General features: G+C 42.7%; 4 protein-coding genes across 4 annotated transcripts; 2 read left to right on the forward strand and 2 right to left on the reverse strand.

Moving 5' to 3' along the window:
• The first annotated feature begins 486 nt into the window (after nt 1-486).
• On the forward strand, nt 487-27,637 carry Nkap (NFKB activating protein). The gene is made up of 9 exons (XM_048450425.3): nt 487-1,059; nt 4,320-4,400; nt 9,891-9,961; nt 10,142-10,282; nt 17,667-17,730; nt 19,521-19,630; nt 19,719-19,794; nt 20,958-21,107; nt 24,566-27,637. Exons 1-9 carry the CDS (start codon nt 680-682, stop codon nt 24,738-24,740), a joined length of 1,248 nt encoding a protein of 415 aa, XP_048306382.1. The 5' UTR covers nt 487-679; the 3' UTR covers nt 24,741-27,637.
• Nucleotides 27,593-42,250, reverse strand: Akap14 (A-kinase anchoring protein 14). Its single transcript, XM_048450426.3, has 6 exons — nt 42,162-42,250; nt 36,181-37,013; nt 35,999-36,090; nt 32,658-32,837; nt 28,576-28,628; nt 27,593-27,784 (listed from the first exon to the last, which is right to left on the reverse strand). Exons 2-6 carry the CDS (start codon nt 37,001-37,003, stop codon nt 27,691-27,693), a joined length of 1,242 nt encoding a protein of 413 aa, XP_048306383.1. The 5' UTR covers nt 37,004-37,013; nt 42,162-42,250; the 3' UTR covers nt 27,593-27,690.
• A 5,269-nt stretch (nt 42,251-47,519) lies between these two features.
• Ndufa1 (NADH:ubiquinone oxidoreductase subunit A1) lies at nt 47,520-52,461 on the reverse strand. Its single transcript, XM_048450430.3, has 3 exons — nt 52,254-52,461; nt 50,024-50,113; nt 47,520-47,673 (listed from the first exon to the last, which is right to left on the reverse strand). Exons 1-3 carry the CDS (start codon nt 52,353-52,355, stop codon nt 47,653-47,655), a joined length of 213 nt encoding a protein of 70 aa, XP_048306387.1. The 5' UTR covers nt 52,356-52,461; the 3' UTR covers nt 47,520-47,652.
• Nucleotides 52,462-52,495: 34 nt separating this feature from the next.
• On the forward strand, nt 52,496-53,761 carry Rnf113a (ring finger protein 113A). Its single transcript, XM_048450429.2, has one exon. The coding sequence runs from the start codon at nt 52,683-52,685 to the stop codon at nt 53,709-53,711; it is 1,029 nt and encodes a 342-aa protein (XP_048306386.1). The 5' UTR covers nt 52,496-52,682; the 3' UTR covers nt 53,712-53,761.
• Nucleotides 53,762-70,866: the final 17,105 nt, after the last annotated feature.

The following is a 70,866-nucleotide window of genomic DNA, read 5'->3' on the forward strand; positions in this document are numbered from 1 at the left end:
TTTGCCTGCACGTATGTCTGTGTGAGGGTGCCGGGTCCCCTGGAACTGAAACTACTGTTTGTGAGCCGCCATATGGGTGCTGGGAATTGAACCCGGGTCCTCTGGAAGAGAAGTCAGTGCTCTTAACCACTTAGCCCTCTCTCCAGTGCCCACAGATTTCAAAGGAAAAGAAAAAGGAGCGGTGCGTGTACGTGCACGCGCGTCCGTGTGTGTGTTAAAATACAGACACAGATACATAAGCTCACACCATACAGGCAAATAAAATCGCACACGAAATACATTGAGAATTGGTGTTGTTCACACAGCTACTCAATGAAATATGTACAGCATTCATCGTAACTTTGCTCCAGGTATTTGAGTTTCAGAATGAGCAGAGAATTACTGTTCGCGCGGTTTACATTTCTGAAACCTAGGAACTGTACGAGTTCGTGGCTCGAGTTTCCTGACCGGCTTCTTTATACTAATACACACATCCCTTCCTGTTGGCTGCAAGGAGCCTGGGTCCAAGGGAAGGGGTTTACCGACGTACCCGGAACTGTTTCCCAGGGTTTTTTTTCTCTCTTTTTTTTTCTGGGTTGCTAAACGCTGCGGGCTCTTGGACTCTAGGCATCTTAGACCCTTTGGGGGCAGCGAGAGCGCCCCCTCGTCCCGCCCCTTGGCGGGTTCAGCTTTCACCACCATGGCTCCTGTGTCGGGCTCGCGTAGCCCTGAACGGGAGGCCTCCGGGGGAAGACGTCGCAGTTCGTCGAGGAGCCCTAAGCCCAGCAAATCTTCCCGCTCCCCGCGGGGTCGCCGCTCTCGCTCGCGCTCTTGTTCTCGGCTCTGTGACCGGAATGGCCTGAGCCATTCGCTGAGCGGTTTCAGCCAAAGCTCTCGAAACCAGTCTTACCGCTCCCGCTCTCGATCGCGTTCTCGAGAGCGGCCCTCTGCGCAGCGGAGTGCCCCTTTTGCTTCTGCATCCTCGTCTGCCTATTATGGCGGCTACTCGCGTCCCTACGGGGGCGACAAGCCATGGCCAAGTCTGCTGGACAAGGAGAGGGAGGAGAGTCTGCGGCAGAAGTGAGTGAGATCGCCGCATCCTCTCTTGGACGAGCCCGCCTGCCTTTGAGTCCGGCTAGTCGTTCATTGTTTCTGTTTGTATTTCGCTTCCCACCCACCTCGCACCTTTTTCATCCTTTTCTTCAGTTCATCCCACGACCTTTTTATTTATCCTTTTCTAACTTAAATTTTCATTCATCCCCAGACTCCTTCATAAAGTGCCCCGTTTTCCCACTACCTACTTCCCCCCTCCTGTCTTTGCAGACTGATAACGCTAAGAGCCTCGGCTCTATTGTAGTTCTTTGGTTGTGTCATTATCCGTGAGCTTCTCTTTATTCTTCACTAAACTGAACTTGTGGAAAGTAGAGGTTCTATTTTATTGTTCACAGAATTAGTAGTTCCTGTCTCTTGGTAGGCATGCAGCAACAATTGCTTGTTGCATGAAGGAACAGACGAGCTTGCGATAACAGGATGTCAGTGCAAAAGTTTTGCTGGGAATTGGTAAGGATTTTAATTAGGGATCTGTATTGGATAGGAGGAAACCTTCCTCTGTGCAAGATGGTTAGATGAATGTAAGAAAAGTACTCTGCCAAACTGTGGATGAGGCTATATTAGGAAAAGTTTTGTGAAGTGGTCTCAGCCATTTTTGACCATGAAAAACAATGCAAGTATGAGATCAAATCTCCTCTAATGGAGTTCTTGGTTTAAAAAGACACACAAGCCTGTGGTTGCAACAGCTGTGAGTCTCAGCAGGAAGTCAGATCATTGTCGTCCTTACCTCCATAGCAAGTTTAAGGCCAGCCTGGTATACATGAGAACATGTCTCAGAAAATATGTTAAAAAGGCTGAGCATGATGGCTCAGCATTCAGAATGGAGGGCAGCCTGGACTGCAGAATAAATTCAAGGTCGGTCTGAGGGAGAGTGAGACCCTAAGAGAGGCTTAGTCATAGTAGCTAATTTTATAAAGTTTATTATGTTTGTTAAGCATTATGTCTTAGGCACTGGACTAGGCCTTTACCATGTGCTTTAAAAGGATAAAACTTAAAACATTACAGGCATTAGGGGCAAGTAAACTTTCTAACTGTTGAAATGTTTTCATGATTTTTTTTTCCTTCCAGGAGGGGAGGACATAAAGTCTAATAGTAAAAAGGGCAGACTTCACAGGCACTCTGCCTGTGCATGAAGCTTGCCATGAAGCAAGGTAGCTTTGGGCAAGTCAGTTGACCTCTCTGAGCTTCACTTCTTCACCAGAAAGGGGTGCGGGAAATTAGTAACAAGGCTTTTAAGGTTCTACTAACTTCCATAAATGCGTGAAAACAGAAACAGTAAGACAGTTCTGAATTGCTAGAGACTTAACTGTCCAATTTAGATTATTCAGCATGGTATGTGGGCCGGAAAGCAAATGGTGAGCCAGAAGTTTTGTAAGCTCATGTCTCTAATCCCACGACTTGAGAAAGAGTCAGGAGTTGAAGACTAGCTGGACCCTGCTACATGAGATCCAGTCTCAAAAACAGGTGGAGAGGGTTTACTGGAATGTTATAATTCCTTGGATGGATTTTGCATTTGTACTTTTAGATGACTTGAAGTTTATTGTGTCTATTAAACATTGTGTCTTAGGCTCAGTACTAGGCTTTGTAGCATGTGTTTAAAAATGAGAACTTTTAAAACATTACAGGAGCAACAGGGATGAGGCTTTGTGTTCTTTGTGGCATTCTTCCCCTAGCAGTTACAAAGAGATGAATCCCCTTTTAAATTATCTGTTTTGACCAAATAAAAAAAACTCCAAGTTTTTCCCATGATGAAAGATGTTAAAAGAAAATAAAGCCAATTATATTTCTGTTATAATGATTAATTTTTAAACTGCGAGTTGCAAGCTACTACACTTTAAGGAATTCAGGCTCCCCCCATAATTATTTTTATCTTTAAATAATTATTTTATTTCTTTTGGGGTGGTGGTGTAGACAAGGTCTGTCTATATAGCTGTCCTAGAACTTAGGTAGACCAACTGGCCTCAACAAAAAGAAACCCGCCATCCTTTGCCTCCCAAGTGCTGGGACTGAAGGCACCAATCACTATACATGGTGTTATTTTCATTATGTTTTGAATTCTGTGTAGGAATGTGTGTCTGTGTATGGATATGCACATGTGAGTGTAGATGCCTTGGAAGGCCAGAAACATCAGATCTCCTGGAGCTGGAGTTACAGGCAGCTGAAAATCAACCGTCTTGGATGCGGGAGACCAAACTCCATTCCTCTGCAAGAACAATATGTGCTCTTAACCATTGGGCCATCTCTCCAGCCCAGAGTTTGTATTTTAAGTTTCTGAGTAGTGGTAAATATTAAAACAGAATTAGCCACATACACAAAATGTAAAAAGGTATTCTCCCAAGAGTAGAGAACATACTCCTTTCCCTAAATGGATCTGGATGGAAAACTGGTAATAAGCCTTATGGAGCATGAAGACAGTTTTTGTTAAAGAAAATTTTCCTTTCTCTCCAGAATCCCCTTTATTTTTATTTCATCTTTATTTTCTTCACTAATTCCTAGATTTCTGAAAACAAAGTTTGACCAAATCAAAAGATTTCACTACTTTATAAATATACATAAACAGATTAATTTTTTTGACATATAAACCTTTCTTAGCCGGGGGTGATGACGCACACCTTTAATCTGAGCACTAGGGAGGCAGAGGCAGGTGGATCTCTGTGAGTTCGAGGCCAGCCTGGTCTACAGAGTGAGTTCCAGGACAGATTTCAAAGGTACACAGAGAAACTCGTCTCAAAAGACCAAAAAAAAAAAAAAAAAAAAAAAAACCCAACCAACAACAGCAAAACACCAACCTCCTCCACCCTCAAAACCTTTCTGTTACACTTTACGGTTAAATGGACATTTAGAAGCTATGTCACACATTCAGCAAAAGGGATGCCCTTGACAGTCTGACTGCCATTTCTGCCACTGCCACTGAAGCACTCTATAGTTTACACCTGTTTATGATACTATCAGAGCATCAAATCCTACCTACAGAGCTTATATTTAAATCAAGTTTTTATTAACTTTTCAGACATACATAAATCCAGGTGTTTCTGTAGCTCCAGCTATTTCGAAGGCTGGATCACTTGAGCCCAGGAGTTCAAGGCCAGCCTAGTCAACATGGTAAGATCCTGTCTCAAAAGATATATGGGGAAAATAATACTAGAAGACTTGATTCCTGTTGAGTTTTATTATATGTTTAGGAAACAGTTCATCCATTGAGTTATAATTTAAATATTTATATGTTTTAGGAGATTAAGTGAAAGAGAGAGAATTGGAGAATTGGGAGCTCCTGAAGTTTGGGGACTTTCTCCAAAGAATCCTGAACCAGAGTAAGTAGGTTAAAAAAATATCATATTAAAATGTTAATAGCATTTGTTTAAATCCTGGTCTGCAGTCAAAAATTTTTTAATTATATTTTCTTACATTTTATTTATTTGTACATGTATGTATGTGCACAGGTGGAGGTCAGAGGGCAACTTGCAGGAGTCCGTTCTCTCCTTCCACCATGTGGGTCCCAGGGATTGAACTCAGGTCGTCAGGCTTAGCAGCAAGCGCCTTTACCTACTGATCCATCTCGCCAGCCCTACTGTCAAAATTTTTAAGTGAAGAGCTTCAAGTACTTATCAAATTTTTTTTGCTTTCTTATGATTTATACTGTTTTATCCCTTATATTAAAAAAAACCCCATGGAACATGGGTAATGATTACTGATACAGATAGTAGATTTTAGCACATTCATTGTGTGTGTTTGGGGGGGTTGTTTTGTTTTGTATTTGAGACATGGTCTCATTCTGTGATCCAGGCTATTTGGAACCCACAGTGTAATGACCAAGGCATGACTGAGCCTCACAGCAATCCTCCTGCTTTAACCCCCTGAATGCTGGAATTCCTGGCATAGATCACCATGCCCAGTTTAACTGTTGTCTTGAAACTATAACTCATGAATCATTAACTTCCTACTCAGATTTGTTATTAAAAATAATATATTTATAATATTTTTTATTTTTTTCAACTAACCCACTATCAGACTGCTAGGTATTAGCATAAGTAATAAAAATAGAGGTAATTTGATAAGAAAGAAGGCCCTCCTGAGGGTGGAAATGGGCTAGTGAGCTGGGAAAAGTAGACACCCAAAAGTCTGAAAAATTCGTGTGTGTAAGTGACTGTGTGTGGGGTTCAGAATTTGAAGTCAGATATTTTCTGTGATCTCTTCTCTATGTTATATTTTAAGTTTACATTTATTTATTCTCTCTCTCTCACTGTCTGTGCACGGGTGTTTTGAGTGTACTCACATAACAAATGTGGAGGTCAGAGGACCACTCGCAGGGGATGGTTATCTTCTTCCACTGTGTGGGTTCCAGGGAATATAATTCAAGTTGTTAGGATTGGCATCAGGTGCCCCTACCTGCTAAGGCATCTTGCTAGTCCAGCTCCTTATTTTTTGAGACAGAGTTTTTCAATGAACCTGGTGCTGATTCAGTGAGCATGATTGGTTGACCAACAAGTCCTAGGAATCTTGCTGTCTCTGCCTCTCTGAGTGTTAGAGTTACAGGTGAATGCCACCCCACCCATCATTTTTATGTGGCTGCTGGGAATCTGAACTCAGGTCCTTGTGCTTGTGTGACAAACATTTGATCAACTGAGCTACCTCTCTGACCCCTGAATTAAAAATAAAAGTTTAGACAGATATAACATTGTTCATTGCCATAATCCCATCCCTTGCTTCCTTTTGTTCCCCTAAACACTTTTCATTTCTTCTTTCATTTTATACATACATACATGATCTTATGAGACTATATGAAATCTGGGAACCACAAATCAGGTGAAACATGAAATTTGTATTTCTGGTACTGGCCTTATTTGCTCGACAGGATGATTGCCTGTCACACCTGTTTTCCTGTACATGATGGAACTCCATTCTTCTTTTTGGCTGGAAATGTTTCCACTGTGCACATACACTGCCTCTGTAGGTCTGTAGCTGGATACCTGGTTTGTCCCATGACTTAGTCGCTGTGAATAGTCTGCAGTTTACATTGTGTGTGAGTGTCTCTGTGATGTGATGACTGTAGTTCTTTGGGCAGATCAGGCAGAAGCCCAGGAGTGGTAGAGCTAGATTCTGTGGAGGATCTATTTATATTGTTGTTTTTTGATAAACCTCCATACTGTTTTTCCACAGAAGCTGGATCAGTCTATTTTCCAACTGACTGTATATAAGGGCTCCCTGTTGTCTATATCCTCAGCAGCATTTGTACTTAGTTAGTTGTTTTCTTTCTCTTTCTTTCTTTCTTTCTTTCTTTCTTTCTTTCTTTCTTTCTTCCTTCCTTCCTTCCTTCCTTCCTTCCTTCCTTCCTTCCTTCCTTTCTTTCTTTCTTCCTTTTTTTGTTTTTGTTTTTTGTTTTTTCGAGACAGGGTTTCTCTGTGTAGCTTTGGAGCCTGTCCTGAAACTAGCTCTTGTAGACCAGGCTGGCCTCAAACTCACAGAGATCCACCTGTCTTTGCATCCTGAGTGCTGGAATTAAAGGCGTGCGCCACCACTGCCCGACTCTTAGTTGTTTTCTCAACGACTGGGGTAAGGTAGTTTTTATCCACATTTCCCTGATGGAGGTTGAATTTTTGTGTATGTGTTTATTGACCATTTGTATTTTGTCTTTTGAGAACCATCTGTTCAATTCATTAGTCTGTTTTTATTCATTTATTTTTTTATTTGTTTGTTTATTTGAAACAGGGTTTTTCTGTGTAGACCCAGTTGTCCTGGAAATTATTCTGTAGACCAGGATGGCCTTGAACTTACAGAGATAAGCCTTCCTCTGTCTCCCAAGTGCTGGGACTAAAGGGGTATGCCACCACCACCTGGCTGAGTGCATTTATTGTGTTGGTTTCTTGTTTAATTTTTTTGGTTCCTCATATTCTTGTTATCCTCCTCTACCAGATGTAGTAAGGTTTTCTCCCATTCTGTAAGCTGTCTCTTCACTCAATTGTTTTTCTTTGCTGTGTAAGAGGTTTTAATCTTGTAAGGTCTCATTTGTTGATCTGGAGATTTATTTTGTGAACAACTGGTATCCTATTTAGAAAGTTCTTACTTATGCCTATCTTTTCTGAAAAAATATTTATTTTATAAGTGTTTTACCTACATCTTGTATAAGTGTACTGCATGCATACCCTGGACCTGCAGAGTCAGAAGAGAACATTAGAACCCCTGAAACTGGAATTACAGATGGTTGTGAACTGCTGTGTAGGTGCTGGGAACTGAGCGTGGGCCCTCTGCAAAGAACAGTCAGTGTGCTAAACCACTGAGCCGTGTCTTCATTCCATATGTTCACATCTCAAAGGGTTTCCTCTTAGATTTTCAGAGTTTCAAGTCTACATTAAGGTCACCAAGAATTTTTAAAATTAATATACTGCCATTTAAAAAATGTTTCCTAATGCTGACAACATCATTTTTATTAATTAAATTTGTTCTTTGACAATTTCAAATAAATGTTTCCTATATCTAATACTCTGAAGGCCACTACTTTTTAGTCCATGCTTATTTTCTTTTTAAGCGTGAATATTTTCTAAGGGGGTATTTGTGTGCCATAGCGCACAGGTGGGGTTGCTCTCTCCTTCTACGGTATGCATTCTAAGAATCGTACTCAGGACATCAGGCTTGACAACAAGCACCTTTAGCTTCCTGGCCCCCATGCTTATTTATTTTTATTTATTTATATTTTTGGTTTTGTAAGAGAAGGTTTCTCTGTGTAGCCCTGTCTTGGAACTCACTCTGTAAACCAGGCTGTCCTTGAACTCAGATCCACCTGTGGGGATTAAGGGCATGAGCTACCCTACTCAGCTCCACTCTTGGATTTTTTTTTTTAAGACAGTGTGCTTAACAAGAAGCCTATAATTTGTGTCAGGATGATAAAACCATATTATTTGAAACTTATTCTTATAGATACCTGAACTCATTGAGTGAGGATTAAAAGAAACCCTAAAAATATTTTGATAAGAAATACCCAAGTTATATCATGTGTGATCTTCCAAACTTTAAGGAAAGGATGACACAATATTTTAACTTTCCTTGGGTACCATCAAAGCATTTTAATTTTTTAGATTCTGTCCCAAAGAATTAAACATTTTTTTGTTTAGATTTATTTACTAGTTTTGACAAAGTCTCAGTATGTGGCCCCCGGCTGTCCTGAAACTCACTGTGTAGACCAGACTGGATTCAAACTCACAGAAATCCACCTGCATCTGCCTCCCAAGTGCTGGGATTAAAGGTGTGTATCATTATGTCTTGCTATTTTTATTATTTTTAACTATATGTATTGTGTGGGTTTCTATGGGTGTGCACAGCTACTGCCCCCAGAGGCCAGGGATATCAGATTTCTTTGGAGCTAGAGTTTTAGGTGATTTTGAGCCACCCAGCATGGGTACTGGGAATCAAGCTCAGCTGCTATTCAAGAACAGTGCACACTCTATTTGCTGTGCAGATAACAGCTGGTAGAATGCTTGTCTAGAATGCCTAAGACCCTGGGTTTAATCTCTAGCACCAAATAAACCAGGCATGGTGGTACATGATTTATAATCTCAGGACTGAAGAGGTAGAGGCAGGGGGTGGGGGCGCTAAAGTGAAAGGCTTTCCTTAGCTACATACAGAGTTCAACCCCAGCATGAGCTGGAGACCCTGTCTCAAAAGCAAACTCTGCAGGCCAGCGATATGTTTCAGCAGGTAAAGGTGCTTGCTGCCAACTCTGACAACTTTATCAGATCCATGGGACCCACATGGGTGGAAGAAGATAACCAAATCCTGAAAATTGTTCTCAGACCTCCACAGTAGTAATCACATACGTGCGTGCGTGCACGTACACACACCTACACACACTCATACATGTACTAAACAAGCTAAATATGAAAAATGTTTTCAAACCCCCAAACAAAAAGCTTACTTTCAGAATTTATTTTGCTAATTCTGTAGTCTGTTAAGGTCTGGGGAGATGGGAGTTGTTCTAGTGTATATCCTTTACCTAATTATAATAAAGTTCTGAAGCTAGGATGTCTCCTGGTGATAGAGCAAATGCCGAGCATCAGTGAGACCTAGATTTGATTCCTACAACCAGAAATAATAATAAAATCATGAACTCTTCCATCAACCTTCATGTTTGCCTTTTCTTGATCTTTCCTTATGTTTTCTGTTTCTCAACTTTTATCTTGTGAATTTCTTCTGAAAATATAAATCTTACACATTGCTTTTTTTTTTTTTAGATAGAATTTCTCTGTGTTGCTTTGGAACCTGTCCTAGAACTCGCTCTGTAGACCAGGCTGGCCTTGAACTCATAGAGATCTGCCTGCTTTTGCTTCCTGAGTGCTGGGATTAAAGGTGTGCGCCACCACTGCCCAGCTACACACTGCTTTTTTAGCAGTATTGTGTAAACTCTGGAGCATTATGTAAATATAAGCTATTTTATCATTAAGGAGATGGTAGACTCTTGAATATACTCTTACAAAAATGGCTTGTCTTTGAGAGCTAGAGAGATGGTTCAGTGGTTAAGAGCACTGGCTATCGAACCTGAGTTTGATCCACAACACCCATATATTCATTATTCTGTATATCCAATTCTAGAGGATCCGATGCTTTCTCTGGCCCCTGTCGGCACCAGGCACAGTCATATGTGTTGGCAGAATGCCCATACAAATAAGATAAAGCAACATTAATAATAACAATAATTTTAATTGCTTGTCTTTAAAGGTTCCTAGGCAATGAGTGCTGTTACTGAAAAATTGTAAGAGCTTATTTTAATACCCCATGAAACATATTTCTTACAACTGTTTTCTGTAATTCAGCTCTGATGAACATACACCAGTAGAGGATGAAGAGCCAAAGAAAAGCACTACTTCAGCATCTAGTTCAGAAGGTAATTTTGTAAAATAAGGAATTAATTCATAAATTTCAAAAGTATGTTTATAAATAATTGCACATTAGACCTTGCTTTTACCCAGGCTACCAAACAACTGTTTCTTTTCATTATTTCAGATATAGTAAAATGTTTGAAATACTTCTGTAGAAGTTAATTTTTCATTTGTACTTACAACAGATGAAAAGAAGAAAAAAAGGAAATCTGGTCATTCAAAAGAAAGATCCAAGAAAAAGAGAAAGAAAAAGTCATCTAAAAGAAAACATAAGAAATATTCTGAAGATAGTGACAGTGACTCTGAATCTGAAACAGACTCCAGTGGTAAGAAAGCCGTGTCATTCTGCAGACCCTAGACTGCATTCTCATTGTTCAAAATGTTATGTGTGGGTGTTTTGTCTGCAAGCATGTATTTCCTCTGCCTGTGGAGGTCAGAAGACGGTGTCAGATCCCCCGGAACTGGAGTTACAGCTGGTTATGACCACCATGTGAGTGCTAGGAATCCAACCCAGTCCTCTGGAAGGGCTGCCAGGGCTTTTAACTACTAAGCCATCACTCTAGCCCCTGAGCTTTTTAAAAATTTGTTGAATTATAGCCATAATTATAGCCATGTTATTTTTCTGATTATATTTCAATCTTTAATATTTCCTTAATTTTCTGCACTTAAGTATGTGTCACTTGGTACAGCAGGCCTCTGCCTTCAGAGCTAGTCACTCCCCGCTTCACCTTGGCTTACTCTGTGCAGCAGTGGACATGCAGTAGGTTTGGAATACACATCTCAAAAACAACTAGTCGCCACTTCCAGGTCAACCATTCCTTAATTACTGTCCTAAATCAGCCATGGTTTTTATTACATTTGTCTTCATTTATTTTGTTCATATGTGTGTATGTGGACATGCATACCATAGGATATGTATAGAAGTTAGAGAGTAACTTTGAGGAGTTGAAATTTCTTTCCTTCCATCATGTGGGTCCTGGGGATTGAACTCAGGTCCTCAAACCTGTCAATAAGCAATCTTATCAACTGAGTCATCTTGCCAGTGCCTGGCTGGTTTTAAGATTCCTCTGTATCCTCATGCATCCTAAGCTGTAGTGATATTTAGTTTGTCATCTAACAACTAAAGCTTACCTAAAGATCAATCAGAGTGCAGAGCTAAGCCACTAGTTAGCTATAGAGGCCAGGCAGTGGTGACACACACCTTTAATCCCAGCACTCCGGAGACAGAGGCAGAGGGATCTCTGTTAGTTCAAAGTGATCCCAGCTCTTGGGATCACAGGCCTTTAATCCCAGCACTAGGGAGGAAGATACAGGAGTTATATGGCTGGGCAGAGAAAAATATAAGGTGGGAGGAAACAGGAGCTCAATCTGAGGATTCAGACTGAGATGCAATCTGAGGATTCAGTCTGAGATGCAGTTTTAGGATTAAGTCAGAGATGCAGTCTGAGGATGCAGTTGGAGATGTAGTCGGAGATAGAGTCTGAGAATATAGTCGGAGTACAGTCTGAGGATTCAGTCAGAGATGTAGTCTGAGGATGCAGTCAGAGATACTGTCTGAGGATGCAGTTGGAGAGGCAGTCTAAAGATGCAGTGTGAGATGAAGTCTGAGGATATAGTGTGAGATGCAGTCTGAGGATGCAATCTGAGATGCAGTCTTAGGATGCATTCTGAGATGCAGTCTGAGGATACAGTCTGAGGATGTAGTTGGAGATGCAGTCTGAGAATGCAGTCTGAAGTGCAGTCTGAGGATGCAGTCAGAGATACATTCTGAGAATGCAATCTGAGGAGCAATCTGAGGATGCAATCTGAGATGTAGTCTGAGGATTCAATATGAGATGCAGTGTGAGGTGCAGTCTGAGGATACAGTCTGAGTATGCAGTTGGAGATGCAGTCTGAGGTGCAGTCTGATGATGCAGTGTGAGGCAGTCTGAGGTGCAGTCTAAGGATATTGTCTGAGGATTCAGTCAGAGTACAGTCTGAGGATGCATCAGAGATGGAGTCTGAGGATGCAATCGGAGACACAGTCTGAGGATGCAGTGTGAGATGCAGTCTGAGGATACAATTTGAGATGCACTCTGAGGATACAGTCAGAAATGCAGTCTCTGGTGCAGTCTGAGGGTGCAGTCAGAGATGCAGTCTGAGAATGCAATCTGAGGTGCAGTCTGAGGATGCAGTGTGAGATGTAGTTTGTTGATGCAGTTAGAGATGCACTCTGAGGAAGCAATCTGAAGTGCAGTCTGATGATGCAGTGTGAGATGTAGTTTGTTGATGCAGTTAGAGATACAGTCTGAGGATGCAATCTGAGGTGCAGTCTGAGGATGCAGTGTGAGATGCACTCTTTGGAATCAATCTGAGATGCAGTGTGAGGCGCAGTCTGAGGATGCAGTTGGAGATGCAGTCTGAGGGTGCAGTTGGAGTACAGTCTGAGGATTCAGTCAGATATGCAGCCTGAGGATGTAATCTGAGATGCAGTCTGAGGTGCAATCTGAGGTTGCAGTAAGGGTGCAGTTAGAGATGCAGTCTGAGGATGTAGTCATAGATATATTCTGAGGATGCAATGAGGTGAAGTCTGAGGATGTAATGTTAGATGCAGTCTGAGGATGCAGTGTGAGATGCAGTCTGAGGATGCAGTATAAGATGTAGTCTAAGGATGCATCTGAGATGCAGTCTGAGGGTTCAGTCAAAGATGCAGTCTGAAGATGCAGAGATACAGTCTGAGGATTCAGTCGGAGATGCAGTCGTAGATAGAGTCTGAAGATGCAGTTGGAGATGCTGTCTGAGGATGCAGTGTGAGATGCAGTCAGGATTCAATCTGAGATTCAATGTGAGGTGCAGTCTGAGTATGCAGTTGGAGATGCAGTCTGAGGTACAGTCTGAGGATTCAGTCAGAGATGCAGTCTGAGGATGCAGTCAGAGATGCAGGCTGTTGATGCAGTTAGAGATGAAGTCTGAGGTGCAGACTGAGAGTGCAGTCAGAGATACAGTGTAAGGATACAGTCTGAGGATGCAATCTGAGATGCAGTCTGGGGTGCAGTCAGAGATAGAGTCTGTTGATGCAGTTAGAGATGCAGTCTGAGGATGTGGATTGAGAATGCAGTCAGAGATACCGTCTGAGGATGCAGTCTGAGGATGGAGTTGGACATGCAGTCTGATACAGTGTGAGATGCAGTTTGTTGAGGCTGTTAGAGATGCAGGCTGAGATGCAGGCTGTTGATGCAGTTAGAGATGCAGTCTGAGGTGCAGACTGAGAATGCAGTCAGATGCAGTCTTATGATGCAGTCTGAGGTGCAGTCTGATGATGCAGTGTGAGAGGCAGTCTGAGGGTGCAGTCAAAGATGCATTCTAAGGATGCAGAGATATAGTCTGAAGTGCAGTCTGAGAATGCAGTCAGAGATGCAGGCTGTTGATGCAGTTAGAGATGCAGTCTGAGGTGCAGACTGAAATACAGTCAGATACAGTGTAAAGATACAGTCTGAGGATGCAGTCAGAGATGCAATCTGAGGTGCAGTCAGAGATAGTCTGTGGATGCAGTTAGAGATGCAGTCTGAGGATGCAGATTGAAAATACAGTTAGAGATGCAGTCAGAGATATAGTCTGAGGATGCAGTCTTAGAATGGAGTTGGATATGCAGTCTGAGAATGCAGTTGGAGGTGCAGTTTGAGGGTGCAGTCAGAGGTGCAGTCTGAGGATACAGTCTTAGGATTCAGTCAGATGCAGTCTGAGGATACAGTCGGAGATGCAGTCTGAGGGTGCAGTCAAAGATGCAGTCTAAGGATGCAATCAGAGATACAGTCTGAGGATTCAATCTGAGATACAGTCTGCAGATCCAGTCAGAGATGCATTCTGAGGATGAAGTTGGAGATACATTTTAGGATGCAATCTGAGGTGCAGTCTGAGGATGTAGTGTGAGATGCAGTCTGAAGATGCAGTGAGATGCAGTCTGAGGATTCAATCTGAGATGCAGTATGAGGTCAGTCTGAGGATACAGTCTGGGTATGCATTTGAATATGCAGTCTGAGGATGTAGTCAGAGGTGCAGTTTGAGGGTGCAGTCTGAGGATGCAGTCAGATATATAGTCTGAGGATGTAGTGTGAGATGCAGTCTGAGGAAACAATTGAGATGCTCTCTGAGGATGGAGTTGGAAATGCTGTCTCTGGTGCAGTCTGAGGGTGCAGTCAGAGATGCAGTCTGAGTGTGCACTCTGAGGTACAGTCTGAAGATACAATGTGAGATGCAGTTTGTTGATGCTGTTAGAGATGCAGTCTGAGGATGCAATCTGAGGTGCAGTGGGAGATGCAGGCTGTTGATGCAGTTAGAGGTGCAGTCTGAGGTGCAGACTGAGGATGCAGTCAGAGATGCAGTTGAAGATGCAGTCTTAGGATACAGTCTGAGGTGTAGTCTGATGATGCAGTGTGAGAGGCAGTGTGAGGTGCATCATTCTGAGGTGCAGTCTGAGGATTCAGTCAGATATGCAGCCTGAGGATGCAGTCCGAGGTTCAGTCTGAGGATGCACTGTGAGATGCAGGCTGTTGATGCAGTTAGAGATGCAGTCTGAGGATGCAGTCAGAGATACATTCTGAGGATGCAATGAGGTGCAGTCTTGAGGATGCAGTGTGAGATGCAGTGTGAGATGTATTCTGAGGATACAGTAAGAGATACAGTCTGAGGATGGAGTCGGTGAGGCAGTCTGAGGATGCAGTCTGAGGTGCTATCTGAGGAAGCCTTCTGAGAGCAGTCTAAAGATACAGTCTGAGAATGTAGTTGGAGATGCAGTATGAGAATACAGTCACAGGTGCAGTCAGATGCAGTCTGAGGATGCAGTGTAAGATGCAGTCTGAAGTGCAGTCTTAGGATGCAGTCAGAGATGCAGTCTGAGGTACAGTCTGAGGATGCAGTTTGTTGATGCTGTTAGAGATGCAGTGTGAGGATGCAATCTGAGGTGCAGTCTGAGGATGCAGCGTGAGATGCAGTGTGAGAGGATGCAGTGTGAAATGCAGGCTTTTGATGCAGTTAGAGATGCAATCTGAGGTGCAAACTGAGAATGCAGTCAGAGATGCAGTCTTAGGATGCAATCTGAGATGCATCTGGATGCAGTCAGAGATACAGTCTGTTGATGCAGTTAGAGATGCAGTCAGAGATACAGTCTGAGTATACAGTCAGAGGTGCAGTCAGAAATTCAGTCTGAGGATGCAGTCTGAGGATGTAGTGTGAGATGCAGTTTGAGGTGCAGTATGAGGATGCAGTCTGAGATACATTCTGAGGATGCAATCTGAGGTGCTGTCTGAGGATGCAGTTTGTGATGCAGTCTGAGGATGCAATCTGAGATGCAGTGTGAGGTTCAGTCTGAGGATACAGTATGAGGATGCAGTTGGAGATGCACTCTGAGGATGCAGTCGGAGGTGCAGTCTGAGGATGCAGTCGGAGATGCATTCTGAGGGTGCAGTCAAAGATGCAGTCTAAGGATGCAGTGTGAGATACAGTCTGAGGTTCAGTGTGAGACGCAGTCTGAGGATACAGTGTGAGATGCAATCTGAGGATACAATTTGAGATGTACTCTGAGGATGCAGTCGGAAGTGCAGTGTGCAGTGCAGTCTGAGGGTGCAATCAGAAATGCAGTCTGAGAATGCAATCTGAAGTGCAGTCCGAGGATGCAGTGTGAGATACAGTCTGAGGTGTAGTCTGAGAATGCAGTCAGAGATGCAATCTGAGGATGCAGTCGGAGATACAGTCTGAGGATGCAGTCAGAGAGGCAATCCGAGGTGTAGTCTGAGGATGTAATCTGAGATGCTGTCTGAGGTGCAGTCTGTGGGTACATTCTGAGTATACAGCCGGAGATGTAGTCTCAGGATGCAGTTGGAGATGCAGTCTGAGGATGCAGTCACAGATACAGTCTGAGGATGCAGTCGGAGATACAGTCTGAGAAGTCAGTCAGAGATATAGTCTGAGGATGCAGTCGGAGGTGCATTCTGAGGATGCAATCTGAGATGAAGTCTGAGGTGCAGTTTGAGGATACAGTCTGATGATGCAGTTGGAAATGCAGCCTGACGATGCAGTTGGAGATGCAGTCTGAGGATGCAGTATGAGATGTTGTCTCAGGATGCAATCTGAGATGCAGTCTGAGGATGCAGTGTGAGATGTAGTCTGAGGATGCAATCTGAGATACAGTCTGAGGGTTCAGTCAGAGATGCAGTCTGAGGATGCAGTATGAGATGCAGTCTGAGGTGTAGTCTGAATATGGAGTCTGAGATGCAGTCTGAGGATACAGTCTGAGGATGCAATTGAAGATAACACTCTTAGGGTTCAGTCAGAGATACATTTTGAAGATGCAGTTGGAGTACAGTCTGAGGATTCAGTTAGAAATGCTGTTTGAAGATGCAGTTGGAGATACAGTCTGAGGATGCAATCTGAGATGCAGTCTGATGTGCAGTCTTAGGATACAGTCTGAGGATGCAGTCATAGATACAGTCTGAGGATGCAGTCGGAGATGCAGTCTGAGGATTCAGTGTGAGATGCAGTGGGAGATGTAGTCTGAGGATGCAATCTGAGATGTAGTCTGAAGGTTCAGTCAGAGATGCAGTCTGAGGATGCAGTTGGAGTACAGTCTGAGGATTCAGTCAGATGAAGTCTGAGGATGCAGTCGGAGATACAGTCTGATGATGAAGTCTTAGGTACAGTCTGAGGATGCAGTGTGAGTTGCAGTCTGAGATGCAGTTGGAGGATGCAGTTGGAGGATTCAGGATTTGTTGAGACAGATGAAGTTTGAAGTTTCATTAGAGACCCGGTAGTCTGAGGATTTGTAGAGATAGGGTTGGCCCCTCAATCTGAGCATTGGTAGAGATAAGAACTCTGTCATGACTGCCTGCTCTGCTTCTCTGATCTCCCAGCCCCCCCCCAATATCCAGGTTTTTATTGCTAAGACCAGTTAGAGTTTGTTCTCCACCACGCTTTCCTCTATCAGCCCAGATTCTGCTCGTTCCATTACCATCTCTCCTCCATTCCACTGAGATTCTGAAAAGCATTCTCTTCCTCTGCCACACACAGAGAGTTGTTTCTTTTTGCTTTTGTTTTTCTTGCTATGAAACTTTAGTAATTCTCAGGGAAGTAAAGGGAATAATGTAATCATCATTATTATTATTAGTTTTGTTAGCATTTTGATGTAGTTACATAAAATATAGGGATGGGGAAGTTGCAGAGCTCTTCAGAGTAAGTTATCATTCCCCTTGACTAAATATTTCTATATATACTGCTTTGAAATAGGAGATTTTCCTACTTAATCAATGCTATTAATTCAATGAATAAATTAATAGTGATTCTCTATATTATTAATACTTAGTGGGGACCTTAATATTTTACATTTATTTATCGTTTGTGTTTGTGTGTATGCATTCATACACACCTATAAGTTGTGCGGAGATCAGAGAACAACTTATAGGAATCAAGTCTTTCCTTCCAACACATAGTTGAGGCTCACATTCAAGTCAGTTTTGACAGTAAGCATTTTACCCATTGAGCCATCTTGCTGGTCCATAGCTTTGATTTCTTTGACTCCTGCCTCTAATATAGTACCTGACAAATTTCAATAAATGTTAGAATGAATAAATTTATCTGTAACAATAAATGAATATTTACAACAATAGAATATTTACCTGTTAAAATATTGGTATTTTGAACTTTAAATTCTTTTCAATAATAATGTGCTTTAATTTTCAGATGAAGATACAAAAAGAAGAGCAAAGAAAACTAAGAAAAAAGAAAAGAAGAGAAAACGGAGAACGTCAGTTTTTCTTTTCTTTTTAATGAAAAAGTTTAAATGTATATAAAATTATGTAAAATAGTATAATAGTCCCCCCCACACACACACACACATATACACACTCAGTCCGACCTATTACCTTCTCATGGGTAATCTCTACCACCCTCCAATCATTTTAGTACTAATGGGAACTATCATTCCCTCTATAAATGATTCGATAATTTAGTACCTTTCTCTAAAAGGTATTTGTTTAAAGAAAAGGAAAGATAGTAACTTCTATTGTGCTTAAAATGTTAGCAGTCATTGGGGAGTGGTGGCTCATACCTTTAATCCCAGCACTCAGGAGGCAGATGCAGGCTGATCTCTGTGAGTTCCAGGCCAGCCTGGTGTACAGAGTGAGTTCCAGGGCAGCCAGTCCTATACAGAGAAACCCTGTCTTGAGAAAACAAAAAAATTTAATAGTCAATTCCCTGTAGTTTTTTTCCTGTAGTTTATTTAAGTAAGAATACAATTAATATCCCTAATTAAATTGGTTATTCAGAGTAAATTAGCATGTTTTTCTGTCTTCTCTATTTCCTGGAGAGAGAAGGGGAAGGTATCTTAACGTGGGCAAGGTTCAAATTGGAACTTCGGCCAGGAATACTTTCTAGGTGGTGCTATATAACACCATCAGTAGGCAGCAGATGTCTCTTTTTGTCATATTAACAAACACTAATGGTCTTTGTCAAGAGTCAGTATATCATTGAGATTGCAAAGCAGTGGGAGTTTACTTTGAACGCTACTATTTAAACATATTTGCTGTATTTTAACCCATTATACTGAAAACTTTTATTAACGCTTACATTGATGAGAACTTGTTTTTGTTTTGTGGGTTTTTTTGCATTTTTTGTGTTTTTTTTTGTTTTGGGGATTGTTCTATGTTTTTTTAAAGATTTATTTTCATTTAAGTGTATATATGTATCTGTGTATGTGTCATGTATATGCAGGTACCTGGAGAGGCCAGTAAAGGGCATCAGGTCCCCTGGAGCTGTACTTACAGGTGGTTAAGAGCTACCTGATGTGCTGGGATATGAACTCTAGTTCTCTGGAAGAGCAGCAAGCATCTGTAACTGCTGAGCCATCTCTTTAATCTCTGATGTTTATTTATTTATTTTTTTTGACACAAGGGTATATAAACTCCAGGCTGGCCTCAGGCTCACTAGATATCATAGGATGTCTTTGAACTTCTGATTTTCCTGCTTCTAGTCCCAAGTGCTAGGAATACATGTAGTTAGTCTTTTTCTGTCCCACCAACCAGCTCCCAAATCACTGCAGAGACATCTTATTAATTATGAAAGCTCGGCTGATAGCTTAGGCTTTTTTATAACTTAAATTAACCAATTTCTATTCATCTGTGTGGTACCATGTGGCTCGTGGCTTTTTACCTCTCTTCCTGCAGGTTTTGCTTCCTTTACGTCTGACTAGAGACTCAGCATTCTCCCCAGTATTCTCTACCCTGAAAATCCTGCTTAGCTATTGGTCATTTAGCTTTTTATTAAACCAATCAAAGTGACACTTCTTTTCAGTGTACAAAAAGTTTTTTTTTTGCAACAATTAGACATAAGCTATCACCTCCTGCCTGAGAGTTAACTTTTAAGTTATTTTATTTCTATTAACTTTCTACATAATAAATATATTTTGTTGATCTTTTAGTTATTTCTTGTTAATAGTAAAATACTACTTGATTAACAGAAAATTGAATTGAAAAGAAAAAATGAGAAAGCTTTTTAATATGAGAATACTTAATTTGTTTTAAAATATAATCCTTGCAGGAAGAAATACAAGAAAAAGAAGTCTAAGAAGAACAGAAAAGACTCCAGTGATTCAAGCTCCAAAGAGTCCCAAGAAGAATTTCTAGAGAATCCTTGGAAGGATCGATCAAGTAGGTTCTTGCAGTTGACTAAGTCAAAACATGAAACATTAACTGATTAATCAAGTTGTGAATGTGCTTGTTAATATTTTTCATGCAGAGGCAGAAGAACCGTCAGATCTCATTGGCCCAGAGGCTCCCAAAACACTTGCTTCCCAAGATGATAAGCCTTTGAAGTAAGTAGCAGTGTACAGTTGTGGGGTTTTGGTGGTTCTCTTTGTTGTAGGCTATTTGCTTTGTTTTCTGCAGTGCTGATTATGGTCATGCTAGGTTAGCAGGCTGATCCTGAACAGTGTGTTCAGCCAGTCGCAGTGTATTTGCAGCATCTAAATGACTTTCTTAGCTCAGTATGGTGCTTATGCCTGTGATCCCAGCATTTGGAAGGACGAGACAGGGAGATCGGGGAATTCAAGGACATTCTAGGCTACATTGTGATCTAAAGGCCAGTCTGGGCTACAGGAGACCCGGTTTCTTCAAAATAAAAACAAGCTCTTTAACTGTCCTTCAAAGCCCCCTTCCAACAGAAGGAGCATATGGCAAATCCCAAAGCTTCTACCCTCTTCAGTCCTCACAGCACTGCCTGTTTCTCGTATGCAGTGCCATTTTTAAAGTTTTTTATCAGTTTACCCATTTTGTATGGGGGAGGGAAAGGGGAGGGGAAAGCATGAAGTCAGAGGACAACTTTTGGGGTTGGTTCTCTCTCTCCACCATATGGGTACCAGGGATTGAACTTGGGTCAGCAGACTTGACAGTAAATGTCTTTACCTTAACTCTGAGCCTCCTCTGCAGCCCATGCACTATATTATTTATGTTTACCTTATAGTGTAGTATAGTTATCTTTATAACTATATAAATTTTGTAAGTGCAGAGATTACTTTTGTGTCACAAGCTGCAATATTTAATAGGAAATACAAGAAACCATCACTGAACTGCTTTAAAAAATCTCTTTTATTCAAAGGCAAAAGATAATTTTTACCGTATGGCATTATTGTTTGTTACAAGTTATTTTGCGATATATTATTTATTTGGGTTTTTTAGAGAGAATGCTCTGAGGACAGACAATAATGGTAATACCTGATTAATTAACCCACAGTTATAAAGTGTGAGTTTTTACTTGTGAACATTAGTTCATTTGTTCTTCCCAATTATTTATACATTTCTAGGTTAGCAATACAGGTCATAGTACAATGTTCTCTAGTAAAAATGAAGTAATGCACATCAGGCACACAGCTGCTCAGTCCTGTTATGCTTACTACTATCTGAGGGAAAATGACTTGTGCGCCCCTTTTCTATGGAGATAGTTTAATGAATCTTTTCTGAATTCTGAATTACCTTGTAGCTATGGCCATGCTCTGTTACCTGGTGAGGGTGCAGCTATGGCTGAATATGTGAAAGCTGGAAAGCGAATCCCACGAAGAGGAGAAATTGGCTTGACAAGTGAAGAGATCGCATCATTTGAATGTTCGGGTTACGTAATGAGTGGTAGCAGGTATTTTCTTGGCATTGAATCAGTTTCCATAATTAACTCTTTTCCTTCTCTATTACTACTAGGATTATATTTTGGTGATATTTTCACTAAGTGACTATTTCCTAATGGAAAATAGTATACACCTACACACATGCTGACACATACACACACACACACACACACACACACACACACACACAATACTGGTTTCATTTGGAAAAACATACTTAAATAAGATTTAACTATGTATAAAACTTAGCCTCAAACTTTACAATATCTCTAAATTTAAAGACTAGTTTCCAGTTTTATTTTGTATTCATATTTTGGTATAATTTTCCCTCTGGAAAATATAGTGAAGTTCAGCCATCTATCATAGAAGAATATGGGAATCCATGAGATAAACTTTCTTGGTTTTTGAGTTTGCCACCAGGTCTCAGAGGACCAGAATTGCTGGAAGTGACAGTTACAGATCATGAAGGATGTGAGATTCAGCATGAGGAAATAAGACTATGAAAGAAACAGAAAATAGTTGACTAATCAGGGAGAGTAAGGGCAACAGTATTGAACTCATGCGGAACTGTGGCTTATTTAAGATTACAAACTACCTACTAAAACCACTATTTTGAATTGATACCAGAGACAAATATATGTTGACCCCTCTCTCTGAAGTACCCCAGAACATTAGATCCTGAAAACCAGCATCACTTTGGAGGATGACAGAATGATAAGGACAATCCACTACAAATTTTAAGGATCAGTAAGGAGGGTTCGACATAGCCATTTTTTTTGATTGAGATGATTGTTTACATAAAAGGTCCCAAAGACTCTTCAGGGAGTTAACAAATGGTTGTATATAAAGTTATTACAGAACCAATTGTGTTTCTGTATCTCGACAACAGGGAACTAGAAAATACTATTTAATATATCATCAATATAACTGATAATGTATAACTGCATAATATATAAGGAAATATAATTAAACATTTATAGTTTAGTATATTATATAGTATCAGAATATGAATAATTTAGTAATAAATCTTAACAAAAGAATCCCCAGACCCCCCACAGGAAAAACTATAAAACATTAAGAACGTTTAAGGGAATGGAGACATTGCTTAGTGGTTAATAGCACTGGCTACTCTTAGAGAACCCAGGTTCAGTTCCCAGCATCTATATGACAACTCACAACCAGCTTTAACTCCAGTCCCAGTGGATCTGAAGTTCTCTTCTGGCCTCTGCAGGCACTGCACATATGTGCTGTATAGATAGATATACATCCAGATATACAAAACATTCATATACATTAAAAAAATTAAAAAGGTTAGCTGGGCGTGGTGGTATAGATCTTTAGTCCTAGCTCTCTGGCAGAGGCAGGCAGGTCTATGTGTTTGAGGTCAGCCTGATCTACAGAGAGTTCTAGGACAACCAGGGCTACAAGGAGAAGCCCTGTCCTGAAAAACCAATGAATGGATGAATAATAAAAAAGAAACATTAAAGAAGACTTATGGAGACAGACCATGTTCAAAGATAGAATAGCAATATTGTAAAATCAGTTTTCTCAAATTTATCTATAGATTCGATAAAATTTAAAACAAAATCACAGCAGTTTATGAAACTTAGTAAACTTAATAAAGCTGTTCTAAGTGTGCTAAGTGATTAGTCTGAAAGGCCAAGACTAGCCGTGTTATTTCTAAAGAAGAGTAGGCAAATAAGATGTGGCCTACAAGAGATGCGAATTAAGGAACTTGCAGGCTTTAGGAAGCATAGGGAATAACCTATTATTCCTATTGGGATAAAATGCAGAGCCCAAGGTCAGTTATTCATGTGTGGATTCTTTGTATATGAAGAGCATGTCAGATCTGTGTAAGTATTCAGATATGTAAAGAAGTATTCAGGAAATGGAATAGGAAAAATGTCATCTATACATTAAAAGAAGAACATAGAACACTGAGTCACCATATATAAAAAGCAGCCACTAGATAACATACTTTCAGAGAGGGTGCCTCTTAGGTAAAAATGTATTTTCTAAGCAAAACAAAACATGTGCTACCTAGAAGTTTGCCTAGGCTAAAAGTAAGAACTCGTGTCCATCAAAAGACATTAAAATGTGAAAATTCCAAGCTCAGGTAAGATTCTTGCAATACACACAATTGATAAAGTGCTGATAATGAGAATATTTAAATGAAGACATATAAAAGAAATACGGAGAAATGACAGAAGGTCCTTTATCAAAAGAATACATACATTGTGTATATAAACTAACTGATGTTGGTGATTATTGGAAATGGAAATCAAGACCTTAGTGAAATATTGTTTTGTACCCACTTAATAGGAAAAGGTTCAAAGTTTTGAGAGTGGCAGATATTGAGAGGATGTGGTGCCACAAGACCTCTTAAATACTGCTGGTAGCATATCCATTAACAATGTGACATTATCTTGGAAAGCTGGACTCTCATGTTCATTATAACCAAGCAGCACTATACTAGGGTATCCAAGAGAAAATCCTGCCCATGGACTAGAGACACACATGTGGGTGTTCATTATAGCATCTTTCTGTTCCATGTAACTGCACAGGGCATTCATTATACTCTAAGCAACTTAAATATATTCCCATTTCCTCGACTCTCCCATCTTATCCCTAGATACCATCACACAAACCTGAAATGATTCTCTCCTCTTGTTACCCAGTCTGTCTTGGTTTTTCTGAGAGAAATTTCTTGAAATAATTATGTAGGCTTGGGTACATATGCACAAAAGAGGTCATTAATTTTTCTCTCTGAATAACAGACCCTTTGAATCCAATATTATAGTTTTCCTCTGCTTCTATACTTTACTGATCTAACTCTTAGACTGCATCCTCTTTTCTTTATGACCCTTCTGGATTCTAAGGATATTAAACTATCCATAGGGTTCTTCTTCAGTTATAGATTTCCACTTGATTCTCTTCTTTGTATCAGTGAAGTTGAACATTGATGTGTCACTTGGTTAACTAAGAGAAATCTTTCATCTGCCCTGTTATGGACTCCACAAAGACAAAACCCACTATTACTGGCTGGGCGTGGTGGCACATGCCTTACATTACAGTGCTGGAGAGGAAGAGGCAGGTGGATCTGTGTGAATTTGAGGTCAGCCATGTTAGCCAGAGCTATTTAATGAAACTCTTTTTAAAAAAAACACACAAAACCCCAAAACATTTAATCTTTCCCATGTCAGTTTATTAGAAATAAGAAAAAAAGAATTATGTCTTTAGTTTCTGAAATTAATGATAATATCCACTATGCTGACAAACATTGGTGATCATAACTATAAGTTAAAGGAAAAGGGACCATCAATAGATAAAATGTATAATCATTTGATGACCTATCTCCAGGTTCTATTGTCACCTTTTAAATAGAAGATTCTATATTAAGAAAGGATTAATGAGGATATACTATAAGAATTATTAGTAAGAAATAATTAAAAACTAAAATTGTCTTTAGGCATCGTCGAATGGAGGCCGTGCGACTGCGGAAAGAGAACCAGATCTATAGTGCAGACGAGAAGAGAGCCCTTGCATCCTTTAACCAGGAAGAAAGACGGAAGAGGGAGAACAAGATTCTGGCCAGCTTTCGGGAGATGGTGTACAGGAAGACCAAAGGGAAGGATGACAAGTGAGGACTTTCCCACTGTACAAGTGGACATTTCTAACATCAAAAAGGATATTGTGGGTTCTAGGCATAAAAAAGGTTATTGTTTTGTTTGTTTTGGGGGTTATTTTTTGATGTGTGGTTTCAAGCAGTTCAGGTTGGTCTCAGGCTTTGTGGCTAAGGATGACTCTGAACTCTTGGTCTCCTGCCTCTACTTTCCAAGTGTTGAGATTCTAGATGTGTGCCACTATGCCCAGCCAAAAAGGCTACTGTGCTCTGGAATGGCTTTTCAGTGCTTCCGTGCCTTCTGAATCCTTCAGTCCTTCAATAAAAGATGCTTGTTGATACAATTAATAAGTTATTTTGGGGTTTTTAAGGTTGACCCTAACTTTGTGGTTTGAAAGTCCAAATTCTGAGTGAAATCATGCAATGTTAGAAAGGTGTCACAGAGAGAAGTGGCTGCGGCAGCAGAAGTTTAAATCTCACATTGTGATTTGGTGTGAATATTTTTAGCTCCATACAGTGTCTGCCCCTGCCCCAGCAGAACTTGGAAATGGCATATCTCTGTCTTGAATGTGTCACAAATGGGCTAGACAGAAACTAAGTAGGAGGCTATTCTGTTAACAAAATGAATGACAGTGTTGCTGTAAAAAGCAATTCTGGAGTTTGAAAACTGACTGTTTCTACAGTCTGCCCTAGAAATATATTTTGGACTAAGTCTACCTCTGCTCTAAAAGCAAGCAAACCAAAAGGCTAACTCACAGATGTTTGGAATAGAAAATGTGAGCATTAGATGTTTTAAGTTGTTGATGAATTACTTAAGATAGTTCTTTCAGTGGCCAGGGTGTAGTTCAGAGTTAGAACATGTGATTATCATGCATGCGGCCCTGAGCTATATCCCCAGCAGTACAAAAAAAAAATTCAAATGCAGTCTTGGGAAGTCTGTTGTTGTGCCGGTATAAGAATACTATTTCTATCTAAACTGATATTTAATGATAGGATAATATCTAAAGGAATGAATGTCAAGAGTGCTAATGAGGGAAAATATAATGTCAGTATTTTAATTAGCTGTTTCATGATACTGAAAGTAAAATATTAAATGTTTTCATTTGTGTCCTGTATGTACTCAGATTTTTTTTCTTTTGAGACAGAGTCTCACTATGTAGCCCTGGATAGCCTGGAATTCCTAGAATTCCACCTGCCTCTGCCTTCCTGGTGCTAGAATTGGAGGTGTGTGCCACTGTACCTGGCTGTCAGATTTGATTTTAAACATTGTTAAACTCTTCAGCTTTTTTATATCAATCAATGTCTTTAATCCCTAACTTTGTAGAAACACTCCTTACTTTATCACTGCTTGAAAAGTTGAATATATGTTCTTGAAAAATGTGTTTTAGCCCACAGCTGCTGAACTGGCCAGCAGTTAGCATGTAGTAACATCTGTGATCTTTGAACTTGAAATGATTTCACTGTATCTGTTCTTCTCAGTCTAGTAAGTCTACAGTTTCCTAAAACTTCATGGAAACTAGGTTCCAAAGTTTCAAGTCTTATTGTTCCATACACCTCCTCATGTAATATAATGTAAAGTTTCTAATCCCTACTTTAAACTTTATTCTGGAGGGGCATTAGTTTTTGTTAACTGGCTCCTAGCGACTGGATGAATATGTTTTTATTTTTCTTAGGTAATGTAGTTTAAATGCAACAATTTTATGGTATATAAGTATTATGGGTTTTATTTCGATTCTTCTCTTCCATAGAGTAGACACAGTCAATGAAAGAAAGGATAGGAATTTATTTCAAAACCTACCATTCCTTGAGTCAGTTTGTTTGGATAAGATCTGCAAAGAACAGCTTTACTAGCAGATCCTTTAAAAAAGCGGAAGGCTAAAAGTATGTTATTTTCAGCCTGAGTCATTGCTTCAAACTGCGTTTTATCTCCTGAGCTCTAAGCCAGCCACTGTTTGCAAAGGCAAATCTTCCTGGTTTACACACATATGCACACACATGCATGCATGCACACACACATGTGCACACACACGTTTGTAATTGAACAAACCATTGGGTTAGGACTTCTCTTTGCTACATTCCCAGTGAACAAGATGGTGGCTAGGGTTCTATCTGTATTGTTCACAGTTCTTTAGGCCCGTGTAAAATCTGTGTAGAACGATTGTAATTTAAATACTTCGTTTTGTTCTCTAAAGAGACTTACCTAGTTTCTTACCTCTTCACCTGTTGTTCACAGGGTTTTCTCTCCTTTTTTAATTGTTGTACAAAGATAATAGTAAAAAATAGAAGACTTGCTCAGTCCTGCCACATGTCTTGTTTGTTACAAGTATTCTGTGTTCCTTGTATGTCTTTGTCACTCAAAGTGTAGTGTAAATTTGTCTTGGACATTTTAAAATTATGTGACTGAGCTTAGGAGTCTCATTGGGAAGCTAGGAATACATGATGACCCAGTGTGAAGGTAGAAACAAGACCAGAAAGGAATAAGGGTGCTAACCCCTCCCTGGTTCATTGTACTAATAAGCATGTGATGTGTTCTAGAAGCCAAAACATTCGGTTTCAGAGTTTGGCTGTGAGGCTCATCTTACAGTAGAAGAGGTCTGTGAGTAGGCGAACCCTTCAGACTGGGTAGTATGAGCTCAGAAGTGTTGCCGTTTTGTTACCCAGCATACCCATAAAAATGTGTATCAAGCCTGGAGGCAGGCACAGAGAAGGACCAAACAGCTAAGGGCCAATGGGTAAACTTGAACATTGTTCGAAATTCAACTCTGTGCTTGCCAGACTCTAAAATCATGATATAGTGTTGACAAAAACCTTTTCAAAAACAGAAAACAACTTATTACAGAATGGATAATGAATAAAAGCAAAAACGCAGATGGGTTGTGTACCACAAGTTTATTATTCAATAAATATCATGTGGTTTGATGTGCTGTTTCATATTTTTAATGTATCAAGAGTCTTCAAACATAACACAGGAATCAGACAACTTTGAAAGGAATAGACTCCAACAAAATATGTTTGGTCTCAGTAATGTCTCTCAGCCATTGTTCTCGAAATCGGATCTTTCCTGGTCTATAGAGGAAAGGAAAAAAACACATGAACACACAGCTTTTATAATCAAACAAAACGTTGAGACAGAAATTCCCTCCTTACATTCCCAGTGAACAGGGTTCTGACTGGTTTCTACTGGATTCCTTACTGTTCTTTAAGCCTATGTATAAAGTCTTTTGGAGGGCTGCCATGAAGTAATATGGGTTGCTACACTTGAGCAAATTCAATGTGAGTTTTGTGTGATTCTTTATTGGGAGCAGAAGTCCTGAAACATAGTTTTACTCTATAGTCTAGTCAAGCCTGAAACTTACAGCAGTCCTCCTGCCTCAGCCTCTCAAGTGCTGAGGTTATAGACATACATTATAATGACTAAAAGGGGCATTTACCCATAGTAAATTCAGTATAATTCTCAAGTTTAACTGAAGAGGGCTTGGGCTGTAGCTCAGTGATAGGTTACCTGCCTCATGTGTGCAAGGTTCTGGGCGTGATACCCAGAAAACACACACACACGCACAAGCACACACACACTTTCAAGCTTTGATGTTTCTGTAGAAATAACAGATATGACTCATTTTGCCCTACCCTGTTCTATCAGCTAATCCTTAAGTTTCTAATTACTGAAAAAAAAACACTAAAATAAACAATTTTCTAGACTGCTGCCAGAATCTTCCTTTCAGCCCATCCTGTAGGGAAAGCGGTCAGCGATGAGGTGAGCCCTGCATGAATTATCTGTGGGTGTGGGCCTGCTGGATTCCTAGGATGTGACAGCCTTTACCTCACCCGTTTAGAACAAGTCTCCAAATTTTAGTTACCTTTGAAGTAGTCCTGAATTCTCAAAGATATAGGAGACATCAACAGGCATATCCTAAGAGAGAGAGACAACCATAAGCCTGGCCCAAGCATACCAACACTCAATCCTTCCACTCTCCCCTTATCCAGAAGTATATATTTGCATTTTCAGGACCCATAAATGGGAATTAGCTGGTAGTTCTTTTGTCATTTAAAGGCTATTCTGCAAAAGGTCACAGGTACCTTAAGCTACACCACAAGATTGGAGACAATTGCCAGAGGCGAGTGTTCCTCAATAAGAGTATGATTCAGTCTTTTGCCTCCTTTATTAATTTCTTTTGGCAAGGGGGGAATTGAAATTGTTTTTTAATATCGAAGTTTAGTTTTGTTGTCTTCTTTTCGTGCTGCATTTTAGTCAGCTGTGGTTCTCTACCTCTTAGGAATGGAACAAACCAGAAGGAAATAACATAGATGAACAAGTTGGACAATTTTCATTTTGAAGCAGTGGTTTTGCTATGTTTCCTGTACTGGTGGTACATACACACCGGGGAATGAGGACCAATAGTTACAGTAGTAAGTAAGACCCTGGCTAAAAAAGAAAACAAGCTAGGCATGATGGCACCTGTTTAAATCCCAGGACTCAGGAGGTAGAGGTAGAACGATTGTCACAAGTTTGAGTCCAGTCTGGTCTACCAAGTGAGTTCAGTGTCAGCCGGGGCTTCATAACAAGACCCTGTCTTGAAAAGTGGGAGGGTTTGGGGATGTAGCTCAGTTGGTAGAATACTTCTCTAGCATGCCTGAAGCCAGTGCCACATAAATTGAGCATGGTGACACATGCCTGTCATCCCAGCACTTGGGAGGGAGAGGCAGGTTGGAAGCCAACCTGGACTACATGAAATCCTGACACATAAGATAGAAAAAAGGAAGGAAGGGAAAGACAGTAGAGAGAGGAGGGAACAGGCAATGCATTGTTTGGGAAGAAAATGTTCTAGTTAGAAGGAATGGTGGATGTCTCTACCAGATTTATTGGAAGAATAGCAAGATTGGAGTGGTAGAAACAGAATAGAGGGAAAGCGGTAATGAGAAAGCAGAAACAGTGTGTGTGTGTGTGTGTGTGTGTATGTATATATATATATATGATATAGTCACAGCTCATAGGCCATTGTATTCAGATACAGTCTTTAGGTGTGTGCTATCAGAATCACCTAGGAGTTTGTTGAGATTGTATTATGTCAGCTGGATGGTGGTAGTCTATGCCTTTAACCCCAGCACTCAGGAGGCAGCCAGAGGCCTGTGGATCTCTGGTAGCCAGTTCGGGCTACAAAGTGAGTAGGACAGCCAGAGCCACACAGAGAAACCCTGTCTCCAAAAAAAGTACCATCTCTAGCTCTACCCAGACCCACTGAATCTGAATCTTCATTTAACAAGATCCTCAAGTAATTTCCATGTACTTCGAAGTTCTGAACTATTGTGGGGGACATTTTAAACAAAGGACCAGAAGCTGGAGAGATGGCTCAACAGTTAAGAGCTCTCCTTCAGAGAACCCATAGTAGGCAACTTAAAACTGCCTGAAACTCCAGATCCAGGGGATCTGAAGCCCTTTCTTGGCCTCTGTATGTTAGACGCACTCATATGAACATACACACACACACACACACACACACACACACACACACGCACACACACAAATAATAAATCTTTAAACACAGGAGTGACAGAAATTCACTTTAAAAGGCTACTGCATGTGGGCAATAACAAGGAGAGAGAGCAGTTAAGCTATTGAAATAACCCTGGGGACAGAGGGAGAGAGACGGAAGATGTGGAACCCTGTACATAGTTTCGTACTGGGTGGAGGGAAGGACATGATGGAAAGAGAAGAGCCGAGGAAGATGCCGAGGAATCAGCCGTCAGCTCAGATGCAAAGACTTGAAGTGGGTCAGTTGTGGGGGGAAATCAAACATTCAGTTTTAAGGCCGGGGAGACAGCTCAGGGGTAAGGCACTTGTTTAGCGTCCAAAGGCCCTAGGGTCAACCTCCAGAATCACAGAAACAAAACTAGTTTTAAAAATAATAAGTGAAAGGTACATTGAATCTCAAAATATGCTAGAGATTTGGAAATCATAAGAGCTAGTGACATTAATTTTTCTTATTGACTCACTTTTTTTTTGGTTTTTTTGAGACAGGGTTTCTCTGTAGCTTTGGAGCCTGTCCTGGAACTAGCTCCGTAGACCAGGCTGGCATCACAAAGATCCGCCTGCCTCTGCCTCCCGAGTGCTGGGATTAAAGGCATGCGCCACCACTGCCTGGCTTGATTCACTTTTTTTTTTTTTTTGAGCTGAAGGAATCAAAGTGTGTCACCAAAGTTGGGTATAAACACTTCTCAAAAAGGTTTTTTTGAGTGTTTTGACTGCATGTATGTTTGTGCACCACACATGTACCTGGAACCACAGAGCGTGTCAGCGTCTCTTGGACTGTAGTTACAGATGATTGAGCTGCCTTGTGGATGCTAGGAATCTAACCCAGGTCCTATGCAAGAGCAGCCAGAGCTTTTAACCACTGAGCCAGCCCTGGATTTTATTTTTTTGTTGTTGTTTTCTTTTTTTAAATTAATTTATTTATTAAAAATTTTCACCTCCCTGCCTCCCTTTTCCCTCCCCACCTCCCCTGGATTTTATTTTTAAAGTGTGTGTGTGTGTGTGTGTGTGTGTGTGTGTGTGTGTGTGTGTGTGTGTTGGGGAATGTGTGCTTAGGAGTATGCAGGAGCTAGATCCTTTGGAGCTGGAGTAGTTATGAGCCCTGTGTCTTGGGTCCTGGGAACCAAGCTCAGCAAGAACAACAAGTGCCCGGAACTGCTGAACTGCTGAACTACCTCTCCAACCCTGCCATAAACTCCTGCATTCGAGGGATTCTTAACCTCCTAAGTGCTGAGAGCAAAGTGCATCACTGTACCCTGCTTGAGGTTTTGTTTGATTTTGAAATGTACCTCTTGCTGTTGCTCAGGTTGGTATGCAAATTCAAATGATTCTCCCATTTCAGCCTCTTGAGTAGGTGGGATGGCTGTAGGCGTGCATCCACGTACCCAGCTCTGGGTGGTAGTTAAAGCCATATGATTGGATAAAATAACGAAGCTAAGTACAGAGAATGGGTCTGCGCATTGGGGCATTGCAACATGAAGTTGACCGTGTGAGGCAGACACCAGTCCATGCTGCAAAGGAATGGCGAGTGAGGCACAAGGCACGCCAGGAGAGCTTACTAGAAACCAGATGCCAAGTGTTGTGGAGGACAGTAATCAGTATGATAGATGCTGCCGACGGGCCAAGTAAAATGAGGGCAGAAACGTGACTGCTAAGTGTAGTGGCATTTTATTTGTCTTTTAATAAATAAAGCTTGCCTGAAGGTCAGTGCAAAGCAGCCACACTAGTTAGCCATAGAGGCCAGGCGGTGGTGGCACACACCTTTAATCCAAGCAGCCATACTAGTCAGCCATAGGGGCTGGATGGTGGTGGTGCAGACTTTTAATCCCAGCAACCACACTAGTTAGCCATTGGGGCTGAATGGTGGTGGTGCACGCCTTTAGTCCCAGCAGTAGAAAGGAATATAAGGTGGGATAAGACAGGAACTTGCTTCTCATTCAGTCGAAGATTTCATTGAGGTAAGAGCTCACTAGTGCCTTGACTGCTTTGCTTTTCCGATCTTCAGGTCGAACCCTAATAGCTGTTTCTGGGTTTTTATTCATGCTACAATTAAGTTTTATGTGTTGGAGATATAGTTCAATGACAGAGTAACTGCCTAGCATATGCAAGACCTTGCGTTCCATCCTCAGCACCACATAAATAAATAAATAAATAAACAAATAAACAAATGGCTTGAATTTGTTAGAGTGAGCACGGTGGCATACACCTGTAATCTCAGCACAGGGGAGGTTGAGGCAGGAGGATCAGGATTTCAGGGCTATCCTTGGCTATTTAAGTAGTTAAAGATCACAACCTGTCCCCACAAAAGCCCAGTGTTTTGCAGGGGGCAGGGAGTCGATGATACCCATGACCAAAGATGTCATCATTGCTGAATCCTCACCGAAGGGACCAGGATGCAAAAGCAGAGCTTACCGGAGGTTTGCTCTTGTTGAACTTGACGGTGAAGTAGGCGTTAGCACTGACTCTTGCCAGGGGTCTCACGGCAGTGGGGGCACTCCAGCGCACACGGTAGATATAGTGGAAGGAGTGAATTAAGTCTTTCCTCTCTATAAAATCTGCATAGTACACCCAGCGATTTTGAAACTCCCAAGTCTGTTTCACAGAAAAAAGAGAATGCTCACCGAGAGAGAACAGCAGGATCAGCTCAACAAAGGCAGTACATAACAGGGTTACAGATTCTGAAGTCTTGACATTGTTCAGTTTGTTTTGAACTAGGACCAACTCTCAATTATTCCCACAGGAGAGAGACAGAATAATTCGGAAATGCGAAACATTTTAGATGAGCTTTGGATTGTGGCGGAAGCAGAATGGGGCAAGGGTTAAGGTGTGTATGTACACATCACACTTCACATTCTCACTTGGGACGCAAGTGTGTGGCTAAATTGGAGACTAATTAGTGATTGGAATAGGTGTTCTGTTTACCCCAGGAGACCTCCAGGGTAATGAAGCCCATTTCAAGCATCTGTCAAATTGGACTTACTTCCTTTGTTGTGATACTTGGCTTAGAAAAGAAGGGCCACGTTCTGGAGGAAAGTTTTCATTGAAGGCGCTTGCTATGCAAGCCTGAGGACTTGAGTTCAAACCCCAGGATCCCCATAAAGGTTCCAGCTAACTCCATAGGGTTGTCCTCTGACCTCTCTACATGTGCACTGTGGTAGGTGCATGACGCCCCACCTCCCCCTCACACAATAATCAAGTATAAAAGTAAAGGAAGGCCAGGAGAGGAGTAAGTCAGGCAATTGGGTTATCTACATGCCCTCAAATGGGAGGCTGGGGCGGGAGGTGGAGTGCAGCTCAGTAGCAGAGTGTTTACCTCCTTTGCGTAAGGCCTTGGGGTTTGATCCCCAGCATGGGTCTTCTATACTCTCTGAGACAGGGTCTCACTATATAGTCCAGTAAGAAAAGTATGACGTGAGGGTGGCAGGTCTCATCAGATTTGGGGCTGAGGGCGTAGCTAAGTTGTCAGAGTGCTCATTTTTGCATGCACAAAGCCCTGGGCTTGTCCCCAGCACTGCGTAGGCCAGATGTGGTGGAGCACACCTGCCATACCAGCTCATGGGAGGTAGAGGCAGGAAGCTCCGCAGTTCAAAGTCACTCTTAGACATCCGATGAGTTCAAGGCCAGCTTGGGTTTCAGGAAATCCTGTGCCTTCCCACTCCCCCAAAATGTAATGGGATGGAGAGACAGGTCAGTGTTTAAAGCAGGTACACAAGCAAGTGACCTGAAGTTTGGCTTCCCAGAACCCATATAAATGCTGAGTGGGTAATGGTAGCGCAGCTGTAATTCTAGCTTTAGAAGGCAAAGACAGAAAGCTGCATAGGGCAAGCTGTGGGGTTGGCTCATTGAGAGATTCTCTCTCAAAAATAAGGTGGAAGAGTGATTGAGGAAGATTCCTCATATTTACTTAAGACACACACGCACGCACACATACATATTCCCATAAAATGCATATTCATAGGCAACATACACCATACACATGAAGAAAACAAGTCATATCTGTTTTTTTTTAATCCAGGCTGTGGGAAATTTTGTTTGTTTGCTTGCTTGTTTTTCGAGCCAGGATTTCCCTGTGTAGCTTTGGCTGTCCTGCAGCTCACTCTATGGAAAGGCTGGCCTCGAACTCACAGAGATCTGCCTGCCTCTGCCTCCTGAGTGCTGGGATTAAAGGTGTGTGCCACCACTGCCTGGCTTAGACTGTGGGGAATCTTGAGTGGCACAGTGAAACATTTTCCCTTTCTTTTGGCCATTAGTAAAAAGTAATGGGCTACTGAAGGTTTCAGAGCCGAGTTTGTAGGTTTGAAGCCAAGCTTAAGGAAAGTAGGTGTGGCTTCACAGTATGGGGTGGTTCGCAGACGTGAGGTTCAGTGCAATGAAGTATAGTGAGGAGGCCACTGCCCAGGGTCTGGTGAGCACCAACAAAGGTTAAAATGAAGTAGTGGTACCAGGATCTGAGAGGAGTGAAGAGATGTGAGCCACAGTAGGAAAGGACCCACATGAATGAAGAGTTATTCAATATATATGCATTACAAAGGGCCAAAAACCTGAATGAATAGGATGTTTGTTTATATGTGTATGCATATGTGGAAGTAATGGTTAACCTTTTTGTTATTTCTTAGGATCTGTCCAACTTGTACCTTTTTTTTTTTTTTGAGAAATGACTTCTCACTGGTCAGTCCTGGGCAAGAATTTGCCTGTTTCTGCCTTCCTGAAGTACACAGCACCATGCATGGCTTTTTAAGTGGGTGCTGGGAACTGAACTCAGGTCTTCATGCTTACGCAGCAGGCGTATTCCTGACTGAAATATCTCTCCAGCCTTCCTCTCCTTTTGGAGACAGACTCATGTAACTCAGACTGGCCTTGAATAGTAGTTGAAAATGACTTTAAACTCCCAATCCTCTCACCTTCGCACCCCCCCCCCCCCCAGCGCTGGGGTTACAATCCTGTACCACTGTACCTAGAGATACTTCTCTCTCCTTAGGCCAGCTTGCCCCCATCGAATATGTCAGCACAAAGTGCTTATGTGGAAATAGCATATCCTTGGGAAATGTACAGTTAGGATGATACAAATGCATAGCAATGTGGATGCACTTTTTTCTTTCAAATATCATCCTACCTTGGGGCTGGAGAGATAGCAGTGACTAAGAATGCTTACTGACTGGGGAGGTGGTGCACCCTTTTTAAGCCCAGCATTCAAGAGGCAGGGGCAGATGGATCTCTATGTGTTTGAGGTCAGCCTGATCTACATAGCAAATTCCAAGCCAGCTTGAGCTTCATAGTGAGATCCTGCTTCAAAAAGTTGAAATAGGACTGGAGAAATGGCTTACTAAGAATGTTGGCTACACTTTCAGAGAACCTGGGTTCAATCCTCCACATCTACAGCAACTCCCAGCCACCTCCTACTCCAGTTCTGGGGCATTTGACACTCTCTTCCAACCTCCACAGGCACCAATTATACACACATATAAGTAGGGACAGAACCACTAGTACACATACAATACAAAGATGTTTTTCTTTTTAAAAGAAAACAGCATTGCCTGAAGGGTTACAATGCTTCTATTAAAAGCATGACAAGTAAGCAAAACTTGCCAATCTTGATTTTGGAACTCACAGGAAAATTACGTTTACTTATTCTAGGTGTCTTTGATGCCACCCCTTTTGTTTTCATGACCTCAAACTTTTAATCAATGGAGGACTTTTTTGTTGTTGTTGCTCACACCCTGGGGTACCAAACTGGAGTGACCAAAGTCACTTACCGAAACAAACTTCTCAATTTGTTTCCGACCCTTTTCTGCTGTGAATTCTCCATGAGTGAGCCATTTAATGTTCTTGACGGGGTTTCTGGCTTCTGCAAACAAGGCAGAGGTGTGTTAGTTGCCTGGTAGTGTGCTCTTACAGCAATGAGACAATTCTTTAGACAAATAAACCAGAAGCCTACCTTCCACGAATTGAACAGCGGCAGCCAGAACGCCCTCAACTATAGTCCGAGCTACCTCACCTGTCCCATCGTCTTTTTTTTCCTCTACCACAGGCTTTTTCTCTTTGACCTCTGGCACAGCGTTCTTCTCTATTTCTGGCACGGGTGCCTTCTCTTCTATCTCGGGTACAGCCTTCTTTTCTTTTATATCTGGTACTATTCGTAAAGCCTTGAATCCCTTTACCTCGAGCAAAAGTGACATTTCCTTCTTCTGTTTCACCTCTGGCATCAAGATCTTCTCTTTAACTTCTGGAACAACTGGCACGGCTGGCACGGCTGGCACGGCTGGCATGGCTGGCGTGGCTGGCACAGCTGGCACAACCGGCACAGCTGGCACAACCACCTTTTCCTTTGGTTCTACTGGTGGCACAGTTTTCTTTTCTTTGACTTCTGGCACCACGGCCACAACCACCTTGTCGTTCATCTCTATTGACATAATCTTATTTTCTCTCGTGTCTGTCACAATTCTCTTGTCTTTTACGTCTGTCACAAATGTCACCATCCTCTTGTCTTTCGTCTCTGGCTTCTTGTCTTTGGGATCTAAGATCATCACAGTCTTCTTTTCTTTTGACTCAGGCAAACTCTTTCTGTCCTTCGAATCTATGACAATGTTCACAGTCCTTTTCTGATCTGTTACAGTCTTCTTTGGGTCCGCCACAGTCTTGCTGTCTTTTGGCCCTGTAGCGTTCTTGGGCTCTGGAGCATCCGGTTTCTTTGCCTTGGCCGTGCTGGTGTTCTCCACAGCCTTAACCCTCTGGGGTGGGGGCCTTTTTCTGTTATCCATTTTATTTTGCCTAGATTAAAAAAAATATTTATTTATGTGCGCGAATGTTTTGCTTGTGTGCATGTCTGTGCACCAAGTGTATCCCTGATGCCTGCAGAGGTTAGAATAGAACATTGAATTCCCTGTAACTGGAGTTACTGACAGTCGCATGCCACCATGTGGATGCTGAGACTTCAACCCAGATCTTCTATAAGAGCAACAAAGGCCATAAAACACTGAGTCATGTCTCCAGCCCCTCCACCCTGTCCGTTAGAAGATCAAAATACTCAGGCAACACCTGCTGCCTCTTGAGAAGAGGCTAGGGGTGAAGGGTGCTAGTCAGACCTTTTACTGCCGACCCTTTTTATCTGCTTGCTGAGCTGGACCTTGCCTGAAAACCAAGGGTTTTCCATGCTGCACACTGAGAGGACTTAAATCGAATTCTAGCTTCCTTGAACCATAACTCCAAATACCGACTCTAAACGCCTCAGTTCATGCTTTGATGGTTTAAGATTCGAATTGCATTTTTTAAAAGATTTATTTATTTATTTTATGTATATATGTTCTTGTCTACATGTACATCTGCACACCAGAAAGAGGGCATTGGATCTCGTGACAGTGATGAGATGGTTGGGAGCCACCATGTGGGTGCTGGGAATTGAACTCAGGACCTCTGGAAGAGCAGCCTGTTCTCTTAACCACTGAGCCATCTCTCCAACCCCCGAATTTCATTTTTAAATCTGTGTGTAGGTTTGCATGTGAATATGGGTGCCTGGAGATGCCCTGAAGCTGCGGTTATGAGTGGATGTAAGTCACTTGATGTGGGTGCTGGGAACCAAACTTGGGACCTCTGGAAGCCCAGTACATGCTCTTAACCACTGAACCATCTCAACAGCCCCAGCATGACTTTTTAAAGAAGTTGTGAGTTGAGGGAATAAAAGCGTATTCCAGTAGTAGGACGTTTACACACACGCACACGCGCGCACACACACGCACACACGCGCACACACATACACAAGCACATGTAATAAATCCAGAGGCAAGCCAGCAGATCAGTGTTTTCATCTTGAATTTTCCAGGTATATAATTCTCAAAGATCCCAGGCATATATTATCTCAAGGAAACTATTATTTTTACCATTTCTTTCCCGAACATACTGTGTCACTTGTGCTTACTAGCTTTGGTTAATCCTTTCAGAAATGTTAAATGGAGGTCAAGATGATGAGTATCCTCCTTTCTGTCTGGATTCAGTGGGGCTCTTGCACCATTTAGGATGACTCTGGTTTATGTTCTGAGATTTGAAGCTGGGAATAGTGACAAATGTCTTTCATCTTAACCTTTGGGAGATAGGAAGAGCGCTGCAAGTGTTGCAGGAGGCCTCTTGTTGGTTCCTGGCCGCCCACAACCCAAATAACCACACAGAAACTGTATTAATTAAATCACTGCTTGGCCCATTAGCTCTAGCTTTTTTTTTTTTTTTTTTTTTTGGTTTTTCCAGACAGAGTTTCTCTGTAGCTTTAGTGCCTGTCCTGGAACTAGCTCTTGTAGACCAGGCTGGCCTCGAACTCACAGAGAGCAGAAATCCGCCTGCCTCTGCCTCCCGAGTGCTGGGATTAAAGGTGTGCGCCACCACTACCACCCAGCTAGCTCTAGCTTTTTATCGGCTAACTCTTTCATCTTAATTTAACCCATCTCTATTAATCTGTATATTACAATGTAGCCTACCAGGAAACTTTCAGCATGTCCATCTCCCGTGGCTCTATGGCGGCTTCCTGACTCTGCCTTTTTCCTCCCAGCATTTACTTCCGTCTTCCCCGCCTACCTAAGTTCTGCCCTATCAACAGGCCAAGGCAGTTTTTTTTATTCATTAATAGTAATTACAGCACACAGAGGGGTCTCCCACATCATGCAAGTTCAAGGCTCATCTGGCTACATAGTGGTTAGCCGAGGACTGAATAGCAAGGCAATGCCCACAACAGCAAAAAACCAACAAAATATGGGTAAGCCACCAGGTGGAGAACTGTGTGCACATTTGTAATCCCATCTGGGAATGAGAGGCAAGGGGATCAGAAGCTACATAGCAGATTTAAGGCCATCTTGAGCTACCTGAGACTGAGAGAGAGAGAGAGAGAGAGAGAGAGAGAGAGAGAGAGAGAGAACACTGGGTATGGTGGTGTGGCATATGCCTGCCCCAGTATTTGAAAGGCTGAGGCAGATCTGTGAGTTGGAGGCCATCTTGTGCTACATAGTGACACCCTGCCTTAAAAAAAAGTAAGTGAATGGAGCTAGAGATGGCTCAGTGGTTAAGAGCACTGGCTGCTCTTCCAGAGGACCCAGGTTCAATTCCCAGCAACCACCTGGCAGCTCATAACTACCTGCAACTCCACTTCCAAGGGATCTGATGCTCTCTTCTGGTCTCTGCAGGCATCAGGTACACATGTGGTGCACAGACACATGCAGGTAAAACACTTATACACATAAAGTTTAAATAAAATTTTTTTTGTTCCTGTTTGAAGACTTTTCTTTTAAAAAAATCATAAATGCAGCTCAAGTTTTCCAAATACCTTCAGCATTTGCTGATACCTTTACCAATAACTGAACCTTAGCTTTCTCAGGATTGTGGACACAATAGGGGTGTGTCCATCAGGGGTACTGTTTCTCGGGATTGTGGACACAATAGGGTGTGTCCATTGGGAGTTCTGTTTTTTCCTTTTTACATCTTTCCTCTTGAGTCTTGAAACACTTCTGAGAAATCATTTCTAGCTTGTAAATCATTTCTTGCAGGCAAATCTTTTCTTTTAATTTTAAAAAATTTAATTCTTTTGAGACGGGTCTTTTTATAATTTATTATTTTTAAAATAAAAACCATATTTTGTCATTTTACGTACCAATCCCAGTTCCCACTCCCTCCTCTTCTCCCATTCGCTCCACCTACTCCCCACCCCATCCCACCCCCCATCCACTCCTCAGAGAGGGTAAGGCACATTGCTTTGGGGAAGGTCCAAGGCTCTCCCTACGATATCTAGGCTGAGCAAGGTGTCCATCCAAAGAGAATGGGTTCCCAAAAAGCCAGTACAAACAGTAGGGATAAATCCTGGTGCCACTGCCAGTGGCCCCTCAGTCTGTCCCATCCATGCAACTGTCAACCACATTCAGAGGATCTACTTTGGTGCCTTCCTTGTCCTTACCTGTCTGGCTGGAATTGGTAAGCAAGAAGGGGTCTTATTATGTAGCATTTGCTGGCCTGGAGTTCCCCGTGTAGATCAGAATGGCTTTGGACCCACAAAGATCCATCCACCTGCTTGATTAAAGGTGTACAACACCATGCCAGCAAACCTATAAATGAAAGGCAGGGGTTGGGGGTTGGGGTGGCAGTAGATGTTTTCCCAAACTGAGCTCTTTATTTTTCTACAAATAAAGCTCCCAATTTTGGAATATTTTATGTGTCATGTTTCATTTAACTTCCACGACCCTATGGATGAGATGGATACTGGCTACTTTCCACATCTTCTCTCTTCTATCTCCTGCTTTGCAGGAATATTGACCGGAGTAGACCACATGAAATGGCCCTCTAGTGGCCTCTAGTGTCCTAGGGAGGTCACACACCAGGAAGAGAATGCTGACCTGTGAGAGGGAAACTACATTGCTTGCTGGTCCCTCTCTATGGAATACCTCTGACTGGCTGGCTGCCTAGAGAAACTTCTAGCTTCTCTGGGCTCCTGTCTTACACAACTTCTGTCTGGTTCCCTCCAACTCCTACAAGCCTCAGCAAGCTGAACTCTGTCTTTCTCTACTATGGCCATATCTTTGTATTTCCTTGACCAACTATCCTATTTTTTAGTGTGCTAAGTTTTTTGATTGTTTTGAGACAGGGTTTCTTTGGTAGCCTTGGCTGTCCCAGAATTCACTTTGTAGACCAGGCTGGCCTCTAACTCATAGAGATCCTCCTGTCTCTGCATCCCAAGTGCTGGGATTAAAGACGTGCAACACCGCTGCCTGACAAATATTATGCTAACTTTTAAACATTTTTATTTATTTCAGTTTATGTGTGTGTGTGTGTGTGTGCCTTGACTGGGTGTATGCAAGTGTACTGTGTGTGTGGAAACTAGAAGAGGGTTGGATCCCCTGGAACTAGAGGATTTTGTTTTCATTTTTGTTTTTTGAGACAGGGTTTCTGTGTAAAAGCCCTGGTTTTCTGGAACTAGCTCTTGTAGACCAGGCTGGACTCGAACTCACAGAGATCCACCTGTTTTTGCCTCCTAAGTGCTGGGATTAAAGGCGTGCACCACCACTGCTGGGCCTGGAATGAGAGTTACAGGCAGTTGTGAGCTACCTGATATATAAGATAGGAAAAAGAAATGCAAAAAAAAATTAATTAACAAAAGGCTTCAGGGGCCTGCTTTCATCTTCATCTGGTCCAGAATGTGCTTCTTCTTCCTGCAAACCTCTTTTTTCAACTCGTAGTTTTTGTATTTCCTTAATGGGAGGGGGCATGGGTGCTCCAGCACACACGCAGAGGTCAGAGGACAACTTGCAGAAGTTGGTTCTCTCTTTCCAACACGTCAGTCTTGGGGACCATATTTATGCCCTGTGCCATCTCACTCTTGCTGGAAGCCCCTTTCATGAAAGACAACCCTTTGTTTCCTTTCTCAGCATCATTGGTCCCAAGGGTATGGTGGACACTGTAAGGCAACCAAGTTCCAATTCCAACGATATATCGTTGGATATATATACATATATATATATATGTATCCCTGCATATCCATATCCTTTAAACATTTCTGTAATAACTACAGACTCATGCTCATTTAGGCCTTGGTATTTTCATTTTCCACTCCGCTCACCTCCACCTCAGTTGTCCTCTTGCTGCAGCTGGCATCAGACAGGACCATCCTGCTTTCTCTGTTTGGAAAACAGTCTTTCCAAAGCCCACCTTTGGCTACATAGCAAGTTTGAAAGCAGCCTAGGTTACATAGATTCCCCCATCTCCAAAGCAACAGCAGCAAACCAAAAAGGGAGGGCTTGAGGAAGGAAAGAAGGAAGGGTTTTAACTTCACCCATCTATGGACACATCAGTCTTAGGTGTCCCTCCCACTGACTTTTTTGGAGTCTGGGTAATTAATAGAACCACTACAGGTCCCCATTTGAGGCCTCCCCCATCCCAAAGAAACTCCAGTACCTAAATGAGCAGATTCTTGTTTGAAGCAGTAGGAGAGGTAGCTAGGGAAGCTTTAGCAGTTCTCGCAGGGCTTTGCCCCAAGATTCCTGGAGAGAATGTTTACAAATGCTGCCACAGCAACGATGCCACTTTGAACAATGGGAAGTTAAGCCCATGTGCCCCAGTCGATAAAAGCAAAGAAAGCAAGAGGAGGGAGAACACACATTCCCCTTGCAAAGGCCTCAGTACCAGAACTGAGCTGTGTGATGCAAGCCCAGCTTCTTCCCAGGGCATGAGTTTGCGGGGCAGTGCCTGGAGGACTGGCAATGCGACATTCCTCAGCCAAGAAGCACTGGGCCTTTGCATGCTCTGCAGTTTACTGCAACAAGCTATCTACTTTTTGCAGTGCCGTCAGAAGGTAGGTACCAGTGTTTCATATTATATTTGGATGAAGCGAGGCACAGAGGATGTCATGCAAATTGCCAAGAGCTCAAACCCAGAACTATCTGACATCATTGACCACAATCTCATCTTTTCATGTCCACATTCTGAAGTTAGGAGCTCTATATGTTCGACTATTCTGAAAGATGTCTTTTGTACATCGAGGATGAGAGAGTAGAACAATGATATTTGTACAGACTCAGTTTGCTTTGCACTTTTCTTTTTCCATTTGTTGTTTTTTTTTCTTTTTGTTTTTTGAGATAGGGTTTCTCTGTGTAACAGCTCTGGCTGTCCTGGAACTCACTCTGTAGACCAGGCTGGCCTTGAACTCATAGAGATCCACCTGCCTCTGCCTCACAAGTGCTGGGACAAAGATGTGCACCACCATCACCACCCAACTTTTCTTCATTTTCTGTCTACAAAATAATGATGATCATGGCTTAGAATAGAGGGTGTTGTCCTTTTTAGACAACGTCTTTCTATAGAGCCCATACTGGCCTCAAGCTCGAGATCCCCATATGTCAGCTTGAGGGCAGCATCATGCCCAGCTTTGAATATGTTTTCTTTTGTCCTTCTATTCTATCTCGTGCAGTGCTAAGTGCACATTCTTCCCAGCTCTGCCAACTCTAATGCCAACTCAGGTAAGTGTGGAGAAGGAGCATGGAGAGCAGACTAAGGGACAGCAGAACAGGGGACAGCAGTTAGAGGGGCAAGAAGGGCAGAAGAGAAGCTAAACTTTGGAAACTCAGTCATCTTTTCTTGCTTGGGAGGCCCCATTCCTCTACTCAGCCACCTCTCCCTGCTCCCGCACACCCACTCGATGTGCCTCTAGTAATCAGGGTGTCTGGCCTCTTCAACACTCTAGGACTCCATTTCTGGCCTTAACCATACATAGAGCAGGACCCCACTGGCCCATGGTTCATTTATGCATTTACCTGTGAGAAGGTAGAACCTGTCTGTACACAAGGCATGATGTCCCCACATTCCATGGGACACTTTGGATTCTAAGGGAAGCTGCCTTTGCCTATGGCAGGGCAGGCCAAGGTAAGTCTGTGTCCCATTAGCTCCCAAAGACAGCTGCACATGCCCTGCATGGCTTACCTGGCTGTACTACCTGTGCTGTCCAGTGCTGGACAGAACTGCAGGGATGAGAGGAAGTGAGCACCTTGCTTACTCTATGTGTGGGAAGTAGAGGGACTCTATACCATGTTCACCAGAGAGCACTGGCAAGATACTTGCAGCTTCCCACGGTGTTAAATTCTTGAACTGAAAAAAACCCAGAACTGGGCCCTGGTGTAGGAGAGTCTTCTGTCTATGTGTTACTTTCATTGGTTAAATAAAGAGACTGCCTTGGCCTTTTGACAGGACAGCAGCTTAGATACCTTTTGATAGGACAGCAGCTTAGATAGGCAGAGTAAACCAAACAGAATGCTGGGAGAAAGAAAGCAGAGTCAGGCAGACGCCATGGCTCTTCTCTCTGAGACAGACGCTGGTTAGACTCATGCCGATAAGCCACAGTCACGTGGCGATATAGATTATTAGAAATGGATTGAGAGTTAGCCAATAAGAGGCTAGAACTAATGGGCCAGGCAGTGTTTAAATGAATACAGTTTCCATGTAATCATTTTGGGTAAAGCTAGACGGGAGCCGGGCGGCGGAAAGTGGCCCACTGCTCCTTTTACAACAAAGTCCTGCATTAGCTTGCTTTCTGCCTATCACTGTGATAAAACACTGACAAAAACGTGGGGAGGAAAGGGTTTGTTTGGCTTACAAGTCCCAGTTACAGTCCATCACTGAGGAAGTCAAAAGCAGAAGCAAGAACCGTGGAAGAAAGCTGCTTACAGGCTTGCTCTCCATGGCTTACTCTGTCTGCTCTCTTCCACAAGCCAGGACCATGTGCCCAGTGGCGGCGCCATGTGTTGTGGACAGGATACTCCCACATCAACCATTAATCAAGAAAATGCCCCACAGATTTGCCTACAGGCAATCTGATGGGGGAACCCCTCACTCTTTCCAGGTGATTCTAGCTGTGTCAAGTTGACAATACAAACAAAGCTAACCAGCACAAGCCCCTAAGCAGGAGTGGACTACATCAGAGCGCACGGAAGAGGGGATGGGGGGGGGGGGTGACATTGTGAGAACCTTCTTCAGGACTTCACACATTAGGCCTTAAATTTCCCTTTCCACGTGGGTCCCTTCATTCATGGCAAGTTTTTCCTGGTTTTTCCCTCACCCTTCCCTTATAGCAGTGGTTCTCAAGTTGTGGGTCATGCCCCCCACAGAGGTAGCAGATCAGATATCCTACATTTGAGATATTTACATTACAATTCATGACAGTAGCAAAAGTATAGTTATGAAGTAGCAACGAAAATAATTTTATGCTTGGGGTCCCCACAACATGAGGATCTGGATTAAAGGGGTCCAGCATGAGGAAGGTGGAGAGCCACTGCCTTTTTACTGTCACACTTACAGCACACTCTCCTGTCTGTCTTCTTACCCTCCCCTCTTCTCCAGTTCTTTCCTCCTCTTCTGCCTAGTCCTTGCAAAGCTGATGGTTCTCAGCAGTGAGGCCAGCTGACGTCATTCTCTTGTCAAGTGGATCCAGTCAGCCAGTCTGTACCCAGTGGGTACCTGCAGCATTAGCACACAGCACGAACTGTGATGTAATTGGGAAAGGATAGTACTGACATTAAAAAGTAACTTGTAGTCTAATTTTTTTGGGGGGGGGGCACCACCCAGCTCCCAAGTAAATCAAACACACAAAGGCTTATTTTTTATTTATTTTTTTAATTTTTTGTTTTTTTCTGGGTTTCTCTGTAGCTTTGGAGCCTGTCCTGGAACTAGCTCTTGTCACCCAGGCTGGCCTCAAACTCACAGAGATCCACCTGCCTCTGTCTCCCGAGTGCTGGGATTAAAGGCATGCGCCACCACCGCCCAGCTACGGAGGTTTATTCTTACTTATGAATGACTTGTTTCTTGCCAGCTTTTCTTAAATTATCCCAACTACCTTTTGCCTCTTTCCTTTGCTTACTTCTGTGTATCTTGCTTTCAGTCTTACTCTGTGGCTAGCTGGCTGGCCAGTCCCTGATGTCCCCCTTGCCTTGTCCTGTTCTTCCTGGCCTGGGTTCTCCTTCTATTTACACTCTCTGCCTGCCAGCCCCGCCTATCCTTGCTCCTGCCTCACTATTGGCCCATCAGGAGTTTTTGACAGGCACAGTAACACAGCTTCAGAGTTAAAAGATGCAGAGTAAACAAGTCACACACCTGAAAATAATATTCCCCAACCGTAACTAGCAGCTGACTGTGGTGGTGCATGGGATGTAGAATATCTTCCCAAGAACTAAATCAGAAGATGATACAAAAGGTGGAATGGAAGCCAGGGCCTTGCAAATGCTAGGCAAGTCCTCTATTACTGAACGACATCCCCAGGATGCCAACTAGAATCTTGAACTCTGTGGGATCCACTCAGGAAAAAAATAAATAAATACAGGGGAAAAATGTTTCCATATTCTTCTAGCCAGTTTTGAAGAACTATAAATATCTCAATATCTATTACAAAGGTCACTGTAATGCCATTCAAGAAGTATTAGATGCTTATGCAGTGATGGCTGCTTGGTATATATTATATCAGTAATTTTACATGCCTTTGTTGTCTTTTTTTATTTTTATTTTTTAAAAACTATCTTTCCTCATTTTACATACCAATCCCAGTTCCCACTCCCTCCCCTCCTTCAGGTCCCTCAACCTTCCCCCCTCCCAACCCCCATGCACTCCTCAGAGAGGGTAAGGCTTCCCATGGGGAGTCAAAAAAGCCTAGCACATTGTTTGAGGCAGGGCCAAGGCCCTCCCCACTATATCTAGGCTGAGCAAGGTATCCCTCCAAAGAGAATGGGTTCCAAAAAGCCAGTATAAGCAATAGGAATAAATCCTGATCTCACTGTCAATGGCCCCACAGTCTGCCCCAACCATACAACTGAGACCCACATTCAGAGGGCCTTGTTTGATCCTAAGCTGGTTCCCTTGCTGTCAGGCCAGTGTTGGTGAGCTCCCATTAGCTCAGGAAAGCTGTTTCTGCAGGTGTCCCCATCATGGTCTTTGCTCGTATTCTCCTCCCACTCTTCAACTGGACTCTGGGAGCTACACCCAGTGCTCAGCTGTGGATCTCTGCATCTGCTTCCATCAGTTGCTGGATGAAGGTTCTATGATGACAGTTAAAGAGTCATCAATCTGACTACAGGGCAAAGTCAGTTCAGGAATCCTCTCCACTATTGCTTAGGGTCTTAGCTGGGGTCATCCTTGTGGATTCCTGGGAATCTCTCCTTATTTAGGTTTCTTAGCAACTCTTTAAAGATAGTAACTTCAAAACATACTGTACTGGCTAGTTTTATGCCAACTTGACACAAACTAGAGTCATCAGAGAACCTCAATTGACAAAATGTTTTTGTAAGATTGGACTGCAGACAAGCCTGTGGGGCATTTTCTTAATTAGTGATCAATGGGGGAGGGCCCAGCACATTGTGGATGGTGCCATCATGGGCTCATAGTCTTTTTTCTATAAGAGAACAGACTAAGCAAGCCACGGAAAGCAAGCCAGTAATCAGCACCCCTCCATGGCCTCTGCATCAGCTCCTGACTCCAAGTTCCTAACCTCACTGCTTTTGATGATGAACTGTTATATGGAACTGTGAGTGAAATAGACCCTTTCCTCCCCAAGTTACCTTTGGTCATGATGTTTCATCATAGCACCTACCAAAACCTGATTACTGTAACAGAAAAAGGAGACTCTCCAAGAAGCCACACCCACACTCTAAACTGTGTGTTTAGATATATCTTACTTTCTTCAGAGTGCTTCTACTTCTCTCTCAACCCCCACACTTATGCCTGTATCAAAATAGCTTTAGTAAACTCCAACTTTACTTCATAAGAAGGAAAATTGACTTTAGATTTTTTTAAACTTTTTATTCAGCATTATATAACATGCGCATAATATATAATATGCTGCATTTGCCTTTTAGCAAGAACAGATGATCATAGCTGAGTAATTTCTTTCATCAACCAGGAAAATGCTTCCTTAATGAATGTTCTCCAAGCCCTGTAAAACAGTTTGAAAAGGAGAATGTGAGGATCCTGTTCCCATGAGAAAATGTACCATGCTGTTTATTTCCAGTGTCACAGAATGGCACTGTTAGTAAAGCAAGTGATTTCCCATCCCACATTTCTCTAACTGCAACAATAGAAGCTGAATTGGACTTCATAATCCTTGAATGAAGACCTTTGAGCCCCCACCTCTTTGAAACAGGGTCTCACTCCATAGTCCCGGGTGACCTCAAACTCACAGAGATTCACTTGCCTTTGCCCTCAGAGTGCTGGGATTAAAGTTGTACACCACCAGACCATGTCTGGCCTTTTCTTTTCTCTCTCTCTTTTTGGACAAGGTCTCATGTAATCCAAGTTCATCTTAAACTCCCTATGTAACCAAAGGTAAACTCCTGATCCGCCCGCTTCCAACTCTCAAATGCTAGGATTGTAGAGTGCACACTATACCTCACTCACTTCATTTTCTGACAGCAGCAAACCTATTATATATATGAAAAGCCCTTTTCTTCACCCTAACTGGAATTACAGTCAAGCAACTGTTCACCTCCTGGATCCTCATACACAGGCCCCTCCATAAATTAGAGGACCAGTACACTGTCTCACAAAACAGCACCAAACACAAGGCAAATACTGTTATCCTCATTCAAACTCTTCATAAACGATGAAGTAGAAACTCAAAGAAGTTAGAAATCACCCGATTCTGCCTCACCCCCCCCCCAAAAAAAACCACTTCCTTAAGTCAGTCAAATAGTAGCAGAGCCAAAATTCAAGTACAATGACCCTAACTCTAAAATCTTTGCTCCATAAATATTCAGACCTTCTAAAGAGGGCATAGTATCATGTATCTGTAATCACAATCCCAGCACTCAGGGAGGCAAAGGCAGGAAGTTTGCTCTGAGTTCAAGTTTACTCTAGGCTACACAGCAAGCTCCAGACTAACCAGGGCTATGTAGCAAGTGTCTGCTTCCAAAGAAAAGCAGTATCAAAACCAAAATATCATTCACAATGCTTAAGACTCTACTAGAGATAATTAATGACATTCCTTCCAGGTATGAAAATAACAGTCAGGGAAAATGAAACCATGAACCACCAAAGCATGGACTTTTTAAAGGCAGCACTTACTATCTACCTTCATGTCCATGAGATTTGATTCTCAGCCAGCATCAAACTGAGCCCCTGCAATACTTTTTACTCATTCTAACCATGCTTTCTCATCTATAAAATGAACACAAAATTTACCTAAGTTCATTGTGGGGAATCTGTGAGCTAGGAGCAAATACAAAGTGATTTAAGAAACTGAAAGAATTATGCAGGTGAGAGGCACCTGCATGCAAACCTGTCAACCTGAGTTGGATTCCTGGATCCCACAAGGTTGCAGGAGAGAACTGAATGCCTCCAGTTTGTTCTCTGACCTCTACATGCAACCTGCATTCACACACAAACGCGTGCGTGCAGGCGCGCACACACACACACACACACACACACAAATAAAATTAAAAGTAATTAAGAACAAAATTATCTTATAAGTTATGAAAATATAGCATTAATCTGAGTAATATTAAAATGCTACTTGGCTATTTTTGACCTATAAAAATAACAGTTTCTTAAAACTCAATTATGCATAAAATTATGTTAATTCTTTTTTGTTTTATGAGTAAGATCTTACTATATAGTACAAATTACTATCAAACTCATAGATTTTCCCTGCCTCAGCCTCCCGGGGCTAGGATTACAACAAGCATGTGCCACCACAACAGCTAAATCAATTCTTTAAACAAGGTTTAAAAGGGCTGGCAAGATGATTCCATGAGTATAAGTGCCTGCCACCAAGACTGAGGACCTGAATTTGATCCCTGGAATCTACATGGTGAAGGGAGAGAGTTGATTCCCACAAGCTGTCCTCTGACCTTCACATATGCACCATGGCACACAATACACAAACGGAAGAAAAATTTAAAATAAATAAATAGCCAGGCCTGCTACTACACACATTTTATCTCAGAACTCAGGAGACAGAGGTAGGCCGATCTGTGAGTTCAAGGCCAGCCTGGTCTACATAGCAGGTTCAAGGCAAGCCAAGGCTAAATATTGAGACCCTGCTTAAAAAATAAACAGCAAACAAGCAAGTAAATAAATGGGAGAGTGTTGTCAATGTACACATTCAGGGGCAAGTGTACCCACACATGTACGAATGCACACCACACACACATACAACACACCAACAAAGATCATTTTATGTATAAAAGACTGCATACTTCACTAGAAAAAAATGCCAATTAAATGAGTACTGTATGAACTTAGGCAAGGAAGTACCAGAACACATTGCAATCTTTCAGTCATCTTACCTTGGACACATAGTAGCGGTTGACTCCAGAGACACGTCTATCTCTTTCCATCAAATACCACTGGTAACGAAAGCGACCAATTCTTTTCTCCTTCAAGTAAAGGACAATGCAGTTTATAAATATGAGTGACCCAGTGAAAAGATATATCTCCAATTTTTCTTCAATGACAAAGTAGGGGTTGAAGAGGTGGCTAAGTGGTTAAGAGCACTTGCTAACTCTGGCTACTCAATTGGTTTCTCAGAACCAACATGTTTTGCTTTGTTTGAGGGGTGGCAGGAGGAGACTCATAACTGCCTTAAACTCCATTCCAGAGGAGACTCGATACCCTCTTCTACTCTCCATGGTGCACACATACATGTAAATAATAATAATAATATACATTTCTTTTTTAATATTTAATATTTATTATGTATACAATATTCTGTCTGTGTGTATGTCTGCAGGTCAGAAGAGTGCACCAGACCTCATTACAGATGGTTGTGAGCCACCATGTGGTTGCTGGGAATTGAACTCAGGACCTTTGGAAGAGCAGGCAATGTTCTTAACCACTCAGCCATCTCTCCAGCCCCTAATAAAATACATTTTTACAAAAAGAAATAATTCGCTAGAAAAATAGGATCATTGCTCAAACAAAAGCTAAGTGGACAACACAGAGCCAAACCTCCTAAATAAAACCAGACCATTAATACCATTAATATTTAGGATTAAGTTGGTAACTGACTTCTTAAACTTCCTCTTCCTATTTTTTTTGGGGGGGGGCACTGACTTTCTTTCTTTCTTCCTTGTTTTTCTTTTTTCTTTCTTTCTTTCTTTTTTTTTTTTGAGACAGGACCTCATTATGTTCCAGGCTCTCCTGGAACTCACTATCTAGCCCCAGGTTGACCTCCAGTCTTCCTCAATCTTCTTGCCTAAGCTTCCTGAGTGCTAGATTACAGGCTAGAGCCACCAAGCCCAGCTCTGTTTTGTTTTGCTGGTGAGCTAGTGAGATGGCTCAGCAGGTAAAAGTGCTTGTTGCCCAGCCTGAAGACTTGAATTAGCTCTCTGGTACCACGTGCTAAGAGACAACTGATCCCTGCAAGTTGTCCTCAGATTTCTGAAAACTTGCACACAGACTAAATCAAAATTTAATTTTTATAAGATAAAAAAAATTGGCAGCTGGGTGTGGTGGGCCTCGCCAAAACTCTGGAGGTATTAGCAGGAGGATCCACAAGTTCAAGGCCAAGCAAGCCACGTCGTAGAGAATGCGAAAAATGAAGGAAAGAAAAAAAAATCTAGCTGTTGCTTTGTGACTCTAACAAACAATAAAGGTAGAGTACACCTGAAAGAAAAGTACAAACCAAAACAGAAGTCCAATTATAATCTGACAGTACTCTAAGGTCATTGGGGAGGCCTAGGAAGAGGGAAAACGAAAGCCACGATGTGAGTTCCTTAAGGCTTACACATTCAAGTGGGAAGCTGAAAAGAAGGCAGGATTAATTAAGGATACAGAACACACAGCTACGGAAACGTGAATGTGGGAAATTAAACCAATAGAGGGAAGGCGTCGGACGGCTTAACGGGTAAAGGCCCTTGCCCTAAGCCTTAGGTCCTGGGCTGTATCCCCTGGACCCACATGATGGAGGGAAAAACGCAATTCTGGACCGCTGAATTCTGATCTCTGCAGGAGCGCGGGACACGCTTACACCCACCCCTCCCTCCTCCCCCTCCCACACGTAAAAAGAAAAACGACCAGGGATGGAGAGATTGCTTATTGGTTAAGAGTGCCAGTCGCTCCCGCAGAGGACTTGAGTTCGATTCCTGGCACCCACTTTTGCTGGCTCCTACCCTCCTGTAACTTCAGATCCAAGCGACCCGGTGCCCTCTTCGGATCTCCGCAGGCACCTACGCTCACGTGCACAAACACAGCTACCCAATCGGTTTTCACAAGGAGATGAATGATGGCAAGGAATGGGGACACAACTACCTCCGCTCCTCGGTCTAGGCAGTAGGGCCCGGCTCTTGTACTCTACCTTGCTAACTGCCAAATGCATCGTTTCCTTTTGGGTCACTCGTCCTCAACCAAAACCTCGCTATGTTCTGCTAAAGGAAAAGGTGGAGTCCGCCGAGTCTCCGCTTTCAGGCAACACTCAAAGGTGGACCCACTTAGAGGTTCTCACCCTCACAGAGCGGAGCGGCAGCGCATTCAAACGGCCACCGTAGTCCCACGGTCCGCAGAGCCCGGCCGCCTTACCTTGCCTCCGTTGGAAAACTTGTGGATGTACGCAGTGGACACCCCGGGGATGACCAAGCACACGCCCATAATGGCGAGGCCAGGCAGAATCTCGAACCACATCTCCGAACCGTAACTCGCTCTCCGAACCGTAACTCGCACTCCAAACCGCAACCGGCTCCTCAGAGGTGACCGGCTTTCACCTTCCTTCCGGCGGCACGCAGAAGGGGCGGTGCCTTGGACGGCTCAGGAGGAAGCGACGGTGGCCGCAGGGGCTCAAAAGTGACTGGCGTTCTCGGTCTGGAAATCGTTCCCAGGCAGTATTTTTCGCCGCCCGCCCCCGCACACACACCCCCTCCTCCATCCGACTCACCGCGGCGGAGACCACGAAATCTGACGATGCGGAGCGGTCCTGTACGCCGCGGCTGTTTCAGAGCTTGGTGATCTCAAATGGCAGAACAACTTTCTCCGGGGAATTCGGCCGGCCAGGTGTGCACCTTCCTCTTCAAAAAGCCTGGGCGGAAAGGGGCGCCGGGGCGCCGAAAGCGCCCACTCTATGATGCGGGGTCAGGGGACAGTGACAGCAGCGGCGACGAAGGCAGCGCTGTGGTCCGACCGGAGAAAAAGCATGCGACCCACAATCCGATGATCCAGAAGACGAGTGGTAGCGGTAAACAGAAGACGAACTACAGCGGCTTCAGTAGCGAGGACGAGAATGAACAAGAGGGTCTCGGCGTGGTCTACAAGTCGACCCGTTCGGCAAAACCCGTGGGGCCCGAGGATATGGGGGCGACCGCTGTCTACGAACTGGACACTGAGAAGGAGCGCGATGCACAATCCATCTTTGAACGGAGCCAGAAGATCCAGGAGGAGCTGAGGGGTAAGGAAGATGACAAGATCTATCGGGGAATCAATAATTATCAGAAATACGTGAAGCCCAAAGATACGTCCATGGGCAATGCCTCCTCCGGGATGGTGAGGAAAGGTCCCATCCGAGCTCCCGAGCATCTACGTGCCACCGTGCGCTGGGATTACCAGCCCGACATTTGCAAGGACTACAAGGAGACTGGCTTCTGTGGCTTCGGGGACAGCTGCAAATTCCTCCATGACCGTTCAGATTACAAGCACGGGTGGCAGATCGAACGTGAGCTTGATGAGGGTCGCTATGGTGTCTATGAGGACGAAAACTACGAAGTGGGAAGCGATGATGAGGAAATACCATTCAAGTGTTTCATCTGTCGCCAGACCTTCCAAAACCCAGTTGTCACCAAGTGTAGGCATTATTTCTGCGAGAGATGTGCACTGCAGCATTTCCGCACCACATCTCGTTGCTATGTCTGTGATCAGCAGACCAATGGCGTCTTCAATCCAGCCAAAGAATTGATTGCTAAACTTGGAAAGCATCGAGCTGAAGCAGAGGGAGGTGCTTCTGATTTCCAAGAAGACCCCAAGGAGGAGAATTCAGTTCCCATTATTTAGGTTTTTCGTAATTCCCAGTCGCAAAATAAATACTTTGTTGTTTGTTAAAATCTTTTGGAATCTTTTTTTTTTTAAAAAAAAAAAGGGAAAGTGGCAGAGAAGGCAGGCGATGGAATAGGGCCCCAGATGAAAGGCTTCAAGATAGGTGTTATCTGGATGTTTTTAGCCTTGAAATAGATACTTAACTGGTGAGTATTTCAGAGCCCTGTGTCATAAGTTGTGTGGATGGGAGAAGTCACGAAAAAAACTAAGATGTACTTGAGGGAACCTAAGTTGTGATTGTGAGACCCTCACCTCTTATTCTCAAAAGGGCGAGAAGAAATTTCCTAGCAGACTGTTTTCCCGGGAAGATAGTGGCCTTCCCCTCTCCCACCCAGGAGATCCCGAGCACAAAAACACTTAGCTCAGCCCAGCCAGCCACCTGGTACAGGCTGATAAAGATGGCCTAACTCAGAAACAGTGGCCTTGCTCTAAAAAATGGGGAAAAAGCTAACTTAACAAAATGGGAGGGAACAAAAATCCTTGTACCCGTGCCAAAGCATCTTAAAAGATTCTCTTTGTAGTTATTTTTTAAAATGCTGCAAAATCCCCAGGCGGTTCCTGAGCGGCCTGCCCAAGATCCCTGGGTGGTTCCCCGAGCAGCTAGCGGTGGGAAATGCTGGCATGTCCCCAGTGCTGGACACCGAAGTGGCTCGTGGCAGGGGTGGGTTGGCAGGAGACAGAGACATGGATAGACACAACATGTTGAATATTTATTCAGGGGGTTATGGAGGGGAAAGGGATGAGAGGGGGCAGGGAGAGAGAGAGAAAGAGGGGAGAGAGAAGAGAAAGAAGGAAGAGAAAGAGGGAAACGGGGAGAGGCCTGCACCCCCCAAGAGGACAGTAAGAGAGTGATCCAAGATGGCGGGGAGAGGTCAGGGGTCGCCGGGAGTGGGCGTGGCTTGCCCCTGGGAGCAGCCAGTCCCAGACAGAGAGAGACTGGCTGTGGGTCCCTGCAAGATCCCGGCAAGGGGGCCATGTGGTGGCTGGCAGCGGTAGCAGGCAGCGGTGGTTGGTCCCGGCGCAGGCAGACACATGGCAGGTGGGCAGGAGACAGAGACATGGTTAGACACAACATGTAGAGTAAGATTGAAATATTTATTCAGGGGGTTATGGAGGGAAAGGGGAAAAGGGGGGCAGAGGGGGGAACGGGGAGATGTGCACACCCCCAAAGAGAACAGTAAGTGAGTGATCCAAGATGGCGGGGAGAGGTCAGGGGTTGCTGGGTGTGGGTGTGGTTTGCCTCTTAAAGGGCCAAAAGCATACCTTTAAAGGCTTACCCCACAGAGGAGATACAACTCCTCTCTACACCTCGCTGTAATGGGGATGGATATGAGTTCCAAACATATTTGTATTATGCTGATTAAACTTTGCTTATTACAGTCTGGGCTTCTCTGGTGGTCTCTCTCTGGGGGTTGTAATCTGGGCACAACAGTGATGAAGTCAATAACTGGACCTATTTATTATATCACATTTCTATATTATGTAATAGTTTAGAAATTACTTTGATGCATTATATTGTTGGAGCAAGTATTGTTTTAAAATGCACATTGGAGGGTTTGAGTTGGTCCTTGATCACTTTGAAAGTGTACCTTGCAATCTTTGGGAAGTGGTCCATGCTTCCTTTGGAGCACCTCTAGGTAACCCTCATTTCCACAGATGATGAAATATGATAAATACTGTCCAGTGTAATAGGTATTAGCCTCATGTGGCTACTAGTTCTTGAAATGCATAGATGGCCAGTAAATTGGATGTTACACTTAACTGAATTTGTGAACTTGGATATGGTAAAAGGCCTAATGTTTTATAATCCATAATCTGAAACTATCAGTGTTCTCCTAGACTCCAGTAGAACTAATCACACCTTGTTAAAATTAGTGTACTTGTAATCAAAATTGTTTGGGAACTAGCTTAGTGCTTGGCATATAGTTAAGAAATTGATGAGAGAGTTTTAAGAAAGGGGATTTAGACCAAAGCTTTGAGTCCACACCGAGGAATTTGAAGTTATATTTCTGTAGGTAATGGGGAGATGAGGATGACAGATAAATTTGTTTAACATTATCGAGATGCAGAGAGGACAGGCCAGATGATTAGTCATTATTTTAGTGATATAATTAAAATTGGGTTGATATCAGGAAACAGAAGAGTGTATAAATTGAGTTAAAGTGGACTTTACTCATATTTAAAGATATTCATGTAAAGATTTTCTTTGAACAGACATTCCTTTTTGTCTCTCTTTGGCTTTTTGAGAGAGGATCTCTCTGTGTAGCCCTGGCTGTTCCGGAACTTGCTCTGTAGACCAGGCTGACCTTGCACTCACAGAGATCTGCCTGCCTCTGCCTCCCAAGAGCTGGCATTAAAGGTGTGCAACAACCCTGCCTGACTGAATAGAGTTTCTTAAGCACTGTGTTGAGGACAGGGGATAATAGTAATGAATACAGTAGACACAGGCTGCATCTTCTGGAGCTGTATACTGAATAGTAGCGGCAAATGAGGGGCGCACGGGAAAAAGAATATATTGGGTTGGTCTCAGCATTAACCTAATCTCTTGGGCTGGTGACATGTCTCAGTGGGTGGAGGCACCTGCTGCCAGACCTGACCACCTTAATTGAACCCACATAGTGGAGGAACAGAGTTGACTCCCATCTTCAAGTACACACAGAGAATAAAATAAATAAAATGTAATAGAGAAAAATAAGAACCTAATCCTGGGACTGAGGGGAATATGGTTCAGTGGAAGAGCAACTGGCTGGAATGCCCAAGGGGAAAAAAGAATTGAAATACAACCTAGAAGTCCACAGACATGAGATCACTTTTTCTTTTCTTTTCTTTTTTTCTCTCTCCTTCTTCCTTTCTTCCTTTCTTTCTTCCATCCTTCTTTCCTTCCTTCCTTCCTTCCTTCCTTCCTTCCTTCCTTCCTTTCTTTCTTTCTTTCTTTCTTTCTTTCTTTCTAAGACAGGGTTTCTCTGTGTAACAGCCCTAGCTGTCCTGGACACTTGCTCTGTAGACCAGGCTCACCTCAAACTCAGAGATTCGCCTGTCCCTGTCTCCCAAGTGCTAGGATCAAAGGCATGCATCACCATTGCCTGGCAAGATCACTTTTTCTTACTATTTATTTGGAGTGTGTGTGTGTGTGTGTGAGAGAGAGAGAGAGACAGACAGAGAGAGAGAGAGAGAGACAGAGAGAGACAGACAGACAGAGACAGAGACACAGAGAGAGACACATAGAGAGAGTGTATGGGCATCATGCATGTGTGTAGTGCCTTTCAAAGCCAGAAGAGGGCACTGGGTCCCTGAAACTGGAATTAGGGGCAGCAAGAGTTCATATGTGGGTTCTCTGTGTGGCTAGCAAGGATGCGTAACTGCTGAGCCATCTTGAGAGCCCCATGGACTCATTGGAGAGACTAGGATAGACTGTGCAGTAAAGAGTGCTTGTGGCATAACTGAGGTATACGAGCAATTTACTAGAAAGGGGGCTTGATGACACAGGAAATAATATTTAAGAGATGCGCAGAAGAAACAGTTAAATAGGAAAGAAAAGAGGCTATTGTAGAGAGGGCAGAAGAAATGAAGAAATCTCAGAGAAATAAATACAACAGTGGCCGAATAGACGATTCAGCGGGGAAGCCTGAGGACCTGAGGTAGAAAAGCAGGCCATGATTGCATGTGCATGCAACCTTCAGCTTTGTGGGAGCAGGAAGCCTGGGAACTTATTGGCCAGTCAGCCTGGGCAAAATGGTGAGCTTCCAACATAGTGAGAGACCCTGTCTGAAAGAATAAAGCCCTGGCAGATGGCTCAGTGGGTACGACTGTCTGCAACTCAAGCCAGAAGACCTCAGTATGGATCACGGGAACCCATGTAACAACTTTGCGGCAGTGTGTTAATCCCAACAGTTTTATAGGGAGATGGGAGGTGGATGCAGGAGAATACCCTAGAAGCTCAGAGGCCATCTAAACTGGGGTACACAGAGCAATGAACATGAGATATCCTGCCTCAAAAACAAGAGGGCAGGGCTGAAGAGACTAGATCGTGCAGTAGTTAAGAGTGCTTACTACTCTCCCAGAGGACCCACAGCAGGCCCTTAACAACTGCCTGAACTCCAGCTCCAAGGGCTCAGTGCCCTCTTCCTGTGTGCAGTCCTCCACAGACCTCCAGACAAGCACTGTTCCTCATATATGCCACCACACAGAAACCTGTACACAGTACACAAAAATAAATATTTTTAAAAGATGGGGACTAATGCTTCAGTATGCTCGCCCATGCATAAATAAATGTATTTTTTTTGAAAGAATGAAGAGGGCCTGCAAGATGGCTTAGAGAAGATAAAGAGGCTTGCAATCGAGCCTAATGACCAGAGTGGGATGCCCCAACCGTTGTGAAGGGAGGGAACTAACTCCCACAGGCTGTACATGAGCACCACGACATGTACAGGCTGACCTGTACATGAGCACCACGACAAGGCCCCGACCCTCAGCACACAAATCATAAGTAAATGTAGTTTAGTTTTTAAAATTAATTTCAAATTCCTCTTTTTTTTTAGAGATTTATTTATTTATTTATTTATTTATTTATTTATTTATTTATTTATTTATTATGTATACAGTGTTCTGTCTGTCTGTATGCTTGCTGGCCAGAAGAGGGCACCAGATCTTATTACAGAAGGCTGTGAGCCACCATGCGGTGGCTGGGAATTGAACTCAGGACCTCTGGAAGAACAATCACTGCTTTTAACCTTTGAGCCATCTCTCCAGTCCGGTAGTTTAGATTTTTAATGGTGGAAAGCCAATAGAGGAAACCACCTGATGTCAAACTGTGATGACACCTGTCCCCCCCCCCACACACACTGAGACTTTAAAATTTTATTTATTTATTACATGTAAAAGTATTTTGCCTGCGTGTATATATGTATGTGCATCATGTGCCTGTAGTGCCTAGCAAGTCAGAGAGGGCATCAGATTCCCTTGGATTGAAGTTACTGATGGTTGTGAGTTACCATGTGGGGCTGGAAATTGAACTTGGGTCCTCTGGAAGAGCAGCCAGTGCTTTTAACCACAGTGCAATATCACTAGCCCTAAATACTGTTTTCTTATTTAAGTTTAAAAAATAAGTCTGCTGCTGTGGGATAATCCTTCTGTATGCTGTGAATATGTATTACTCTCATTGGTTGATAATAAAGCTAATTTGGCCTATAGTAAGGCAGAATAAGACTAGGTAGGCGGGAAAGCCAAACTGAACCTACAGAGAGGAAAAAGGGCAGAGTCGGAGGGAGATGAGGCCAACTCTTGTGAGATGTCATGAAACCTCCGGACATCTGGACACTCGTGTGTGCGCGAGCACACACACACACACACACACACACACACACACACAAAATTTTTTTGAGGGATGTTGAGATAGCTCAGCAGATAAAGCCTGAGGATCCGAGTTCCATCCTTCAACCACATGGCAGAAGTAAATTGCTCATTCTCTAGCCTTGCCCTCTGACCTCCTTGCCCTGGCAAACAGATATGTGATGTGTGCACATACAAAACAAAGAAATGTTGTAAAATTATTAAATTTATTCATTTACTGTGTATGTGTGTTGAGGTCACATCATTCATATGAAAGTTAGAGTATATGTTACGGAAGTATATGTTATGGAAGTCCATTCTTGTTGTGGGAGTATCTTCCGCTGCCTCAGCCAATAGTCGCTGAAGCAGGAGCCGGGAGCAGGAGCCGGGACCAAGCGCCGGAATCAAGAGAGCCTGATCCGGATCTGTGTCTCTTTTTAAAAGAGAAATATACCACGCCCCAGTGGGCTGGTATTTCAGCGGCTATTGGCTGACGGAGCGGAAGTCGCTCCCCGCTGCACTGTGGGCTCATGCTTCAGCGACTATTGTCTGAGGCAGCGGAAGATACTCCCACAACACATTCTGGCCTTCCACTATGTGGTCCCAGGGGTCAAACTTAGGTCATCAGATTTGATGGTATGTTGTGTGATAACTCTTTTGTATGATGTGAATATGTTTTATTCCCATTGGTTAATAAAACTGCTGAATTGGTTAATATCTAGACAGAACATAGCTAGGTAGGAAATTCAGAGATACAGGGGAAAGAGAAGGGTGCAATCAAGAGGCACAGGCCAGACCGGGTCTCTGAGAGCAAGATGGCATGCCATACTGAGAAAAGGTACCACCACATAGCAGAGCATAAATAAGGAATACAGGTTTGTTTAAAATGTAAGAGCTGGTTAATATAAGCCTGGACTACTGGTTGAGCATTTATAAATACTATTAAGCCTCTGTGTGGTAGTTTGGGAAGTGACTGTTGGGTATTTGGGACTGAGCAGCTCTGAGACAGGAAACTTCCGCCTACAGTGGTAAGGACCTTTACCCATTGAGCCATCTTGCCAGCCCAGTAAATATTTTAAGGGCCAGTGAACCGGTAGAGGTAGTTAGGTATCTGCTACCTGTTGGGTCCCTAGAGGACAGGCCTTCACACCCCCTCTTGATCTGTTTTGCACTCTTGCAGTTGGTTGAAAACAGGAACAATCTGTTGTTTTCAGCAATGTTTCTAAGGATGTTTACCCCTAAGCCATTGAGTTACGGTGATGAGCTTCCTGCTTTTGCTGTCTTAGCCTCCCCTGCTGAAGGCTATATATACTGTGTGAGAAAGTGGAATAAAGGTTTATCTGCAGAACTGAAGTTGTGTTGCGTGTTAATCCCGACGTCCCTTGCACAGAAGAACGACAGTTGCCTTGCTGGCGCAGCACTACCAAGTTCGAAGATGTGCATTTGATTCTGGGACCCATGTTGTGGAAGGATTGAGCTGATGTGGGTGAAATGTCCTCTAATCTCCTGGAATTCATTTACTTGGGCATACACATATGTACACATACAAAAAAGTAAAAAGATTGAAGTTTAAAAACATTATTTATTTTTATTTTACATGCTTAGGTGTTTGGTGTGTATGTATGTATTGCTATGTGCATACATACATGCTATACATGTATAGCACCTGCAGAGGCCAGGATAGGGCATCCGATCTCCTGGAATTGGAGTTATCCAGGTGGTTGTGAACTGTCACATGGATGCTGGGTACCCACAACGTGTGGAGAAAGAGGAAGCACTATTGCCAAATAGACTGTCTCCTGTAGACAGATTTGTCTTTGGACCACCAGCCCACAAAAAATGACATGGAGACATTATTAATTATGAAAACTCAGCCTTAGCGTAGGCTTGTTTCTAACCAGTTCTTTTAATTTAAATTGGCATATATATATAATTTATGTTCTTCCACGTGCTTGTTACTTCGTCTCCCTTTTGCCCATAATGCTTCCTCTGCATCTGACTGGCGACTCCATGTTTTTTGTTCTCTGAGTCCTCTGAGTCCAGAAGTCCTCCCTATACCCTCTGCCTAGCTTAGCTTTTTGTTAAACCAATCACAGTGACACATCTTCACATAGTGTAAAGGAATATTCCGTAACAGTCTCCAAGACTATGGAGCTAAATGAAGGTTTCATGGACCCCAGACCCTTCCATTTCCTGCCCCTCTACCTTTTTCTGAGTCTTGTGTTTTGCTCTATGGGAGATGAACACAGGGGCATGCTTCAAATCCCACTGCCCTCAGGCCTGGAGCAGGTAATTAAAGAAGACAAATACAGGGGAGGTGAAAGCCAGTGTGCCTATAAACCAGCAGCCTGTATTCCATCTCAACTTTTGCTCACTGATGCCCACTTTAAGTGTTTGGTTGCATTGGAGAAAAGAAAGATAGGGGAGTTTACTTTTGTGATAAGAATACAGAGTTTACTGGGGCTGGAGAGATGACTCAGCAGTTAACAGCACTGACTGCTCTTCCAGAGGACCTGTGTTCAACTCCTGGCACACACATATTGAAGGGCCCAGGCCCTCGCTTTGATAATTTTGCAGCCGAGAGGCTGCAGAGAAGACCCTGGAGGATGTGTGCCCCTGACTCAGCAGGGTGTGCTGTGTCCCCGACCTTGCCCGACCTTGCCCCAAGTTACTGAAGAAATCACAAGAAACCACAAGATACTCCCCCATATGGTAAAGAATCAAACAGAGGCTAGGCTAGCAGGCTCTGGGATTTCTCTCCTGATAAGGATGGAATGCAGTAACCAGAGCAACCGCCACCAGAAGTAGCAATTTTCCCTCCACTATAGTTAACCAATCAACCTAGAACAGGTACCCCCAGCTCAGAGGTGCACCATTCTTGAGGCAGTTACTATGCAATTTGCAGACCCCCCCAGACCCCCCCTTGCTCTACCACCAATAAATGTCCTGTCCCACTGCGGCTCGAGGTATCTCCCGTTCCACAACTGAGTCACATGGACAAGAGACTTGGGTTTGAACTAGTAATTAAAAAGACTCTTTACTTCTGCACTGGATCTGGTCTCTTGGTGGTCTTTTGGGGTCTGGACTCTGGGCACAGTAGCAGCTAACAACTGTCTCTAACTCCAGTTTCAGGGAATCCAAGACCCTCACAAGACATACATGCAAGCAAAACACAAATGCACATAAAAATATAGTTTACAACTCTATGCATGCTCTGCAGGTGTAACCCTTTAGTAATCTGAATGTAGTTGCCCCCCATAATCTCATAGGGAGTGGCATTATTAGGGGGCGTGGCTTCGATGGAGTGGGTATGACCTTGTTAGAGTAAGAGTGTCACTATGGGGGAGGACTTTTGAGTTTTTCTAGGCTTAGTATACTGCCCAGTGTTTTAGTCAACTTCCTGTTGCCTGCAAGATGTGGGACTCTCAGCTACTACTCCAGCACCATGTCTGCCTGTGTGCCCCATGCTCCTGACATGATAATGAACTGAACCTCTGAAACTGTAAGTGAACCATCACAATTAAAGTTTTTCTTTCTAAGAGTTGCTGTGGCTGGACAGTGGTGGTGCACACCTTTAATCCCAGCACTCAGGGAGGCAGAGGCAGAGGTAGGCAGATCTCTGTGAGTTCGAGGCCATCCTGGTATACAGAGTGAGTTTCGGGACAGACAGGGCTGTTACAACACAGAGAAACCCTGTCTGAAAAAGCCAAAAACAAAAACAGAGTTGCTGTGGTCACAGTGTCTCTTCACTGCAATAAGAACCCTAACTAGGATACCCCTTAGTTGCAAAGAACAAGAGAGTTTCCGTTGAAAGAATTGGGGTTATAAAACAGAGGCTTTCCTGAAAGACACAAATGAAAACATACATACATACATGCACAAACACACACACACACACACACACACACACACACACACACACACACACACACACACAGAGAGAGAGAGAGAGAGAGAGAGAGAGAGAGAGAGAGAGAGAGAGAGAGCCCTCTCAAGGAATGCATAGTGGGAAGATGTAATCCAATAGCCCTAAAATTAAAGGCCTGAAATTCCTTAAAAAACCGATTCTGTCCTTTGGGAAACAGGGAGAACCTGGGGAATCATACTCTATGCCACAGGAAGAGACCTTGGGGATATGTTTGCTATCCAGAAGTCACTGCCATTCATATCTTTGGGTCCTAACGAAGATCTGCTTCTGATACCAAAGCCCCAACCAACTCTTCCCTCCAAAGAAACTATTTCACTTAGCATACCTGGAACCAGAGTCCCACCTCCTGCTGTCCAGGAAACTGAGGGATCCCCACCTCTGTTTTCCACTCTTGACAAGGTCCACCATTTAGTTAATCATTGCCAGCCAGAAATCAGCTGAAGTTGCTGGTTATGCTTAACCCCCTACCACCATACTACATAGGGATAGGAACTAACCAGACTGTTAGCCTATTGACTGACAAAGCTCGCTGTTACTGAGGGCAGCCCAAATTAATGTTAGAGGACTTAAAAGGGATTGAAACTTGTCTACTATCCAAAACCTTTAACCTAGGCACTTCCCCTTCTTCTGATGCCTGCTGATCTGCCTTGTGAGTTAACTCATCTGGACAACAGCAATATGAGCAGGCATCTGAGACTACTTGGCAGCCTTGTTCTAATAGTTTCACTAAATGTGCCTCTTCTGATGCCGTACAAATCAAGTAACACCTACTATGCATCTTAGTACACATCCTGCCCCAGGTATACCTATATAATGGGAAAGAAGGGAGAATACATTTTAGTATAGAGCCTGAACCACAAAGAAAAAAGAGTTATACCTGCCATCATCCCACTTCTGTTTGGAATGGCATAGTCAGCTCAACAGCCACAGGCATGCCAGCCTTTATCAGAGTACAGATAATCATAGATTAAAAGGAGTAAAGAAAAATAAGCCATGTAAAAATTGAAAATTCACAGAGAGTCTGGATTATATTTACTATTGTGTCTTCTTTGAATTTATGACTGTGAAGGAGCTAAGTACAGAGAGACATTTCATTGTATGGGCTGCTAAGCTAAACCAGCAAGTATATTAAAAAGATATCTTGATTTCAGAATTTGGGTCTAAGGATATGTTGCTTTGGAAAAGAGATTTTTCTTTTGTTTCCACAGAAGATGAGAACCTGTGGATTACTTCCAGACAAATATGGTTTGATAGACCATGCCTCCTGAAAGGTTGACGTGAATACCCTCAAAAATTACCTCGCCCAACTGCTGACTGAGATGAACCTAGCACACAGGCTACACCATGAAAGACCTGATTAATAGTGTCCCCAAACAGCAGGAAACAGTATGAACAAAACTATGCCCATATTCCCAAATATTGATTATAATTGTTCTTTGTACATTTAAAGAGGGATGTGATATAGATATGAATAATTTGCATTAGTATGGATCTTGGTTATTGATAAAAACTTAAGGTCAATTTTGTTATATGTATATTTCTGTTCTTGATTAGGATATTGTGATTGTGTAGCTCATTTAAAAAATGTAGTGTATAATTAAGAAATACAGGTTAATAGAGAGTCATCTATAATGGTTAAGATTGTAGTCAGGTTAGTTAGATTTTTCTAGATATATAGAGATATATTACAGTTAGGTATTTTTCAAATCTTTCAGAAACCTTCAGAATATGGCTTTTAAATGTTTTAAGAAATTAGGACTTTTCTTGACAATGAGACATGTTTGCTCCTGGCAGCACCAATTACTTTGAGAGGAAGATGGGCATTGAAGAGGCTTCTTAGCCATTTGGGCAAGAAACTGCTCTTGCCTGAACTGCTTAATTGGACATACAGGATTCACAGAGAAATGACTGCTGAACTTGCCTAAAGGTGATATGATCCTTCAGGGTTCCTGCTTCATGAAAAAGTCTGCTAGATATTCTACAGGACACAGAAGAAAGTGACTGACAAACTGCCAATATAGGCAGAACAGTCTTTGAAATTTCCTGCTTCATGGAAAAGTCTGCTGGATACTATTGGGCCTGTAGGCTGAAGATGGATGTGCCAATGGTACAGAAGAACTTTGGGTGACTGTCCAGGCAGCGAGATGTCTCTGTCAATTCTAGAGTTTTGGAAGCAACTTACAATGCACTTCCTGTTTTCTTAGGTAATATTATATCCTTCTGGAGTATTTGATGGAGTTGAAGAAAGATAGTTATTGCTATGAAAGATAGATTAGATACAAAACGTTAGACTCACAAAGATAGGGTAGATGTTCTTTTCCTTAATTTTCCAAATGTAAATGGATTAAATGTTGTAACTATAATTCTTGCTTGATAACTGTTTGTTGTATGTAATTTTGCTATATTAAAATTAAAACCTTCCTTTTTATTTAGACAGAAAAGAGGAAGTGATGTGGGATTCTCCTCTGTATGCTGTGAATATGTTTTATTACCATTTGTTAATAAAAAAGCTATTTTGGGCCTATGGCAGCACAGACTAGGGCAAGGCAGGAATTCCAAGCAGAGATAGAGAAGAAAAGAAGGTGGAATCAGAGAGACACCATGTTGCTGATGAAGAGACAGATGCCCAGGAACCTTACCAGTAAACCACAAGCCTCATGGTAAAATATAAAATAATAGCAATTGGTTAATTTAATGCCACGCCAGCATGGCAACTGTTATTCTTCTGAGTGAGAGATATTGGGATTAACACACAGCACAACTTCAGGTTCTGCAGACAAGCCTTTATTTCATTTTCTCACACAGTATATATAGCCCTCAGCAGGGGAGGCAGAGCCAGCAAAGTCAGGAAGCTCATCACCGTAACTCACATGGCTTCGGGGTAAACATCCTTAGAAACATTGCTGAAAACAACAGACTGTTCCGGTTTTTGTTCCTGTTTTTGGAACAACCAGCCTCAAGAGTGCAAAACAGATCAAGTGGGGGTGAGAAGGCCTGTCCTCAAGGGACCCAACAATTTAAGATATAAGAGTTAGTTAATAAGAAGCCTAAGCTATTGGTCAAGCAGCGTTGTAATTAATATAGTTTCTGTGTTATTATTCTGGTCTGGGTGGCTGGGAAATGAACAAGCAGTCTCTGCCTACAGTATTTTTTAAACTTAATGTTTGATGTGGGAAAAGGTTCAGCCCACTGTGGGAAATACCACCTCTAGGCTGGTGGTCTGTGATGGCATACAAAAAGCAGGCTGAGCAAGCCATAGAGAGCCAGACAATAAGCAGCACTCCTCTATGGTTTCTGCTTTAGTCTCTGCCTCCTTGAGTTCCTAATATGGCTTCCCTTAATGACTGTGACTTAGTATGTGTAAGCTAAATAAATCCTTCCTCCACATCTTGCTTTTGGCCACGATCTTTATCACAGCAATAGGAATCAAGTAAGATAACTTCTTAACCAATTGATTCCTAATCACAACTAGGATACTGGCTTTGCTAGAATTTCTTTGCAAATAATGAATTGTACCCAAAAAGGACTTTGATGATGCTAGGTTTCTAGATGTATGGGAAATTTTCAAACTCTTAGGTCAGGCTATTTGACCATACTGGGAGGCTCTATGTCTGTCAGTGGTTAAAAATATGACAGGATCGAAAGAAATAGAACTGGATCAGTGAGGAGGTGAAAGGATATGGGAGTAGTTGAGGAAGGGAAATGAAAATGAACAAGATTTATTGTTTGAGTTTTTAGAATAAAAATTGATTTGTTAAGAAAAATGTGAAAAAAATGGGCTGGGGTGATGGCTTAGTGGTAAAAGCACTGGTTGTTCTTCCAGAGGATCAGGTTTCAATTCCCAGAACTTACATAGTGGCTCATAACCATTTGTAACTCCAGTCCCGGTACATTTGATGCCCTCGACTGGCCTCCTCAGACACAGACATGAAAGTGATGCACAGATATACATGAAGTCAGAACACTCATGCACACATAAAAACAAATAAATAACATTTTTTAAAATGTGACTGGAGCTTGAGGGAGTATTCTATTGACCAAATAAATACAGGACATAATAGAAAGGTATGGTCAAACGATTAATAAAGAAGGGGAGGGAAAGGGGGCAAATAAATTGGAGAAAGTATGTTTGGAAGAAAACAAAACAAAGCAAATGTATTAAGAAAGTTTTTTTTTTTTAAAGTGTCCTCCTGCATCAGGCCTACCAAGTTCAAAAGGCAAGACCAAGGGCTAGCACCTTATCTTGTGTTTTTAGAAAATATATTTTATGGGCTGGAGAGACGGCTCAATAGGTAAAGACACTTAATGCCAAGCCTGAGGACCTGAGTTCAATCCCTAGGACCCACATGGTGGACAGCGACAACCGGCTCCCACAAGTTCCACAAGTCTTCTGACCTGCACACACCCTCTGTTGCATGTGCACATTCAAACACATGCCCACAAAATAAATATAAAAGCAACTCCGAGGGCCTGAGTATAATCCCTATTACTATCACCACTGCAACATGCTCTGTGTCCCAAAATGGGCCAAGCCACTTGGTGAAAAGAGAACTGATTCCTGCCACATGAGCACACGTGTGTGCCACACATGTGTGCACAATGAATGAATGTACTTTTTAAAATGCACAAATAAAAGGAAAGAGGGGAGCAAAGGGAAAACAGGCTGAAGTTGTTAACCTGGAAACTAAAGGAAATTTCTCTGCAGTAAATGGAGAAGAGAAGACAAAATTGTCAAAATAGATGACAATTCAACCTCTGATGGAGAAGAGAAGGAGGCCATACTTGATTAACCACACATCGTGTCTGCCAGTGGACCTTGTCTTCCTTATTATCCAATACAAAGTGCTATTTTAATCAACTGTTTGTAATGTGACAGGGCAAGACAGTGAAGAGGTTCCTCCATTTTGTAGTCTGAGACCATTTTAAGTTTGACTAGAACTTGATCTCCTTGGTGGGAAGCACTATGGAAAATTACCCGACTCACAATGCCCAAGGTAACTGCTTTTCTTAGCTTCTGTTAAACTGCTTGTGCAGAACCCCATCCAGCTAACTGCTTTTCTTAGCTTCTGTTAAACTGCTTGTGAAGAACTCCATCCAGCTAACTGCTTTCCTTAGCTTCTGTTAAACTGCTTGCTTGTGAAAAACCTTCTCCTGAAGCCCCTGAGCAAGATAGCAGGGTGTTGTTTTTGCCACAAAAAAAAAAAATCCCTTACCCTAAACACTAAGAACTACACTTGGGTCTCAAATACCCGAGTGTCTCCCAGACAGATAAAGACTTTCAATTGGCTATAAACTGCACCTGAGTGGTAATCTCTGGTGTGAATATTTTAATAGTTCTATTGGAACAGTTTTTTAAAAGGGGAAATCCTTGATCATTCCGTTTTAAAGCATATTTTTTAAAGTTTTAACTTAAAAATTATATATATATACATATATGTATATATATGCATACACACACTATATATATATATATATATATGCATGTTAATGAGTACTATACATGTGTTGTTGCCCTTGGTGGCCAGAAGAGGGTATGGGGCCCTCTGGAGCTGGAGATACAGGTGGTTGTGAGCTGCCTGTCATGAATTTTGAAAACCAAACTCAGGTCCTCTGTAAGAGCACTGTGTGCTCCTAATTACCAAGCCATTGTTCCAAAACGCACACACACACACACACACACACACACACACACACACGCGCACACGCATGCACATACACAAGACTATGTGTGTATAAATTAAATCTCAATATGTAGCTATGACTGGGCTTGAATTTGCTGTGTATACGAGGTTGGTCTCAAACACATAGAGAGATGTGTCTGTCGATGCCCCCTGCGTACTGGGATTAAAGGTGTGTGCCACCAGGATTAGGTCGTAAATGATTTTTTTTAAAGATACAATATCATCACTTTTTTTTTTAGTTTTCTTTTGAGTCAGGGTCTCACCATGTATGCAGCCCTGATTGACCTAGAACTCACTCTGTAGACCAGGGTGGCGTTAAACTCAGAGATCTGCCTACTTCTGCCTCCCTAGTGCTAGGATTAAAGGCATGTGCCACCATGCCTGCCTTGGTTGTTTATTTTTGAGTGCAATTAGAAAATACTAGGATATTGAATCACAGAATGCTATGACTCTCTTGGGTGTTGGCTTTAACAGCCCATAAAGGGCAGTTAGTTTTATATACTAGCAAAGTGTGCTGAGCAAGTATACCTCTGTATGAATGTGTATCATTGACATGAGCATCAACATGTCTAGGACCACAGTGCTTCAGACCCAAGTGAATGGCAAGGCCTTCCACTAGTCTATACACGACGTTTACAAACATTGACTTTTATCTAAAACAACTGGCTAACTACAGCCTGAGACTGCTCTCCTATGGAAACACCCTTCTGAGATTAGCTAACCTGCATCTTCCTTGGTGTTGGTCATAATAAGCAAGCTTTACTTTCCTGGCTATTGCTAGGGCATCTCTGTCAGAGTACGCAGCCCACACCATCTCAACCTTTCCTGTGTTCATTTTCTGTTACCCTAGTCCAGGCCAGTCCCAAAGCCATACAGGTCTCCAAAACAAAGAATACCAAATGGCATTTGGAGTCTCTGTCACGCAGCTAATGTGTCTTGAATATCTTAAATTACTTCTAGTCCTGAGCTTTTAGTAGGAACTATTTTCTAGACTCCAAACCCCTTGCTTATTACCTGTCAGAACTGCTGCCCTCTGTGGTGTCGCTGGTCCTGGTAGGCCAGTTTTCTAATAATTTTAATAATGTTCTGCAAAAGATGGAAATTTTGAGTGTGTACTGTAATGTTTAAAAAGTAGTTCCATTTCAAACTCAGTTACGGTGTTATAAAAAGAAAAACCTAGGCGTCAGCAGGACCTTATCCTTAGCTTAAGGGTTGTTAGTCATGAGCTGTCTAGACTATGACCCTAAGGTCAGTCATGTCAGCGATTGAATCTCAACAGCAATGTGAAGAGGAGACTCATCTCAGAGTCACTGGGTTCACCTTCCCTTATTGTGTAATTGCTATCCTAAAATATTAGCCAGATGCTCATAATGTTTCTGTAATCATCCTTAACCACTTGCTTGCTCAGAAAACAAAACAAACACGATAATGCCTCCCATAACAGAAAATCCCCAGAGTTGAGACAATTGTGGTTTGTGCCTTTAAAAGCTCTAGCTTCTGTCTTCTTCCTCTACAGAAGCTCTCAGGTTGGCAAAGAAGGCTGTTGTTGCAACATCGCTTTAAATAAAATAACCTTGTTTTTTATCTTTTAAATGTCAATTATGTTTGGTGGTCTTTCCCTGGTGGTCTTGGATTCACTTCACAACAGTACTGTGTATGATCTAACACTGTGACTCAGATGGAGTTAGGTAAAGGGCTATCGGTACTAGAACGTATTCATATGTGAACTCCTTTGCAGGCTGATTTGTCACCACGACTGAAGCTGGAATACCACTGGAAACACAGTACATGGGTCTTTAGACTTTTGGTACACGCGTTAAGAATTGTGCAAGAATTGAAATGCAATTAATGATGATGATGATGATGACAATGATGATAGAACCAACCAACCAAGCAACCAAGCAACCAACCAAATCCCTGGGAGATGGGTGTAGTTGCCTTCACTTCTAATTGTAACTCCTGGGAGGGTAAGGCAGGCCAAAAGTTTAAGGGCAGTCTGGGTTACACAGTGACTTCCAGGACCCTGTGGGCTGAGATTCTCTACTAAAAAAACATAAAATAAGATAAAACAGTACAAAAATGGGGAGTATTATAAAATGACTGCAGATGACTTTAATGGATTATTAAAAATGCTACAGGATCCTCAACAGTGGCAGGCAGCAGAAACGCTGCAGGT

Source organism: Myodes glareolus, chromosome X (assembly GCF_982192425.1).
Source record: "Myodes glareolus chromosome X, mMyoGla1.1, whole genome shotgun sequence".
In the NCBI taxonomy this organism is placed as follows: domain Eukaryota; kingdom Metazoa; phylum Chordata; class Mammalia; order Rodentia; family Cricetidae; genus Myodes; species Myodes glareolus.

What these genes read in the sequence shown, in the direction of transcription:
- Nkap (XM_048450425.3), top strand. Translation starts at nt 680, where the DNA reads ATGGCTCCTGTGTCGGGCTCGCGTAGCCCTGAACGGGAGGCCTCCGGG. An exon ending in TTCAGCATCTAGTTCAGAAG is followed by an intron (nt 9,962 to 10,141) that starts GTAATTTTGTAA and finishes TACTTACAACAG; the next exon opens with ATGAAAAGAAGAAAAAAAGG. An exon ending in TACGTAATGAGTGGTAGCAG is followed by an intron (nt 21,108 to 24,565) that starts GTATTTTCTTGG and finishes AATTGTCTTTAG; the next exon opens with GCATCGTCGAATGGAGGCCG.
- Rnf113a (XM_048450429.2), top strand. Translation starts at nt 52,683, where the DNA reads ATGGCAGAACAACTTTCTCCGGGGAATTCGGCCGGCCAGGTGTGCACC.
- Akap14 (XM_048450426.3), bottom strand. Translation starts at nt 37,003, where the DNA reads ATGGATAACAGAAAAAGGCCCCCACCCCAGAGGGTTAAGGCTGTGGAG. An exon ending in TCAACAAGAGCAAACCTCCG is followed by an intron (nt 28,629 to 32,657) that starts GTAAGCTCTGCT and finishes TCTCTCTCTTAG; the next exon opens with GATATGCCTGTTGATGTCTC. An exon ending in AATTCAGGACTACTTCAAAG is followed by an intron (nt 27,785 to 28,575) that starts GTAACTAAAATT and finishes TTTCCTCTATAG; the next exon opens with ACCAGGAAAGATCCGATTTC.
- Ndufa1 (XM_048450430.3), bottom strand. Translation starts at nt 52,355, where the DNA reads ATGTGGTTCGAGATTCTGCCTGGCCTCGCCATTATGGGCGTGTGCTTG. An exon ending in AGTTTTCCAACGGAGGCAAG is followed by an intron (nt 50,114 to 52,253) that starts GTAAGGCGGCCG and finishes CTTTACTTGAAG; the next exon opens with GAGAAAAGAATTGGTCGCTT. An exon ending in ACCGCTACTATGTGTCCAAG is followed by an intron (nt 47,674 to 50,023) that starts GTAAGATGACTG and finishes ACTGTTTTACAG; the next exon opens with GGCTTGGAGAACATTCATTA.